Raw genomic sequence first — 72089 nt, forward strand, 5'->3', positions numbered from 1 at the left:
AACTAAAATATAAGAGATTCCACGAAAAATGTTGGGCATAATTCTCACAATACCATTGACATGAATTTTTGTGGAAAACTTGTGCATGATTTGTATATGTTTTGGGCAGGACTCTTACAGACGTTTTAGCAGTATTCTCGATAAAATAAACATTGAATTCTCACAAAATCATGGACAGGGCATTTACAATCTTCTAAGTGGGGTTCTGAGCAGGAAAACACTAGACAGCGATTTTACAGGTTCCTGGACAGGATTACAAAACAAATCTTAAGCAAGATTCTGACATAATGCTATGCAACATTTTCACAAAATCCTGCGCATAATTTTCATTTTAACCTAGGCAAATTCCTCGTAAAACCTTGGACAGATTTCTCAAAAAAAAACCAGGACATCAATCTTTTAGAATCCTGAACAGGACTTTTAGGGACAAGTTAGATCCTGAAAGAATTTTTGTTGTTTTCTTATAAAAACTCGAATTCCATTCTCATAAAACTCAGGAAGATGCTCAAAAACACTCGGAAAAAATGCTAAAAATTAAGTATCTTTTTCAATTTTTCAACAACAAAATTTTAATTCACTGACTCTTGTTCAGTTTATGGAAACAGAATTCTTTGTAAACGTAAAATGGCCCACCACCAAATTTTGATGTTGACATTTGGCCCGCGGCACAAAAAGGTTGAATAGGCCAACCTTAAGGTTTGTTAAGCGCGGTGACACATTTATTATTATTTTATTAGATTTTGTCTTAGTAGATAATGGAGTTTTCTCAACAAATGATTTAAATATCTGTATTTTTAAAAACTATTATTTTCTATTTAATCGAAAAGAAATGTTTTTTTTTTTTCTGGTATGATAAAATCAGAAATGTCCTCCTTTTCCAAACCCAGTAATGCAAAATGTCCTCCTTTTCGAAATATCCTTCTGGTAAGCCTACCTCTGTTCTAATCAGAGCTGTACTGTCCATATTCGCATAGTTGACGTAAGCGCTAATATGACCAAGTGGCCTATAGTCAAGTTTTGAATTTCAACCTTTAGCAAATCCATTAATTATTTGACCGACACTGTTTAAAGATTCAAGAATAAGTCGGGGAACACAAAAACGAATTTTCCCAGCAAATATAGTGCAGGTGGTTGACCATGCAAATATGGATAGTTAGGTAGTTCAAAAAATCGTTTTTGCTCCACACCGCTTATTCAATCCTAGATCAAATACGGAATGTCCTTCCAAAACTTGAGCTCATTTGGATAAAAACTGAGACTGCACAAGCCCTACAAAGGTTGTATGGGAATTACTATGAGAAAAGCAAGCAATTCATTCAATCGGTCATATATGATATGAAGTGTTTGTCTATGTGCTATATGGTCTATTCGCAAAATATGGTAGCATACACGGTATATGCTACCATATTTCTCACATGCTCCTAATTTCGCTCACTGCCATTTTATCCATAATGGATCATTAAAATAATTAAAACGGCCGCTATGGAAAGCATAGATAGCGCCACCGTAGCCTTGTGTGTTTGACATAACAGCAATGATGTCACAATGAGCCTCTGTACTTGCCATAAATTCTTTTGTTCTCATGACTTTTACTGTGCGCCGTGTGTTGGTGCTGTCTCGCTCTCTCTCACGGGCAACTTGAAAACAGGGCGCACAGTAAAAGTCAAACGTTTTATAGCATGCATAGGCTCATGTTAAATCCCATACATATACAGTGGCGCTTTGTTTTGATGCGGTAAGCACTTGCAAAAACTACCTTCAATGATCGATTGTTGACTGCTTATTAGACTGTATGATTGCATGTTATGTAACTATGACTGGAGTAGAATCATTCAAGATACAAGCCAACAATAATTTACTTCGCAAAATATGTTTAAAATGTGAGCGAGATTATACCTTGGACAGACATCTGATACATGTACCATGGTACTAATTGTCAAGAAAATTATTCCAAGGCTATCTTGAATGAAGACAATTATCAGCATGGAACCCATTTCAAGATAATTGTACCATGGTACGTATACCACGAGTGTTAGGAGCGCGCGCGAAGTATGGATACTTCACGATAATTTTGTGCATAAAATGCGCATCGATAGTAGAAGAACAAACTACTATGAAAAAAAAACCTTAATAAATTGTACAATACTTCATGCAAAGCTTATATTTACATAAAAAATCTTATGAATGTTTCGTAGTAGAAACAATGTTTCTTATTTTCGTTAAGTATTTAAACTCATTTTCGAAACGGTTTCCACGGTGAAGGCTATTTGAAGCATCCTCTATAATGGCACGGTAAATGGGTGGGCAGTGGGCATGGTGTACCATTGGTACCTCGCGTACCTGCAGGAATGAAATAGACCCCTTTATGTGGTCCTTAGCCTCTCGCCCAGCAACTCCTATCCCTACCTCCTTGAGGTACTGCCCGGGTACGAGTAACCTTAGGGAAGATCGGGCAACCAACCCCGGTGGAAACTCTGGTCGTATGCTGACAGGGAAAGGGGGTTTGCTTTTGCTTCTGCAAACCTGGAGTGTATGTACTCCATGTTAGGATCGGCTCACAACAGCGTCTGTTCCCCATGTCAGGGGCGGTTGATCATCGTCCGAGTGCCACGAATACGACAATCGGCTAAGATCACAGCGACGTAAAGGGACTATCGATTGGAAGCTCGGTACGGTACGGTAACTGTAAATCTCTCAACTTCATCGGGAGCACACGCATACTCGCAGACGTGCTGAAGGATCGCTGATTCGGCATCGTAGCATTGCAGAATTGCTTTGCGGATGATATGGACATTGCCGGCCAAACATTTGAAAACGTGGCAGACCTGTACACCCGCCTGAAACGCGAAGCAGCAAAAGTTGGACTGGTGGTGAATACGACCAAGACAAAGTACATGCTAGCTGGATGGGTCGAGCGCGACAGGGCTCGTCTAGGTAGCAGTGTTGCTATAGATGGGGATACATTTGAGGTCGTCGACGAAATCGTCTACCTTGGATTCTTGCTGATGGCTGATAATAACGTTAGCCATGGAATAAGGAGGTGCATTATCAGTGGAAGTAGTGAAACTATGGCCTACAGAAGAAGCATTGATTTGCAAGCACTTGGAGTCTTCGAACGTCGGGTGCTTAGGACGATCTTTGGCGGTGTGCAGGAAAATGGTTATTGCGGCGAAGGATGAACCACGAGCTCGCCCAACTCTACTCTACGGCGAACTCTGTATCCAGGAGGTGGCCATAGCTGGAAGGGTGCGATGGGCAGGGCATGTTGCAAGTATGGACAAGTTGCAATACACACTCAATCTGTTCGGTAAAATAACTGGGTAAACTAAAAAAAATGTCAGAAATCGAAAAACAGAGATTTTTCACTGAAATTTTGCAGAGAGCTTTCTTTTTATATCATATATCGATCAAAAATAAAACATGGTGAAATTTGCTTTTCAACTACGCGTGGCGACAGTTTTCATTTTACTGACTTTTTCGGTAGTACCAAAACCCAGTAAAATTTTACCGACCCCAGTAATTTAATCTAAGTGTGTAAGTGAAATTGTTGATTCAGTGTTATCTGTTTCGATGTTAACTAAAAAAATGAAAATGAAAGGAATTTGGTATGTCCTTAGGTAATCAGGGTCAAAATCTGTTTATAAACTGAAATCAGAAGTCATGATCATAGCTTATTAGTGTTTTAAAGATTTGAGGAAGAAAATAGGTCAATACGATTTGTATATTGGAAGATATGTAACTCCTTCCATTCCTTAGGAGACCCATCTTCCCCATCCTTATACTACATCGATCCAGGTGAATGGTAAATCAAGGCATGGCACCCGGGCTCCACATTTTCAAACTTTGAACTTTGAAACTTTAATTTCAAAAACTTTGAAAATACTTACAATTAAACTCTTAAGAAAAGTTAGAAACTGATGAGCTTGAATGATTTCAGATCAGGCCTGCCTAACCCTTTCGAATCGCGGACAAATTTTGAGAATCAATATTGAGCAGCGGTCAATGTTTTTGTTCCCAAGTAATTCCAACATTTCCGTAAGATCGAACAAAAATCAGTTAGTAAAATAAGTTTCTCTATTGGAACTGAATAAAGGTATTTGCTACAAGCATCATGCTCAAAATTCTGGTAAAATGCTTCTCAAGATTAGGTGATAATCTTGCCCGGGATTCTATGAAAATTGCTTATTGGATTACATTAGAATCGAATCTGGAATGCATTTCAAAATTCAGCCTTGAGCTCAGGATTTTATAAGAATCCACCTCGAAGTTTTGTCAAAAACCCGGAAAAGATTCGGTCGGAATCTAAATTTAGTACGTGAGAGTTCTGCTTTATATATTGGGAGCCTGCTAAATAATGTGTAAGAGTGCTTGTGTGCTTAGAATTTTGGCAAAATTCATGTTATGGAATGTTGTCCTCGATTCCATAAGAATCCCTTTCAGGATTCTTTTAGAAATCCATCTAGAATTATGCGAGATACCTATCCAGGATTTTGCGAGAATTAGGCTCAGCTTCGGAGATAATATTAGCTGGGATTCTTGGGAATCATGCTAAGTCTAGCATTCTGTGAGAATCCTCTGCAATTATTTGTGATAGATTCTGTTCTATTCCCCAGTGAAATTTCAGAGAAAATTTAGAATGTTATTTAGTGAGACTGTGTTTGACGAAAAACATATTAATATTTTTTTTATTTATTCGGAACCTCAAATAGATCTTTGAAACTCCAAATAAAGAAATAAGGTAAGGAATTATCAAGCTGAAATATTTACATAGGATTGACTTAAAAGTTTAAATTAGAAGCCTTGGTATATTCGAGATCCACTTAGGCAGAACATCAACGGGGCAGATTTAAAAAGATTCTTAAAATTTATCGTGGACATAAAATAGACTCGCAGGCGTACGTTGGATGTTTAAAAAAAAAAAATAAAAAAAATTAAGCGATTTGTTTGACTCCGCGACATTCAATAAGATTTAAGAGGAATTGAAAGCTATCTGTTCGTCCAATTATTTTTTTTTTTAAAACACGATTTTTGGCTCACATATTTCTTGAATTGTGAAAACATCGAATTATCAAAAGGTCTGTTACGTTACATAGAGATCAGTGGTTGTGCTATTTTTGATGTTCGGAATGATTGAAAATATTCTATCGGGAAATTTAGATCCTTTTGACATTTCAGCTATTTTTCATATACTGAAGGTTTCGTCCTATTCTTTATACTGAGAACCCTGGAAAATCTTACTACTATCGATTTACAAATGTTATAATAATCTATTTTGCAAAGAAAGCTGACAGTTTATTAACTGTGGAAATGCTTATAAGAAAACTAAGCTGATAAGCAGGCTCTGTCCCAATTGGGATTGAGGGTAAGAAAAAAGAACATATTGGTTTTCGCCTGCCTAACCATTACACCATTTTCGCCAAAATCGCGCTTTGGCTTTAGGAGTGGTGATAAAATACTACGTTATGGAAAAGTAAAACTTCAACATTTGATAGGTATTTATTGATATGTGCAACAACATATTGTTCACCATTGTTATTAGGACACACATTTATCTAATTATCGCTTTTTCAACATCCCTACACTGTGTTACACATATGAAAATATTTCCAATTTATCGAGATCTATAATCTTTTTATGAGAACGTTTTGGAATCATCAACAGCTACAAATTAAAAATTATTTTGTTGCATTCGTTTGATATTCCAGTCTGATGTAACATACAACTTTGTCACTCCCTATTTTCGTCATGAGGTATTAGGATAGCACTTGAAATACAAATTTATCTAGAAAATCTGAAGATTCTTTCATCTTCAAGAATTCAAGCAGTAATATTTCGAACGATGTCTTCACTGGTTTTATAAGATATTTTTGCTAACTATTGGAGAAATTGCTGAAAAAAATGCTAACGTAATAAGTGATGAAACTTCTGTAGAAATTCCTGATGAGCTCTTACAAGGATCTCTGTAAAAAAAAACTCCCTAGATCCTGAGGAATTCTTGATGGATTTTATAGATAAATTTCTAAGTTAATTTTTGAACAAACGACTGATTGTTGAATTCCTGGACAATATCCTGTTGTCCGACAGAACTTCCATCCATAATAAAGACTTTTTAGGGACCTATTACACATCCCTGTAGTGCTTTATACTTCAGTAAACTTTCACTTCCATATTTAGCCAGCATTTAATGATTGAATCTCGATTATAGAATGTTTAATTTGGTTACAAGCTGACCGCCTTAAATATGAGATACCTTCGTACTCCACGACGAGAATAGAAAAACCATGTGACAAAATTGTTGGTAAGCGTTATATGTTGTTTTCCTTAACATTTTCCAGGTCTGCTAACTAAACAGAACATTGGGAACATAAACATGATCCAGCCCAACGGGGCTCCAAGGATCGACTTGAAACGAAGGCGAGAACTCAAACCTTAAAGTGCGACCTGTTGGTTTTGCTTACCCTCCAAATGTTTACTTAATGGCCAACTGCGAAGTGATCCAGTCCAAGTTTTCGTAGAACCGTGGATCGCTCATCTTCAACGCAGATCTCTTGTACAGATAGTAGTAGAGCGGGGAAACTAAAACAGATGCACAAAAAGCATGGTCAACATAGACAGCTCTCGATGACTTACCCTTCGGAGTAACCTTACATAGTCTCTGAATGATGAACAAGGCGGTTAGTGCCTTGGGCCATTGGAAGAGATATGGTGACTTGTTGTGGTCAACCACTTGCCAGATGTGCAGAGTAATGCAAAGCAGGAAATACGTCATGGCCACTAGCAGAGGGACTCGGAACTTTTCGTACAAAAGATGTGCCATGCCAGCCTGAAACGAAAAAAATGTATGTGAACTAGGAATATTGGATTAGGGAACATGTGATACGGGGCCTTGACCCCAAAAATTGTATTGTAATGTCCAGTGGCAGTATGAACTGTTAGAGGATAGGTATATCTTAGCCATCACAATAAAAAAACGCAACAAAATTGACAAACAAATTGCAACACTCGGAATATACTAAAAAATGTACAAGTTTGTCGGGAAAAGTCAATACCATCAGTGCACCAGATTCCGCTCATTTAAGGGAAGTTATCTGTTCAAATGTTTATTATAAAATAACTATTTAGTAGATCAATACTATTTTTATGTCACAATGCAGCTCCAAGTATAGGTAATTGGCGACAAAAAAAATAATTTGAAAAACTTTTAAGGAAAATTATTTAGTTGCATTTGTTTCTGCATCTAAGTGTTTCTATTTCCGCTCACGATAAACAAATTTATTAACGAACATCCTAAAAAATGTATAATTTTAATTTTTGTTATTTATCCTGATCAGTGCGCAACCAGGATTCAAAGGATTCAAAAAATCCATAACAAATCACTAGATAGAAGCATACTACAAGCACAGCATTATTTAGTGTAAGTATTTCGGACAGACCGTTACGCTTATATATGTGCTTATTCTGCGTGGCGTGTGAGGTGACACGAGTCGAATGAGGTGATAATAATTGTCGTCTCGCTCCCATTTGATTAACATTAGTCATCTCATGTCACTCGAGGTGAGAGCGAGTCGTCTCGACTCACACGCCGCGCAGAATAAGCACAAAAATTTTGCTATCTACGGAAAAATTAAATGGAAGTAGCTAAATTATATTCGCGTAACTATCTGCCCAGAATACATACAAACACCATAGAGCTCACATATTTCATGAGATATCTAAATATGTAACCGACTAACAGGCCAAGGTATGGGACACTAACCCTATGTATATTAGGCATAAGACACATTCCACGCACATCTACGCCAAGATATCAAAAATTCAAACTCTGAAATATTTCCAAAGCTATGCAGAACACGGAAGACAATATGTTGAATTGTATAAAAAACATAAATTTGATTAAAAATACAGTGAAAAACATACCTGAAAAGTTATATAAAGTTTATATAATTTATTGGTGAGAAATTGAGACATAAAACAACTTTTTTAAAAAGCCCTGTATCATAGTTCATCAAGTGTAATATGATTGTCTTATCCGTTAACTAGAAGGGTATTAGATGACATTTTTATGTGCGAGATTAATTTTTTTCAAACAAATGATTGGTTCTTTGAAAACGTATTTTTCAAATAGTCACATTATTATGGTGTCGCGTTACGAAAATTGCCTTATTTTTGACATTGTAAAATAAATACTTTTTATAGAACTCTTATATTTTGGATTCTCTTCTTACTCGTCAAGATACGTGTTTTCATAAAAAAAAGATAAAAGATTTAAAATCGAACCATTTTTCGAAAAGTTACACTAGGTGCAAAGTTTTGATGTCGCGTTACGTTAATTTTAACCGTAAATTTTCAGGATGAAACTACAAATTTCAAATTGCTCGTTCTCAGCAATGCTACAACCGATTTTCGATTTTTTTGATTTTTAGTAGATTGAATTAGTTATACTAGCTTTCAACGTTGGTGCCACCCAACTAAAACCCTACCCGTTTTTGTAAAATGTGGGTATGTCAGTTTTCTCTTGTTTTTCACTCAAATCTGATCAAGTAGCTCTGGTTTTTAATGAACTCGTTGGCTAGTGACCAAAATCTCATCAGACAGATGCCGTTTAGTGCAGGAATAGTTTCTTACATGTTGTGGAATACTTGGCTTCGATGGTAAATAACGTAGATCTCCGGCGGATAATCCGGGATATCCGTAAAAATGGTCAATTCATGAAAATAATCCAAGACAGTTTTTTTTGCAAACTCATCAGAACTTCTTATTATAAAACGCAATAGATAATTTGAATTGTTCATGGACCTAGGTGGTCACAATAATGGCTTCTGGAAGATCCGGAACATCCGTTTTTACGCATGGTAATTTCGTGAAAATCATCCTAGATCACTGCGGATTTTTCCAAACATATCAGAAATCAATTACTAAACATAACGGATTATTGGGATTGTTCTTGGATATAGGTGACCACTATGAAGCTCTTAAGAGGATCTGGAGCAACCATAAAAAATGGTCATATCGTAAAAATAAATTTAGACACACGTAGTTTTTTCTGGATGTCTTGTTATGACATTTGTCTATGTTGACATTCATTCTTTACGTTGTATAATAATAAATTTGATTGATTTTGCAATGAACTTCGGTGATCTTTAATATCAATACAAATTATACTTCTTCTTCTTCTTCCTGGCGTTACGTCCTCACTGGGAAAAAGCCTGCTTCTCAGTGTTTTTATAAGTACTTCCACAGTTTTTAACTGAGAGCTTTCTTTGCCAAAGTTGCCATTTTCACATTCGTATATCGTGTGGCAGGTACGATTATACTCTATGCCCAGGGAAGTCAAGAAAATTTCCATTACGAAAAAATCCTGGACTGACCGGGAATCGAACCCAGACACCTTCAGCATGGCTTTGCTTCGTAGCCGCGGACTCTAACCACTCGGCTAAGAAAGGCCCCCAATTATACGTGTATTACAAATTTTACATGTTCTATAATTATGACTTTTTACGTGTTAAAAAAACGCGGATCTTCCAAAGAAAGTTGTAGTGGTCCATGGGCAGTACTGATTGGCTGATTTTATAAATTGATAATTTTTATGAATATTGCGGATTTTTTAGTGCTCCAGGTTATTTACCATTGAAGCCAAGTAGTCCCCAACATGTGTGAGGCTTTTTTTTCACTGACCGGCACCTTTCTGATAAGATTTGGGTCGCTTCTTAAAACCAGACCTAAAACCAGAACTATTTGATTAGCTTTGTGCAAAAAATAAAAAAAGGAACATAGGGAAAGTGTACCAGTTATGGCCATAGTGGTAAAATTTTAATAACTTTCACATTTTAAATCTTTTTGAATGTTTTACATTGAGATATATGTTAAATCTAACTACTACAACACACAAACATTTTCAAAATTCGAAGACGTTAAAGTAATCACGTATGGCGAAATAGGGTACCACTATGTCGATAACTGGTACACCTACCCTATTTACCTCTCACAAAAACGTTGAAGGTTTCAGAAGAATTGCGCCAACGCTTAAATCTGGTACAACTATTTCCTTTCAATGAAAGCTCGAACAATCGGTTGAATAATTGAGAACTGAATTTTATGAGTTAAAATGTATTCACAGTTTCGCCTAATAATCTGATTTAATAACTCTTCTGTGCGGCAGGATTCCATGATATTCACTATTTTTAGAACATAAACGTCCTTAACAATTTTGCTAAAACATGATTATCAAAATACTACATGGCTACGTTGAAATTTTATTGGCCCAATATCTAGTTCAATTACACCCCTGTGCCACAAAATTCTGTATCCTTCAGACCACCATTAGTAAATCATGAACACCTGCACACGCTACGTCTGAACCTGCAGATTATAAAAATCGAATTTACATCGGATATTTTCATCTTCTTGAAAAAAGATCAAAGGAACGGTTAAAAAATTTAACCCCAAAAAAAATTGCAAAAAAGTACAGGGGGGTACAGCAGCTCTACATATTTTTCGTCCCATCATAAGGAAGCTTTTATGGACGTCTACAAGTTTCTGAAACAATGTTCTTAAAATAATTTATTGAATCTTTTTAATAATTTTACCCATTTATCAGATCCATTAACTCCACTGTGTTATTGAATTTCGGGTAGTTCCGACAACCATAAACGGCAGCTTGTCGACTTTGCCGAAAGCATACTTTTAAAAGTACATCGTTGAAAGGTTTACATAATTTTATTTTATAATCAAATTCAATCATTCTAACATGTATCAAAGCTCAAGATTATTTGCGCTGCCATCCGAAAGCACTGTACCGGAAACATTCTTAAAAAATCATAGAAATATCTAAATATTATTGCAAAGAATTTGGTCAAATTTATATGGTGACCACAAGCGCCATCTACGCTTTTACAAAGCACGACATTCTCAAAAGGTTTCACAGAAACATCAAATTAATTTTAACCAGTGTCGGATCAAATTACCCCACTGTGAGGCAGAATGTCGAATGTATTAAACAAATAACAATACTAGATATACATTTTTCCGAAACCTGAAAGCAACATTGCCGATTTTATCAATTAAAATAAAAAATGCTTTTTGTGTAACGCGACACCATTTGCAGAACCCTGTTGGAAGATAAACGTAACGCGGCGCTCATAAAATGAAATCAATGATTTCTGCAATTATTCAATATTTCCTTCCAGTTTGAAGTCACACTCTGATTGTTATCAATACATAGAAGGATTGCCTAGAACAAACCCGGATTGTAAAAATTATAGCAGAGCAGATATAGGCGATTATAGAGTGATTTTTAAAAACGTGCATTTCAGCGATGGTGTCGCGTTACGAAATGCAACTGCTTTTAGTTACCATACAGTGGCTCAATCTCATTTTCGTACGGGGCACTGTTTTCATATCAAGTTGGTAAAAATTTATTAAATGGTGCATGGACTTCGATATACTTTATCAATAATGAAGGTTATAGGTGTCATCTATTGTTTGGCAATGACAAACTGTATTCATTTGCATAAATCTTTGGAATAATGGAAAAGTATTGAGATTGTGTCTATAATTGACCCAATTCCATATTCGTACACCTAACAAAACAGAAATATACAGCATTCAAAACTAATTTTTAATGGACTAGATGATTACTTAAGCTCTTCGTTGTGTTGTTCAGATGCAGTAGAATACATTTGGAAAATTTAAAAGCGGACATATTTTAAACTTAAGTAAATTTAAGAAAAATACCAGTTTTCCCATGATTTTTACTAAAATATTCGGTAAGTCGAACAATAAATTGCATTTTTTTCAACATCACTTCCTTAATAATGATAACTGCGAATATTGAACAAGTTTCAAAAAATTATAATCAGTTTTAGAGTAGCTAGGAGTGGATATCGACAACTTATACTTTTGAATCTTAGGTAGTATAACATTTATAACAAATCCAAAACCAAAAATTTTAGTCAATTTCTTTATGTTTGGCTCCTAAATGTATATACATAATCCATAGTTAATGTTCCTATCAAAACATTGCGTAATTATCATTTTTAATTTACATTTTACTACCAAACATGATTATAGAGATTTAAAGAATAAATATTATTGCCATAACCGCAACACAAACGTTTTTTTAAAATGATGAAAACAACAGGATATATTCTATTAAATAGTATATCAATGCTCTCTGCTCATTCAAGTTATTTTGTATTTTTCTTATAAAATCAATAAATTGCAAAATAGGTTGCTATTTTGAATATTATTTCAAAGATAATTGAATATTACGATGACATCAATTATGTGGAGGTATGTACAGCGTAGTTTAGGGTACTTTATTGTAAAACGAAGTTCGTAGTTCAAATTATTTTTACAGGCAAATTCAAAATTAACATTTACCTGTTGTTTAGAATGAAAATTTGGTTTACATTGATTAAAAATATCATTTTAGAAGAGTTTTGAACTTATGGCACAACATTTTTTTGAACTCAAAAGGGATAAAAACTGTTTATGATTTCTGCAAACTATATATATTTCAACTAAATTTCTATCAGAGCTTACGAGTATAATCTATAGATTGGATCCAATGACAAAAATAAACGTTATTGTTCGAATTGTAGGATTTAATAGCAAAAATCATTCGAAAACTGGCATTTTTCATAACTTTACCTAAATTTCATATATGTCCACTAATAAATTGTCCAAATGTATTTCACTACATCTGAACATCATAATAAAGCATTTCAGTAATCAAATAGAGCTTCTAAATTTAGTTTTGAACGTTGTGCGTATGAATTTTGGTAGGTGTACGAATATGGAATTGGGTGAATTTTAGACATCAATTCAATACTTTTCTATTAATCCAAAGATGAATGTAAATGGAAACATTTTGTGATTGGCAAACAATAGATAACACCTGTTACCTTCAATGTGGATAAAGTATTTCTAGCTCAATACTTCATTTAATAGTTTTTTACTAACTTGATGTGGAAACAGTATCCTGTACGAATATGAAATTGGACCACTGTATATACAGTGTTATGTTTCAAAATCAATGTCACAACATCAAGTACATTTAATATGCAAGATATAAAAGCTGTTTAATCACATGGTCACAAGGCATATTTCCGAGAACAGGTCTAATTTGATAATGAAAATCGGTTCCTCGTGGTGTCGCGTTACGCTGGAATGTGTCATAAGCGTTTTACGTGATTGTGAATCTTACCTGATAAACGTAGGTTGAGTACAAGCTGAAAATGATTGCCGTAAACGAGAGGATCAGACATACATCTTGGGCCCTACAAATAAAGAAAATAATGTCCACAGTCAAAAATTGATTCGGGAAAAATCGATAATCCACCTACAAAAACAGAAAGATGATGGAAACTTTGTCACCACGGGTTAAATACGAAAAACTGTTTATTCCCAAATCAACGCACAGGAAAACCATTTGGAATAGCAATAAGGAAGCGAATCGTTTAAGCGACAGTTTGAACATGTTTGTTTCTAATTAAAACGATATTTTATTTTTTAAGAAAAGACGTAGATCATAAGCACTTTACACTGCACCGCCCACACACGCAACAACTGCACTGCACTCGGAATCGAAAAAAATGAATGAATGAAAATTGCATCCCAGAGCAAACGAGATAGCAGCACAACAACAAGTCCCATACGACCGGGCGCTAGAGCGAGCAGGAATGCAAACAAAATGTTTCTTCGGATAAAAAATTGTTCTACTTTATCGACCGCCGGGTTCTGTGACATTGATCACATCCGGGAGTATGGTGCATGAGTTGCACAAGTCGGCTTGATCTCGGGATGCCGGCTGGTATTGTGCATGTCGTAAACTTTCAACAAACTCCAATCAGAAATTAAAATAGTATTGTGAATTTTCTTGGAAGATGGATTTGAAGGGATATTGCTTCAGCTGGTATGAAATCAGCGGAAAATTTCAAGGGGCACTCCAATACATTCAGGTGGTATGAATATCCTCTAACTCAATAGGATTGTGGCTCGTAATTACTCACAATTCACATAAAACATCTGTTAATAGACAATTCTAGATATATCCATTACATTGAAGTCCAGTTTCGAACACATTTCTAAATATTTCTCGCGTAACTTTTGAAAACGTCCTAAGTAACAAATGTAAACAAATCGAGATTATCATTGCAAATCATTTGCGTTGCACCACTTAGCAGCACACTAGAACACTCGTTCTGATATATTAACAACAAATTAATCAATTCAAAGCTTAACAAAATGACCAATGTTCAAAACTGCATCGCTTTTGATCAATTGTAACATTATTCATTAAGACCATGATGTCGGATGAATCTTCAATACAAATACAAATACAAATACAAATACAAATACAATTGTTACATTGGACCTTTGATCAGAGAACCAACCACATGTCCTATGTAACATTTATGAATAAACACGATTCTAATGTCACATTGGACATTCCTGAATAAAGCTTTGGAATGGAGTTTAAAAGGTAGAATGATTTATAGAAGCGTGTCTGAGACACTAATTAGATGCATAGAATGCCATAATAACTGCTTCTCAATCATTTCAGTCGATATTTTCAGAGTCGCACTGCCTCGCAAAATTGAAAACGCTCAAGTGACAAAAAGAGAATGAGTTACACAAAATTGTATTTTGGTCTTTTTGCCAAACCATGTTTTACCGTTTCGCTGGATTGGATCAGCTGCAACATCTATTTTCATATTATTAGCGCATTGCGTGCATATAGGGTAATGATATTGAGCATCATGATGTCATTGTATCAATCTGATTCAGATGCATGGTCGATCAAGCATATAAATATGCTTCCCGGCAGCAACACGAGCAACGTACATGCGCGACTTGCTCACACATATTTGCAGAGCGATCAATCACCGAAGAGAGGAGAAGCTGTATGTATTTGTTAGACGTGGGCTCCTTTCTCGAGTTCCTACAACAAGATGGACGGCGTCGTCATCGTCATCACCGCAATTTCTTGTTTCAACCGACGGCTGGTGCTGATTGTAACACAGCCGTCACCACCACCACGTCATGCAGTGGGAAACTCTCACATGATCATGTGGGCGAAACCGTCATACAAACGGGGGGAAAATTGAGGGAGAATCAGTGAGAGAGCAAAATGTCCTACATACAGTCCTTCTGTTGTTACATAGGACACATAGACGGATGGGAAGAAGTGACGTCGTGGGATTGAATGAATCAAAACAAAGCACAGCTGGTGTCTCCGATTGGCACACCGCAACAAAATGTCGATTATCAGCGAATTGAGTGCATATAGGGAAATGATATTCAGCATCATGATCTTATTGTATCAATCCGATTCAGATCCATGGTCGATGAAGCATATACATATGCTTCACGGCAGCAACACGAGCAACGTCCATGCGCGACTTGCGCACATATATTTGCAGAGCAATCATTCACCGAAGAGCGGAGAAGCTGTATGTATTTGTTTGGCATTGGTTTCCTACAACACAATCGACGGCGCCGTCATCGTCATCATTTCCCACCGCTATTTCTTGTTTGCGCCGACGGCTGGTGCCGAATGCAACACAGTCGTCACCACCCGTCGTGCAGTGGGTAACTCACACACGAACAAGTGTGGGCGAAACCAGCATTGAAACGGGGGGAATAGTGAGAGAGAAACAGTGAGAAAGCAAAAAGTCCCAAATACAGCTCAACGTTTCCCCTCCTTCTGTTGTTACATAGGACTCATAGCCGGGGGGTGGGAAAGTGACGGCGTGGCATTGAATGAATCAAATTGTTGTTGTTCGTGAGAGACTTTAACCCGAAGGTCATTTGTCTCTTCTTCAAATGAATAAAAACAAAGCACAGCTGGTGCCTGCGATTATCACACCGCAACAAAATGAGCAGTTCAACTTGAATGTTGAAGCAGTTCAACGCACGTGGATACAAAATGAAATAAAACATGATTGTTGTGTGCTCAAATCAAAATATCCGATGTTACTATAACTGAAACAAAATGACAGAAATGAATGTCCAATGTAACAATTGTTGAAACAGAACGACCTATGTGATTTATCCTATGTACATATTTTTGGTCAAAACGTCCTATCTGATGTTTTTATAGATTTCAGTGTAATTTCCAAATAAATTGACAAAATTGCATTTCATACGTTGACCTCTATTACACTGCTTCCCTCTACAAGCAACACAGTGGGGAAAAATTGTTTCATTTTGATACAGTTTCAAAATATATTTTCACAACCTTCAAGCTCGATTTACTCGAAATGTGTGAATTGTTAGATAGGCCGTTTTGAAAAGTTACGCGAGATTTGATTGAAATTTAAGTAATTGAAAACTTTACCAAAATAAAATTTTCCAAATATGCATCAAAACACCCCTCAAAATATGCTTCCCTCCAGCTCGTAGCATAAGCAACATAAAAAATTGTCAAAAGGAATCAAAACAAACCACACAAAAATCATGGCAGTGAAAAGGCAATCTAACGTACGTGTTGCACCAACGGCAACGGTGTATACAAAAATGTCAGAGAATCAGTCGATTTCGAATACATCTCTCTCTTTCATCGACCGACGATTTGGACGGCGATTTGAGGAACGGTGGTTTAGAACCACCGTGTCCAATCTGCAAATCTCCGTACAATAATAGCACAGACAAACACACGTCACGGTCGATTCAAATGTACTGTAGGTGGCCAATCCACCACTCGCAGCGCTCGCATCGGTATTGGTCGCGTTTGACGTTTACACACTACATGTGCATGTATTATGTATTGGAAAAAAGCTTGACCGAGGGGGGAGGGGTTCTAGTTCTAGGCCCTTAAGCTATTAGTACACACTTTGCCAAGTGTGCAAATATTTGGCTCTTTGATTTTTCAGACGTTTGCCTAACGTTTGTCGTTTGTCTATTGTTTGCCAATGGTCAGTACACGGTGGACAAACAATAGACAAACTCTTACACGCAGCGAACTGGACTATCGAATTTCATACATTTTGCCTTATGAAAGGTGGAACGGTTATTGCAATTCAAACGCTTTATATATCGTTATAGGGTTCATTCATTTATTTCATAACGCCAAAAATGGCCATTTTCGACACCTACCCACCCCCTCATAACGCAGTTTGTATGAACATTCTACAAATTTTGTATGAACTGTAACATCATAAGGACACCCACCCACCCCCTCTAGCGTTATGGAATTTGTAAATGAGCCCATAGCATCACTCCACATCAAGGCGTCGATAGGCACGTGGTGTACGCTCAGGCCTATCGATCGCAAGATTCTTGGTTCGAGTCCAGGTTGCCGCGATAACGTTTTTTGTTTTCAAATTCTGGTTTCATCAGGCAAATTCATGAATTTCAATCCAGGTTTTTACGAGCGCTAATGGCTGCCGAAAACAGGCTCGCTTTCTGGTAGGGATCAGTCGATATGACGTTTGGCTTGGGTCCGTTCAATATAAAACGACCCAAGCCAAACGTCAAATCGACTGATCCCTACCACAAAGCGAGCCTGTTTGCGGCAGCCATTAGCGCTTTTAAAAAGCTGAATTCGATTTCTTGTGGCGAATTTTCGTAAGGGGTTCCTATGTTGATCGGTAGTCCATTTGCCTGAGTGTATGGGTTCATTCACAAACTTCATAACCAAAGGGGAGTGGGAGGGTGGGTTGGTTTAATGGTCAGTACAGGGTGGACAAACATTTGACAAACTCTTATGGGCTAATTCCCAAACTTCATAACGCTAAAGGGGGTGGATGGGTGTCCCATGATGTTACGGCTCATACACAATTTGTAGAACATCCATACAAGAAGCGTTAAGAGCGGGTGGGTGGGTGTCGAAAATGGTCGTTATTGGCGTTATGAAGTATGTTAATGAACCCTATTTGTCCATGTTTGCCACTCAAAAACTGAATGGAGTTGCAAACTTGACCTAATAAAAATTGTTTCGGCAAACTTTCGGTATATATATTTTGCCGTATCTGCAAGTATTGGCTTTTACAAAGTTAGGCAAATATTTGTTCAACAAATATTTTTTTTTAATTTTTCAAATATTTGCACATATGGCAAAGTGTGTACTGATCACAGCTCTTACGGTGAATTTCACCGTAATCTCAACAGCTGAACAGTTCGGTGAAATGAAACACCGTAATTCCGTCGAAATTTTACGGATTACGGTGATTTTTCACCGAATACTGTAAAAATTTACCGTACTCCGTTAATTTATTTCACCGAACTGTTCGGCTGTTGAGATTTCAAAGGAATCCGTAAAATAATTTTTTTGTGATAGCTTTAGAAATCCCGAAAAACGATGGATGGATCTTCCCTTATGCATGAATGACAATTTTCTATTTGCCTTTGTCATTCTGCTGTACATTTCACCTGGGTTGAAGCTTAGCGATGCTTCACCCCGGGTGAATTAATACTAAATACGACAAAACGACTGACGCCGCTAACCGCATGGCCACGAAGCCCAAGAATCATAAAAAAATATTATAATAATTATAACCAAAGCAACGGGAATGCCTCTCGCCAGTTTTCAGTAAATTTTCAATGCTTTTGAACGATACTCTGGCCATTTTAGCGTTATAAAGCTTGTGAATAAACCCTTTTGATTGTTTCACGAATTTCATATCGCTTAACTGGGTGAGTGGATGTCATTTGAGATGGAAAAGTTCAAAAAACAGTTTAAAAATATTCATAGGAATTACATTACGAGGAGATGGGCGGGTGATAACAATGGTCTTTTTTGGAGTTATGGAATTTGTGGATAAAACCTGTCTTTTGATCAAAAGGCCAGGGGAAGTGATTCACCTAGAGTGAATTTCTGTCAGAGAAAAAGTAGATTTTGTATGAGATTTGACAGAAAAATGAATGACAAGTTCATCCACTTCTCCTGGCCTAATGCGCAACTTCAACTTGCGCCCTGGGCGCGAAGCATCCAACACTAGCGCAGATGACTGCGCATCAAACAACACCAAATCGAATAACTATCGCCATCGGCTTTTGTTTTCATCCCGCGCATCTGACATTGACATTTTCGTTTCTTTTCGGTTGGCAGCTCCGATCGCTGGACGTGACGTCACCGAGCCGAGCGAGTTCTTTTCTGTCCCACGTTTCGGGCTTCAAGTTTACTGATTTGGAAGAGGCAGTAAAATTTCGCCAAAATGAAGTGAGTTTTGCGATATTTCCGCACCGAAATGGAGTGCAAAGTACGGTTATAGCGGAGAACTAAGCGAAAGTGTGAATTTTTCATTTTAGGATCGGCCTTTGCGCGTTTAGCGGTTTCAAGATCTACCCCGCAAGTGGTAAAACATTGGTCAAAGCCGATGGCAAGGTAAGTGTCACAACAAAAGGGATCATTTTTGGAGAATTTGTGCAATAATTTAATAAGTTTAGAATCATCCAGCAAATTTACTGCGAGGAGAATACTTTTCGGAATGTGAAATTCAGAATTAAATGTGCAGTTTTAAAAAATTCGTGGTTTTCGTAGTTTGTTGATATTTTGTGTGCCTAACCTAGTAAATAGCAGCTCTAACAGAATCCGTTTCCCGGCTTTCCCGTTGTAGACTTTCACCTTCATCAACAAGAAATGCGAGCGTTCCTTCCTGATGAAGCGCAACCCGCGCAAGGTGAAATGGACCGTCCTGTACCGCAGGAAGCACAAGAAGGGCATGGTTGAGGAAGCGGCCAAGAAGCGCACCCGCCGTACCATGAAGTTCCAGCGCGCCATCGTTGGCGCTTCCATCACCGACATTATGGCCAAGCGTAACATGAAGCCGGAGGTTCGCAAAGCCCAGCGTGATCAGGCCATCAAGTGAGTATCTCCTATCTTCCGATTGAAAAACCTTCGCTGTATTTGATGTTGATGATATAGGGTGAGGGCACTAATTTTCAATCCAAGTGCAAAATTAAAGTGAGTTCTAAATTGACTCTACATTCGATTGTGCAATGTAGATACACTCGGAAAGATTCTTATAATAGAAGCTCAATATTCATTAGCAATCAAGTGAGTAAAATTGTGATTGAAGAGTTTGAATAGCTAGCCAGCAATTTCCATAGGGTTCAGAGTGACCCCTATTTTCCAAAATACTATTCCAGAATTTCCTCTAGATTTTTCCAGTATTTACTCTGTAAGACCTTCTATGAATTCCTACTGGAGTTCATCCTAGAAAATACCCAAAGGTTTATCTCAGAGTATTTGAAGAAATGTTTTGAAGGTTTTCCAGGAACCCCTACACAAATTATTCAAGAAGTTCCTACGTCGATTTTATTTTCTAATTGTGCAGGGCTGGTAGCAAGTCACTTTTTAGTGACTTGGTCACTTTTTTCGGCCTGGTCACTAAAAAGTCACTGTTTTCAACAAAAAGTCACTAAAGTCACTTTTTTCACGAAAATGGTCACTAAAGTCACTTTTTTCGTGATCTGATGAGTATGAAATTAAAGGCAGGTTACTTTTCCAAACATCATCAAAACTCCTCTGGAAAATAAGCCAGAGATGGTTAGAAATAACAACCAAAAATTCAAAGAGTTTGTCAGAAACACATACAGAACTTCTAAAGCGAGTACTATTAAAAATTTAAAAAATTGCATTTGAAATTCCAACAAATACACTATACATTTATTCAAGAATCAAATCTTGACACTGTTTTTCATACGGCTTTGGTAAACTATTTCTATACATAAACACGTCTCTTTAATGAATGCTTGAACATTGTTGAACAATAATAAGTAATTACTAGTGATATCAGTGGCTATTCCAAATAATCAAATCCACATGTTCATACAATAACAAATTAGCGTTTACTGTTTGTTTTATAATCTCAATATGCAAAATTAGTCATTTTCAGGGTCGTAGTTCAGTTAAGTCGCCACTGAGTGATATGATTGTTTTCAAAACCTAATTCATTTATTCAAACGATCAGTTAAAATATAGATATTTTAATATGAATGGAATAATTTTCTAATTCGGTTTATCTCAAATTCGTCAATAATCAGTTGCGTTTTGGAGTTAAGGCCCAAACGCATTGATAGCGGAATGGCAACAGAAAGCGTAACCGGTTCACCAGCATGAACTATAACATGCTTGTCGACTCAGTGCAGTTCACTTTCATTCGTTGACAACTCAGTCGAGATGGTGGATCCATGCTGGCGAACCGGTTACGCTTTCCGTTGCCGTTCCGCTATCATTGCGTTTGGGCCTTTACTGTTGTTTATTTGGAAGAAATGGTTTAATTTTACAGACTTTCTGCCACGAATTTAGCTTTTGAACTTTGAATTCTATCAGGAATTTGTTCATACTTGTTTGAAATTCATTCACGATTGTCGCCAAAATTTTGTCTACAACAAAACATTTTCCCTCGAATTATTCCACATATTTGATAAGAAATGCTTCAAATAATTAGTTTTGCATCTCTACTTCAAAATCTTCAATGATTTTTTGCCAGTAAGGCTGCTTATGAACAGGAATTTTGCTAAAAATTGTATCCGGAGTTTGTTTACTCCATATTTGTAACATTCGACCAAAGTAGGCATTGAGTAGATGGAAATCCATACATTTTATGGCAGTATGAGAAGAAACTAAAATTTATAAAAATTACCAGAGACTCAAAATAAGTGCATATTGGATGAAATTGTATACAGCACATACCCAATATTGGGTGAATAGTCATAAAATAATATTGATAGGAGTTTCTTTTCTACTACATTACGAAGCTAATGAATATTATCAATATGACGGTTATGCTGCTACATGTAGCAATGTGACAAAACAACTTTTAAATTTTCTAGAACATACTCACATATAACAGTAAGTTGACTGAAACTGTTTATCATTTGATGACTCTCCACTAGAGTTCATTTCCCGGCCATTTTGTTGTCTTGGGAAGTGCCGGGATCCCGGGATTTATAAAATGTTCAATATAACTAATATGTTGATAGAAGTGGAATTACAAATCCAATAATACAAAGATTTTAAATAAAATAAAAAGATAATGTAGCTTTCCAATAACTATAACAAATCATATTTCAAATATGGTTTTCGTATTCTGTTGATGTAACTTAATGAAAATCAAAACTTAGCTTGACTAATTATGGGTTTGCTAGTTATTTTTTCAAATTCTCTATACTGCCCATAAACACATGTCAGTATCATGTTTGCTTGGATTCCTATTCACATGGGACAATAGAAGTATGGTAAAAAATTAAGTCATAATATTTAAGCAATTTGCTTCAGACATTTCAAAACTCATCAAAACTTTAGAACAAAAAAAACAATTAAAGATAATTGAAGGTATTGTAGAATATCATGCTAAAAGTTAATAACTGAAAATTATTGATCGAAGTTTAGATGTACTTTCATATTAGCTTTCTCAGTATTTGCTTACAAAAATGGCTAATGATGAAGAGAAAAGCATTAAAGCTAAGTAGCCCGTAATTCCTTGATTTTGCATGCCATGTTGATTTTGCAGCTAGCAATTTCAAAGTGATAAAACTCAGTCAACATAAGTAATATTGATTCGAAAAAGTATCACTACTTGCGCTTACATGTAGAAAGTACGCTGATACTTTTCCAGTTATCTCAGTGCAAATCCAAGCGGGTTTCTTTGTTTCGCAATCGTGAGATGAATTAGCCACAATCATCGATGCCCAGTACAAATTTCAATGATGGTCTACTTTGCCTTAAGATGATTATAGAACAAAGCCACACCTCAAATTTTCAAGAGTACAAGACTTGAGAACCAAACAGTGCTCAGCGTTGAAAATTTATCCTATTGGTCACCACCAGCAAGCAAGCAGTTTGATTGATTTTAATCGTGAACTGTTGTCAGATTCTCCAGTCTTGTGCACTTGAAAATTCAAAGTTTGGCTTCGTTTTATAATCACCTTAAAACTTTGCAACTAGACAAATAAAAAATATGTGTTTCTTACTTGGTACATTGGTCTTATCTTGAAAATAATTACTCTTTTCAATGATGGTTTTCTATATTATCTAATAAGAAAAATGTCATTGTTTTTTATTGAAGTTTAGCGGTTTTCATCAAATTCTACATACATTTCGGGAAACCCGAGATTCTCGGGGTGTCAGAACTACTATCCCGGGAAACGGAAAATCCCGAAATTTGTTAAATCCCTGAAGTTTTTGTCCCGGTATGAACACTTTACTCTCCACGAAAGGGGTATCCAGTTTCCAACATATTCTGAATCTACGATAAAAGTTTCACAATTTCCCGTGGCCTGGAACGTCGACGAATTGAAATCTTTTTGAATCATTTATCATATACCTTTTAGAAGTGCAATAAAATTGTGTCATACTAAGAAAAATGTGCTCTTTCGATCAAGCTACAAAAAAACTGTGATTTTTGTCAACCCAATTGTCAAAAATAACGAATGTTATAAATATGCAGTTATGGGCAGTAGTTTGGTTTATATACATATAGAACGTATTTTATTTCTAGCCATTTTCATGACCAATACTTGTAGTTTTGAAGTCACTTTTTGGTCACTATTTTGATCATTTTGGTCACTAAAGTCACTATTATTTTGCTGTCTAACTGCTACCAGCCCTGATTGTGTTTTCATACGAATTCCTTGGTGATTCACCTTAGGAATTGCTCCAAAATAGTTCCAGGTATTATTTTTAAAAATCTGTAACAAACTTTTTCAAGAATTCCACAAACAATCGATTAGTGATTGATCACTAAGTTCTTTCAGAAATGTACGCAACATTTCGTCCAAAAATTACTACTGCAGTTCTAACAATTCTTGAGTAGTTTCTTAAGTCGAATCTCCATGGATTTTCCAACCTTTATTTTGAGTTATCACACCAGTTTCTTTATGGATTATGTTCAATTTTTCTCAAGGAATGTCTCCAGAAAATCCATTATTGATGGATGGTTCGTCACTACAAGTGTCGATATAAAGCCTTATTCCTGTTTAATATAATTTAAATATACACATACCTTGTTTTTATCATTACTGAACATATCTTTTGAATAGTTTGTATGTTATTATGAATATCGACGAACTGTTTTATTTGCTACCAATGCCACGAGACAAAAAAAAAATGCAAAACTAGTATTAAATGAGAGTCATATTTTTCATCCTTATCCATGGATCGAATCACCGACCAAAGGTGACTCCCAAATTATTTTCCTCTTTCACTAATAAACGCCCTTCCCGTGGTTATTGTGGAGATGCAGAGGTGTTCTCGGTCTCTAGCAGCAACAATCATTACATTCTAACATTCCTTCCCCATCCCAACAAAGTTGAGCAAAGTTGCTTAATATCAATCATATCATCTGATGGCTGATGGTCTAAAACTATCAATATCACTTGCGAGCTATCAATATCACTTTGATTTGACAACCAACAGCAGTGATACGACATCGCACTCTAGTGATTTTGATCACTGCAGAATGAGTGATCACGTTCATTTTTTCAGAAAAATAGTTTTTAAAATCACTATTATTCGGGATCTGTTGATAGTGAATGATTTAAGGCTGAGTCAGCTTTTCAAACACAAACAGCAAGAAATATAAATTTGTTATTATAAAGACAAATATAGTGCGACTTAGAAAGTGCCAAGAAAGATTAGGATTTCTGGCTAACTTTCTAGAAGAATTCAGGTGATTTTTTCGTAGGCAACTCCATCGGAAAATGTTAATAAAATTTAGGACTAATATCTGACAAACTTGCTATACACATTACTAGTGAATTTTCTGCAGTGATCTGCGGCTGTAGTAGGAATCTTGATCTGCCTACCGAAACAACCCCATTAAAATTCCTCCATAAGATAAGCTAGAGACGGTTGGGAATAACATCCAAAAAAATTCAGAGAGTTTGTCAGAATCTCGTCCAAGACTCCAAAAGCGAGTACTAATTTTGTTGGAAATCATTTCAGAAATTACATTTGAAATGCTAACAAAAAATAAGCTATTTTCCATTGATTAACCCTTTTTGCTGTTTTTAACGATTATGGTTAACTATTTCTATACAAAAAAACACGTTTCTATAATTAACTCTTGAATAATACTTAATCAATAGTGATATCGGTGGCAATTCCCTAACTTCAAATCCACTTGTTCTGAAATTTATGCATCAAATATGCATCTAATATACAGGAATTTCTTCAAAAGGACAATTTCAATCGTTTACTCTTTGCTTTGTAAGTATACAAAATTAGTTATTTTTGGGGTTGTAGAACGGATGAGGTTGCGAGTCGTCTCAGGGTCAAATGATTGTTTTCGATCATTCATCTATTGAAGAGCGCATTGAATCATTGTCTAATAAGTAACTTAAGTATCATCTAATTTGATTTGTCTCCAGTTGGTCAAAAATCAATTGTGCTCTGGAGTTTGTGTAGAAGAAAGGGTTTAATTTTACAGAATTCTAATTCTGCCACAAATTTAGCCTGAGTTTCTATTTTTTTTAATTGTTTTTGAATTTTGGGTTCTGTCAGGATTTTTTTTTCAGAATATTCTGAAATTCATTCACGATTTTGTTTAAGGGGGCAGGATCCGTCATTGATTTCGGAATTTTCTAAAGCAGTTTTTTCGTTCAAAATCAAGAAAATTTACAGGAAAATGTGTTCACTGTATTCTGTTCCCCTGCCAAAACATAATGAACACATTTTCATCGAATAATTGTTAGTTTTGAACAGAAAAACTGCTTTTCAAGTTTCGACTATGACGATGATCACGATGACGGAGCGTTGATCGTTAAGGCGAAGTAGGCCGTCATTGAAATTTATACGCGCCGTTGATGATTATTGCTAGTTCATCTCCCGATTTCGAATCAAAGAAAATCAGTTGGTTTTGCACTGACACAGCAGAAAAAGTATCAGCATGCTCTATATAATATGTTGGCGCGTACAGTGATTCTTTTTCGAGGCAATCAAGAATGATAAAACACTTTGAAATTGCACGCTGCAAAGACATCATTGCTGCCAAAACGAATAACGGGCTACTTCGTCTTAATAAAACCGACACAATGTTGTCTACAATCGAATTTTTTTATCGATTTGTTCCACAGATTTGTTAAAAATGTTTCAAGTAATTCGTTTTGTAAATCTATTTCAATATCAAGGTGGTCCATTCATCCGGGAAACCAATCTTTTAGGGATTTATTGTAGAATTTCAGGAGTATTTCCAAAATGAATCTCAATCAATTTCCGCGAGAATCCTAACGAAATTTATAGACGTATCTCAAAGGGATTTCGGCAAGTATTTTAAAAACATTTCTGAAAGTATACGAAAGAGTGAGAGACGAATTTCCTGAAGCATCTCAGGATAATTTCCAGAGGAATCCTTGTAGTTGAAAAATCTCAACAGCATTTCCGGAAGAATCATCAAAAAATAACCTAAAGAATACCAGCAGGATTTCTGGGATAATCCTAAAAAAGATTACGGGACAAATCCCAAAGGGTTGCACGGAAGAATCATCGAAAGATATTCCGACGAATATATACAAAATTTTCGGAAGAAATCGAGAAGATTTGCAATAATTGCATAGGAATATTCGAAAAAATCTCCGAAGATTTTGTGGAAGCTGCCCAGAAGGATTGCTTGAAGAATCCCAAGAATGTTTTGGAAGAAGTCTTGAAGATTTCCAGCACGATTTTCGGAAGAACTTCAGAGGAAAAGTCCTAGAAGGATATCCTGAAGAATCTCAAAAGTAACTAAAGAAAAGCCCCTTGGACATTTTCGGAAGAATTCCAAAAGGATTTTGTGAAGAGTTCTCAAAAAACACCCGAAAGTACTCCAACAGAATTCCTTGAAAAGTCTGAACGTTTCCGGAAGAACTCCAGAGGAATTTCCGTAAGAATCCCAAGGATATTTCCGGAAAACCCGGTTTGTTTCAATTTCAAGCACTATGGGCTTTGGCCACTATAGTTTCACAAAGTGTACGACTGCTTGTCACTAGAATTTCGCACCATGTCTAACTTTTGGTTAGTTGATAGACAGATGGATTAAGCTCTTCGAAATATTACAAGATATATATATTTAGGAATTCTTGGCAAGGTTATTGCCGAGATTCTTGTTAGATTTTCATTTACATTCATAGCCAATTTTAAAAGAGATCTTTGTTGGATCTTTACGGATATCGAACTGGTAATTGATCAATTTCTTGAAAGTTCTTTCTAAGATATCACTGAAAAGGTTATTAGTAGATTTCTATTATGTTTTTAGTGGGTATTAGAAGTCAATGGCCAAGGGTATTAGAGTCAAGGGTCCCTTGGCTGATATTAGTTGAAAGCTAAATCAAAACAATATTTGGCAAATTTCTTGACAAATATTTTTTTGAAATTATGGTCAGAATAATTAAGAATTCCGTAGGGAAGTTTTCTTTGGTTATTGATGATACTGATTCTTGGTGAAGCCTTATCTCGATTACTAATTGGAGTAGTCTTTGATCTATAATAATGGTCTTATGAGGCTCCTGAAGAGATTTTGTATGGATTTCTTCATATTCTATTCATTCTCAGAAGGTAATAGATTGACTAATGAGCGTTACGCTTTGGTGGAAATATATGTTTAGATACACAGAGCAGAAATTTGTTCATGTAATTCAGAATTTTATCTGAACTTTCTATAAGTTCTAGACGATCTTTATGTATTTCAACGAATAGTTTATATCTTTTTGTCCAAAATGTTTTCGAAATTTAAAACATTTGAAGCTCATGGCATTTTATAAATATAAATAAAAATAGTTCATAAATACGTTAGTGAAAATCTTCCAAATTTATATGAGAAAAAAAATTTCAAGTCCAAAGATCATTTTGCCATCAGTTTTTATTATTTTGGGCAACCGGGAAAATCCAGGAATTGGAAAATTGGTTTTGAATGTACACCCTGAATATCTCTAATGAATTTTGGTCAATAAGTTCCTCATGCACAAGATCTTTTCTTAAAATTATATCACGAGTTTGTTCATGTATTAGATAAACAAAACTCGTAGTTTATCAAATACATGAACAAACTGTCGACTGAAATCATAAATTTAAAATAGTAGCCTATACCAAGCTAATATTCGTCTCGTAAAAAGGATGAGAAGTGAAATCTCCAATACACAATCTTTTTGACCGTTTATTCCGGACAGATAACTTTTAAGAAATATTTCATATTAGAGGTACCGGGGGCAGTATGAAGAATCTTTGCAGGAATTTCTGGTGAAATCTCTTAGGTAAAGTTCTGTGATCATCCTTAGAACAATTCCTGGTTAAATTCTTGTAGGTATTTAGCATAAAACCCTTGGAAGGATTTCTTGTGAATTTCGTAAAAATCACTAAGTAAACTCCAGAAGAAATCTTTGAAGTGTTATCTGAAGCAAACTTTGGGCAAATAGGTACCTGAATAATTTCCTGGAGAAAATTATGCACAATATATACATCAACACGAACTGTAATACTTATCGGAACAATATTCATGAAACAATACACATAACACTTAATACAACAGGCAATTACATGAGCCTATCTGATTCAAACATCAGGGTGTCGACTACCTGGAAAAACCTGGAAAGTCAGGGAATGTCAGGGAATTCAATTTTTGACCTGGAAAGTCAGGGAAAGTCAGGGAATTTCACTTGAGGTCAGGGAAAAAATATCAATACTACAACGAGTTGATTGTTTGAAATGATATTGTCAGACTAAGTCAGCAATACGATATATGGAATAAAGAGGGTAATGAATCTTTCAAAATTGCAGTTAACCATTGAGGAAATGCTCTTATGCATAATAGAGTAAACTGTACTTTACTGCTTTAGAATTCAATTTTTCTGAATTGAAAAGCATCAACAGTACTCGCCGTACAACTTCTTCTAAATTGGCGTGGATTGCTTTAAAATATTTTGTTGTTAAGTTTCCTAGATCAACTAATTGCCTAGTTTGGCGTATTTAGCACAAAATCTTGAGAAAAAAAAATGCATTTCACTACATCAAATTGTATCAATCCTTACTAAGTGTGAAACTAAGTATAGAGAAAAACCAATAAGGATTCTCGTATTTAAGTAATGATGAATAAAATCCGTATCTCAAAATTTTAGGATCACAAATCTGATGAATCAAACAATAATTTATTTGAAAAAAAAAATGGTTGCTGGCTGGTGGTGATCAATCGATCGTTTTTTCAACTCTTAACACTGTTTGGTTTTCTAGTTTTGTGTTCCTGATGATGGTACAATTTTTCGGTTCAATGTTCTGCATGAGAAAATAAAAAAAAATGTCGAAAGTACGTATGTTTCAGATATTAGGATATGGATAGGATATTTCATGTTTTTTTTTGTTCCAAGTTTTTTTTTCTGAAAATAGTTTGTTCAGATAGTACCGCCTTTCTTCAGGATTTTTATCAGGAGCTTTCTTATAGATATGACCAGTTTTTTTTTCTTACGATATACCCAGGAGATACTCTAGAAATTCTGAGGATGCCTCTCTAAATTTCTTGATTTATTTTAATCCAGAACATTATTGAAAAGCAGAAATTTCAGGAATATTGTTTGAAATAATCTTCTCAACAAGCTGTTGAGAACCCAACCCATCAAATTTTCAACGCGAATGGTTGTCAGGTTCTCTAGATCTGTGAGCTTGAAAATTCGAAATTTGGCTTTGTTGATAATCATCTTAAATTGAAGATACAACGAAGCCACATCTCAAATTTTCGAGAGCATTAATCTCGTGGACCAAGTAATCGTTCGCTCTGAGAATTGGATTAATTGATCATCATCAACGTGTGACCAATCGATATGCGTTATTCATATCGGAATCCTTAAATCATACCTAAAATAAATTACATGTAACTAATCATCGTGAAGCATTATTAAAAATATTCTAAGAAAAAAAAATAATACATTTTGGGAAAAACTCTGTGATTCCTGAAAAATATCTTTAGACGTATTCTTGAAACAATTCTGAAAAATCCAAATTCTATTCTTGGAGAAATTCAAGATTGAAAGAAATACTCTAACAGTTTTTAGAAAACCCTGGAGATAAGGAGTTTTTAGGGGAAATCGTCATGGTAAAGTATTATGTTTATCGTCATGGTAAAGTATTATGTTTAAGAATTTCAAGAGGAATTTCCGAGAAATCTATGTGGAATTTCTCGAAGCCATTCTCCAAAAAAGTTTTTTGGTATTGGCTAGAATTTTACCTAGAAAAAGTAATAGCCAAATTTCATGATAAATTTCTTGCACTTAAAAAGCATGGTGGATGATCGTAATAGTGTTGCTTCTTATATAAGGAAGTTGTAATAAGGTATAATCATGAAAGGGTCCAGAATTGTCGTTTATGCCTGAAATTTGTGAAATTATATTTGAGGTAGTTCAGTAGCCGAGTACATCTTTGATCAATTGCTCAGTTTAATCATATCAACTTGAATAAACGCTAGAAAATGTTATCTGACAAATATATTTCAGTAAAGTAATAGCTTTTCTTCAGTTTATTCATACGACCTAGTATGAATAAACTGAATATTAGTATGATGTGTAAACTTTACATCATGCAAATTTTCGGATATGTACACTCCCGTGCAAAAGTTTGGGTTCACCCCCTCAAAAACATACAAAAGTGTTCTGTCCATATCTCTGTGATTACACGTCCAATTGAAACTCTTTAAGCCGCATTCGAAAGGCAAAGAGTTATTCTTACTTCGTATGTATTTTTCAAAAAACATTTTTTGAATTTTGTATACTAATTATTTACTTAAAGTTGTGACATTTTTCAAAAAACACACTGAAATATCATATTGAATTTCCTGAGCATTGGGTCGACCAAAATTTTAAATCAAAGTGTCATTAGAATCGTAATCTTATATTCTTTGAAGAGAGCCCACGAAATTTTGGCGGAAAAATCTGGAAAGTATTCAAAATCAATGAAACAGTCAGTCAAGTCATCGTGCAAAAGTTTGGGTTCATCCCTCAGTATGATGCAAATCGTGCAAAAGTTTGGGTTCACTTGAGCTGCACGCACATAATTTTTGTCAATATCTCTGCCATTTTTCAACCGATTTTAATAGTTTAAAGCTTTATTGAGCGAAAATAATGGCGTGAACATGATTGGTTTGAGATTTCACAGATTTAACTCAGTTTAGGTGAACCCAAACTTTTGCACGATACACCATACTGAGGGGTGAACCCAAACTTTTGCACGATGACTTGACTGACTGTTTTATTGATTTTGAATACTTTTCAGATTTTTCCGCCAAAATTTCGTAGCGTTTCTTCAATGAATATAAGTTTACGATTGAAATGACACTTCGATTGAAAATTTTGGTCGACCCAATCCTGAGGAAATTAGATATGATTTTTCAGTGTGTTTTTTGAAAAATGTCACAACTTTAAGTAAAAAATTAGTATACAAAGTTCAAAGAATGTTTTTGGAAAAATACATACGAAGTAAGAATAACTCTTTGCCTTTCGAATACGCTTTAGAGAGTTTCAATTGGACGTGTAATCACAGAGATATGGACAGAACACTTTTGCATGTTTTTTAGGGGGTGAACCCAAACTTATGCACGGGAGTGTATCTTTCTTGGATATGATTCTTCCAATTGGATTACTAATTTTGGTTCAAATTAATTAATTGAGTGGCCTGGAATTTTTCTGGAAAACGACTGGAAGGTCAGGGAAAGTCAGGGAATTTTATTTTCAATATTGAGTCGACACCCTGAACATGAACAATTATCCCATAGTTTAGGGCACAATAAATCCTCTTCACGTGTTATCAACGTTATTTCGAAATCTAATCTTAATTCTTGGAGAGTAATCTGATTAGAAGTTTAGATTCGGTACCGGTTTAATACGAAACTTGTAAAATTAAATCAATAATTATCTTTCCTCACGGCCCAGATAGCCGTAGCGGTAAACGCGCAGCTATTCAGCAAGACCAAGCTGAGGGTCGTGGGTTCGAATCCCACCGGTCGAGGATCTTTTCGGGTTGGAAATTTTCTCGACTTCCAAGGGCATAGAGTATCTTCGTACCTGCCACACGATATACACATGCAAAAATGGTCATTGGCATAGTAAGCTCTCAGTTAATAACTGTGGAAGTGCTCATAAGAACACTAAGCTGAGAAGCAGGCTCTGTCCCAGTGGGGACGTAACGCCAGAAAGAAGAAGATCTTTCCTCACTCAATTGGCTATGAATATGATAACACATTAGATTGAATACTAGTGCCCTTACCCTAATGGCCTGCTTGCGCGTTTAAACGTCTATTCACCGGTGGCGTTTAGAAGAAATAAGCATGGCCAGATTAACTTCCATTTCGTTCACCTGAGATTTCTGCGTTCTTGCTACTAGAGAACATATAGAGATTTCATTCTTTAGAAGTAGTACAGCTTCTTCCCCTATAGTCCTCCCCCAGGGATTCAGAATACCCAATGCACACCAATCTAATTCGCTTATTTTGCGTCTTTCCAGGGTCGCCAAGGAAGCCAAGAAGGCCAAGCAGGCCGAGAAGAAGGTGACCAAGGCCCCAGCCTCGAAGCAGCAGAAGACCAAGGCCGCCAAGGTGTCCCAGAAGGCGGCTCCACGTGTCGGAGGAAAGCGATAAGCCTCCAGGTGGTGTGGCTCTCGTGAGAACTGTGCGCGTGTGAATTTACTTGCTAAAGTCGGAATAATTTAAAAAGAATAAATAACAGAAATGTAAACCAAATATCTGTGTAAATTGTTTGCTAAATATCACTTCCGTGGTGGTTTCCCTGTAACTATTTATAAGTTTTTTTTTCCAAATCTCCCAGAAATTCGTTTGGAAATGCCTCCGGGGTTCTTTCGAAAGAATTTCTGCAAAATTTTCTCCAGGAAATTGGTTCAACTACCTCCAGTAATTTCCACAGGAATTACTCTTAGAATGTTCCCAAAGGAGTAGATACGGCGTGCAGGCTGTTCCGCTCGATCACCGGTCTGTACATTTCCTCTTGTCCTACCTATGCGTTCATATCGCTAACAACGATTAGGGCCAAATAGGAAACCACTATGGCCATAACTGGCACACTTTCCCTATATCTACTCTAGAAATCCTTTATAAGAGAGATTCGCGGAAGCTGACATTTCCGTCAAAGTGTGAGCCAATCGAGCAGCGAGAGCTGTCAAAGTGTGAGCCAAACGAACATGCGTTATTGTTGTTGAATTGAACTTTTCTTGAGGAGTAATGTAATCCGCTTGAAATTATTTCGGTAAAAGTAATTTTGCATGACGCGAAAAAAAATGAAATATTTTACTTTTTTGAATTTTTGTCAATGCGATTTTTAGTTTTTGACTTTTTTGGCTGTTTATTAGTTTTGATATGTAGCTCAAAGATCTATAACGAAACAAAATACACTTTATAACAATGAGGAAGTCATGTCCGTGTTACAATATTATTCTCGACGCCGAGCAAAATCAGCACTGCTGGTCTGTTGCCAAATCATTTTTGTGCTTATTCTGCGCGGCGTGTGAGGTGACACGAATCGAATGAGGTGACAATTGTCGACTCGCTCCCATTTGATTAACATTAGTCGTCTCACGTCACTCGAGGTGAGAGCGACTCGTCTCGACTCACACGCCGCGCAGAATAAGCACATTTATTTTACTTCCGCTTTTATCTCTCTATAAAGGATCACTAATCTACTCCAGCTACGCGTAAAACGTTTCCTTCTCGTCGTCGGGTCTCCCTTCGTGTGGGCAGTGTACGTTGATGATGCTGTAGTTGAAGAAACGGCTTTTTATCCTCATCTTGCACATCCTTGCGTTGATCGGCTGCCACCCGATAACGCGTTGTCGCATCTTGCCCAACATTATGAAGCCAGTTTCTAGCTCATTTGTATAGTGCCACAGCTTTGGTAGAAGGTAGTCGCTCGATGCTATGTGGTACTGATCCGCTTTATGATAACGCTTAGAGATAACATAGTAGCCAAAGAATGTGAAGATGATGCCCGCTTTTCCACACCTTCTGTCCAGTCCAACAAAGTTCCTGCAACGTTACGATATACCGTTTTACCGAACAGACTCAAATTCCGAACACTCAGTTTTTGTATGGCGATTTGGTTGAAATGTTTCGCTGAAATATGTCACCAAATAACAAGGAAATGGCAGTGAATTGCAATTCAATTTTAACGTCTCCAATATAATTTATACCGCGGGAGTAGTGATGATTCTCTAGTTTGAGACCAGTAGAACAAGCTCAGATAAATTTATTTGCGAAATTATTCATTTGAAAACGATTTTTTCGTGCTGTTCGGAATTTGAATCAAGGTGTTCGGAATATGAGACAGAATTAACACAGTGTTCGGTATTTGAATCAAAATGTTATTCCATACTTTTACGTATAAACAATACTAAAACTAATTAAATCAACATTATTATTAGTACACCCAACAGCTAACAGTTAGACTTTGCGAAGAAATTAAAATTTACACAAATATCAGCCAATCAGATGCATTTGAAGTCACTGTTGGCCTTAAGTGTTCGGAATATGAGTCAAAACGGTCATGGGCGTAAATAGCCATCAGACTTGAGGGGGCCACGGCCACTTCTTATGAGAGATATAAGTCGTAAAGGATTTAGATAACAATGCTTGTTTCGATAATATTTGTTAACCGATTATAGTCGCCTACTTTCATACAGAGGTAGATCAAAACCTAAAAATCGTCCAAAACCGACTGATCAACATTCTTAGATACCAAATGTCACTTTTATGGAAAAATAGTAAAAATTTATTGAAAAAATCTATGTTTTCGTTTTATATTTCCAAGATGACGTATTCAACCCAATCTTATATTTAGATCTTGAAAAGAATACAAGGATTTAACAGCAGATTATAATCAGGATTTACCTTTCCAATTCGATTTGAACTAGATGTTTGCAAAAGTTCGACCTTAGTGGTATAATCAATTTTTTTATAAAAACAATAGCAGTTGAAAATAAATACCATACAGTGAACCTTCAACATATTTGCTACAATTTCGCAGATTGTCTTAAACGAACTTTTGCCCCATCGGTGGGGCTCGACACTTTTACGATAGACATACTTTATATAAACTTATGTTTACAGATAAAAACACTCTAATTTTTCATCAAAAAATTGCCCAAAGCCCAAAAAAAAACGTTTTTTGCAAAACTAGGTAAAAATGTGAAATGTTGGTGACTTTTTTCGCACGATCAGGCAAATTTCGCTAAACTTGAAGATAATATGTGAATTTGGGGTAATTAGTGAATTTCTCGGCTAGATTATATGGGTCGAACTTTTAGCCCGCTGATTCGAACTTTTGCCACACTATGGGCCAAAAATTGATTCAAAGCAATTATGTAGTTACTGATTCATAAAACGCCCTTACATAAAAAATCGAAGAAGATTTTATCCATATTTTTTTTATGCAATGAAAGTTTGATAAAAAATTATAATGTTTACGTCAAAAAACAACAAATAGCCATTATTTTTCCAAATCACAATCGACTATAGATATTTGTAGTGAAAGTCTCTTACTTGAACACTATAGCATTTATAAGCTTTGATTTGATTTGAGCTAGATCCTAAATCGAATCCTAAACATTCGATTTCTTATCATTAATCTAGAAACAAGTTTTATCTATTTTTCTTACAAATAACGCAACGTCTTTTAATTACAGAAATTTTACATGAATGCATATATATTTATAACAAAAATAACATCTCTGAACCGAATTGATGTGGTTCCCATTCTGGAGATAGTCACTTATGACTTAAAAAGTTATAGTGGCGATCTCATTTGAAAGCGAAGTAAAGCTGTTCTTCTCGAAATAAATTAGCCCAGGGTTGAAAATCTCGTTAACAAAGACAAACAAAATGAATTGATGTAATGTCCATTTAAACTACGTAAGACGCCAAAAATATTGGCGCAAGAAAAATAATAAAAATAAATAAAAAAAAGGTTCATATTATAAACACTTATAGAAGAATTAAAATCGTGTCTTAAAACAATTGGGTCCTAAAATTTTTAATGAAATCTTGTTTTTATTCAATAACACGAAAGAGCATCTCACTGCAACTACTTTAGCAATTTTTCCCGCTCAAATAACGGCTATATCATGTTTAAACTTTAATTTAAAAATTGGGTCCATAAATGAACCTTGACACTTAAGATCATGTTTGACGTTCGCTTAGTCGACAAAAACACCACAGGGGTTTTAGTTTTAACACTGGGGTTGTTCCTATCTGACATTTCGGAAGGGACACGGAAAACAAAATGCACCCAAAATTTGAGTTTAAGCCAAGGGGTGTGACAAAATCTAAAAAAATGTTTTTTGGACTCAAACCAACGTTAAACAATAGAAAATTGAGTAAACATATGTTATTGGCCTAAACTTAAGCGTTTGGCACTAAAATTGGGACAGGGCTTTAGGACCCTGTTTTCAGTATGAATAAGGTTTACGTTTGTTCTACAGAAACAAATAGTAACATGGTCTTATTATCTTTCCAATCAAAAAACTTCAGAAAATTGGTGTCAACATAGCATTGAAAATTTTTGCGACATTTACGATTTTACATGGTTCGATGTGGTTTTTTGTACGAATCTGCCACTATCTTACTATATGTAAAGGAATTTAAATGTTCACAGTTTTGCTGTCACATTTGAATGCAACTGCTTCACTGTCGTCTACGTACGAACTGCTACGCTTACTGCACAATTGTTTATTTTCGAGATTTTTTTTTTGTAGAGCTCATTTTCCCGTAACAACGATTCGCTCTAGATAATTGATCACAAAATATCGCAGCGTGTTTTAAAATATGAAAAGACTTTGTTTTTCTAATTAACAATACCACTACAAATGGATCAAGCCAGTTCTTATAGTTCTAAAACAAACAAGACAAAAAGGAAACAGTATGGCAGTATGTGACGTTTTAAAATTACATATTGCTATTGCCTGTCAAACAATGATTATCCATAAATTCATATTCAAAATGCATTTAATGCGTCTAGTATCATAAGTGTTTGATACTAAAAACTAATTTTAACTGTATTGTCATTTCTTCTCCATTTTTTTTCGGGGGGGCCAAGGCCATGGTTCGGGGGGGCCAGGCCCCCCCTGGCCCCTCCCTATTTACGCCAATGAAAACGGTAGAAGTTGCGGGGATGTAATTCGTCATAGATTATACTGCCGCAACCTGTTCCAAGTTTACAATCGTAATCCTTAATTCGTCGCGTGGGTCTTTGCCGATTGTTCCAGGTCGTATTTTCTCCTAACAGGAGATTACCCTATGTTATTCACAATAAGTTTTTTACGGGTGGCTGATTGGGCCTACGCCAACACTCCTGTCTCGCAGGAGCGCCATCATGCCAGCTCTGTTTAACGTCCCAACTAACACTACACGCTCTGTCTAAACCAGGCGATTATAAAAATCAAATGTACATCGGATTTTTTCTCGCTAGAGATCAGTATTTGATCCATATTTTCATAATCGGAAGGTTTTAAAATATTCTATCAGTGAAATTTTTTTTACACTTTTTAGCTATTTTTCATACTAAAACCCATGAAAACCTCGTTTTTCGGCGCATTTCAGCCCATACGAAATGTATGGAAAAAAAATTCACCGATAGAATATTTTAAAACCTTCCGGTTATGAAAATATGGATCAAAAAGTGATCTAGCGAGAAAAAAGCCGATGTGCTTTCGATTTTTATAATCGTCTGGTTCAGACATAGCGTGCACTAGGACGATCGCGCTGATGGGGCTACCACCTTGGATTTAGCTGTGCGCGATTCAGCATTTCTTACTCAGCCGCTGGATACCAGAACAAACGCTGTTTGAGCCGCATACGGTGAACAGACGCTCGAGACGTACCTCCTCAATCTAGCTGATGTCAGAAGGACAACAGGGCCCAGGCTGCACTACCAGCTAAGTACGCAACCCTTCCCGGTCAACCAGTCAGTGATTTTCGATAGCGATCGATATAGATTCGTTTTGAACCGTTAGCGATCGCCATCGTTGGTCAAAGATCTATAAAGAATTATGAAGACTGGTTGGTCGGATAGCTGGCGGTCTTTGTCATCATTTGACCCGTAGAAGCGTGAGGTAGGAACTTGTGAGGACCAGAGCTGTGTTGAACGCTCCTTCCTAGTTGCAGCCCGGTCACGTATCCGGGAATCCCGGAATATGTTACGGAACCGAGAAAATTGGGAACAAACAATCAACAGGAACACATCGAGATAAATAGAGAAACATCGTATGCAGAATGAAGGGACCGAAGCAATCATCGACATAGGGAGAGATATCGAGATGTGGAGAGTCGACTATGGTTCTAACAAATGAACGAATTGGGCACTTTCCCAGGACCCCCATGGGAGCACAAGAATCTGCCATTGTTATACTCAGAAGACAACGTCTTGGATCAATTTGTTATAAAATTCTGCAAATTTCGATGTGCCGTGGGAACCTTCTAATGGCCTCTGCAGGGCCGGATTTACAAATGTGGGTGTAGTATTAGTGAGTAAATAAATAAAATATATACATTTGTATATCTATTGCATCGGAAAAGTGACATAAAGATTATACTCGAAGCAAAAAAAGAATCAACACTACATATTATAATCGCTAGAGAATTCCCGTCAGTGTAATTGTAATTGCCAAACCCAGGTTTTCCGACGGCAGAGGGGTTGAGCTGAATGAATGCAGAAGAGAAATACCTACGTGGATTGAGTCGTAGCCGCTGACGCTGAATGGAACGAAGCGAAGTGAAGGAAGAAAAAAGGGAGGATGTTTTTCGGTGTCGGAGTCGGTATCGGTGCGCATCCTCCTCAGTCTAAGAACGATTTTTGACACGGACGGTTCAGTTGGTGCGTGTTTGACTCGGTTTTGATCGGTTTGTGAAAATGGCGAAAAATAGAAAAGAAAATGAAGGCTGGTGATGCCATTGAAGAAAACATAGTTTTACTTGTTTGAAAGAATACGACAGTGGGGACCCGGGGCCATTGACTTGTGGGGGCTTTTTTCCCAGAAAAAAAAAAACATTTTGATACTTTAGAATATAGGGTAGGTGTACCAATTATGGATGCAATATGTCAACAGTAGTAATACAAATCAAGTTGTAACCGCGTTTCTAAAACGCAAGCATGACTTGTTGGTGTCAATTACTAGTTTAAAGCCTTGCGAATCTGTTGATTTAAACAGTTTTAGTACTAAATTGACTTTAAGCTTCTAAAAATGGATTTTAAATAGCGATGTCTTTGTACCAATTATGGCAATAGCGTTCCTAGCATTCGACATAAAAGTGTACCAATTATGGACTATCGAATATTTGCACGAAATGAACTCAAACGCCATAAAGAGCGAATGATAATGCAACGCTAATATGTAATGAAGATATCGCTCATAAAATTTTCCAAAAATTTTGGGTTAAATAGATGTTAAATCATTGTTTTGCAATGGGTTCATGGGAGAAAATTAATTTTCGAAAAAGAAGTCAAAATGTAGTGTAAATGCAAATTATGATACAAAACAGCATTAATGATCTCACATTACCTTTCCAGTGCCAATTTTTAACGAAAAAAGAGGAAAAATTCAAAAATCAAGTGTCGCTGAAAACCCCTCTCTATCATGAAATTAGCATCTTCCGCTCGCGAACGTTTTCGAACGTGTGATTGAAAAATCTTAGTAATTGAGTACAAAACATGAAGATAATGCCTTACCGAACCGTCCCGTCGTGGAAGTCACCCGTAAAATAGCTTTACTTCTTTTATTTTACTGATCAAAAAATGTAAACAAACCGCCTCCAGAGTATTGCCATAATTGGGCTCTCATACACTCTTTGTACCAGTTATCGACATAGTGGAAATAACACGATTTCCAACTTAAAACAGTAGAATTGATTGCATACCAGCTAAATTTATTCATTTGTTCTCACTAGGTAACATACATTCATCGGTTGAAACAGTTTATCCGGATGAAAACATACATTTCGTAACGGAGGTCCCTTAGCCAACTGCTAAGAAGGTGACATATATGTGAGGCAAAATTTTCAAATGTTCATTTTTCGAAGCTTATTGCACGAATGTTCTTTTCAAGGTTTAGTTACCATCAAAAACAATATATATGTGAATATAAGAAATAATATTCTCGTGAAACATTAAGAAAAATCTCTTTTTGTTCCCACTATTGCCATAATTGGTACTATAGCCATAATTGGTACTTCTACCCTATTAGATATTTTTAATGTTCATTATCAGAAGACTATTTTATTTTATTTTATTCAAAAATGCATGAAATCCATGATGAACAAAAACCAATTTTACATTTAAATTAATGTAACTAATGTTATCTTTAATGTTTTATATATCTTTGTAGATTGTATATGTTTAAAGAGCATATTCAGCATTTTTGGGGCTTATTCGTCAACAAAGAAATTAATTTGATGATTCCCTTCTTATTGTTACCTAAATTCAAACATGCTTATTGTATTCATATTTTAATATTCAAGCTGCTGAATATACAGATTTACTTAACAGTTTTGAGTTGAAAAAAATGTTTTAGGGTTGGTAGCAGGTATTTTTCGAGAGATTTGGTCTCTGTTTTGATGCAAGTATCTTAAAAGTCTCTATTTTTAATAGAAAGACTGTAAGGTATCTATTTTAATCAAAAATCTCTCAAGTCTCGTTTTTTCTTATTCTGATTGCAGTGAATCCTAATGCAAAATCCAACAGGCTCCATAGAGAAATTCAGACTTGAACGCGGCTTTTCAGTAGGTCCTTCAAGAATTTCGTCTCACTTGTCTTGAAAAGAAATTTTCTAATGATTTGTCATGAGATTTCATCTGGAATAATTTCAGGGACTCATAAAGAAATCTCTCTACAAATTATTCTAGAAATTACTCCACCAAATTTCCTAGAAATTATACCAGCGATTTTTCAAAGGATGCTTAGAGGATTTTCTTCACAATCTTTGAGTATTTCAACGATTTTTCAAAGGATGCTTAGAGGATTTTCTTCACAATCTTTGAGTATTTCAACGATACTACCACAGACAAACAGACGTCACACTCTCATCATTGTCCATCGACCACCTTTTTAACGGTCGATTCAAAAATATGGTAGGTGGCCAATCCCCCACCCGCAGCGCTCGCATCGTTTTTGTTCGCGTTTGACGTTTACACACTACCGCCATCTGTTGGCCCGTCGGTCAAACACACTAATTTTAGCATTGGGCGTACATGTCCTCGCAACTATGATTTGGATCGAGATTTGTTCTAAGTGTTACGTCTGTTTGTCTGTGATACTACCTTCAGTAAGTTCCTCAAGGATTATTTCGAGTTTTTTTTACGAAGACTTCAGATAATTGTTTCGATAATCTCTTAATCGTATTTCCCAGTTGTTACTCTAGGAGATCATACAAAGGTTTTTTTTAAGTTCTTTACGTAAATCTTAGAAGATATACAAAGAAAATCGATGGAAAAATCACCGGATCCTGGAAAATTTAGGAACTTCCTAAGAAAACGAATTCAAAGGAATTCCTTTAAAAATTATTTCTTAATCTTATCATTTCTCGTGAAATCAACAAAATCTCATTCTGCATGTTCTAATACTTTGTTCAACTTATTTTATTTGTGTTTATTTGCACAAATTTCACCTATTTTACGGATTAATTTAAAACAATATAATCTTTCATATGATGCAACTCCAAAGAGTATGTGACCTGAACAACTAACTGAATAAACTCCTGTAATCCAACTCCTCAAGATCGGAAGTCGAGAAGCTTGACCTCGGGGCTATATCACATAATATGTAACGCAATTACTTGGCATCAAATGCGAATGTTGTTTGAAGCACGACTGCAGTGATGACATTTGCTAGATGTTTGCTTCAATCATCATCCATCATTGAAAAAGCTAAGTTACTATGTTCAATTTTATAACATGTCAGCAATTGCGCCTTTTGGCAGCTGCTCTAAATGCCGAGAAGAGAGGAGTGTCGTATTTCAAACGATTTTTTACAATTTACCTGTAATTCGGATACGAAAATTATGTACTACAATCAAGTTCAAAAAAGGCAGAGAAATGATACTACGGTTGAATTTTTATGATTAGGCATGAGGTTAAGAGTGTCGTTGAAAAAAAAACTGTAGAGTAATGTATGTTTTACAAATACTTTAATCCTCTAATACCCAAATTTTAATTTTCGATCTAAATATCATTTTTAGTTAACTAAAATCGTTCTTAACTCGTTTTGGACAATGATTTATTTTTATTCCTATCCTTATTATTTTTTCTTGAAGCCTCTCATAGGTACTGATTTTTGGCAATAATAAAAATTCAAGTTTTTTGTGGTACTTTTAAAAATATTAAATGTTTAATATTTTTTCTGGAAATACTTCTATTTTCCGTGTAATTAACGGAAAAACAGGTTTGAAATTATTAAACACCAAACTGATCTTCTTCAAACTGTTGATTGTAGAAAAATATAAAATGAACAATTTTTATATTACACGTTAAATGAACCCCATGCATTTGTAGGTTATATAAGAATACAATTTTTCAAACAATTTTCAAAAATACAAAAACGTTTTAAGTCATAAAAAAACTTTTCTTATATGTGTGTAATGAGTCAATGTTTAAGGGGGCAGGATCCGTCATTGATTTCGGAATTTTCAAAAGCAGTTTTTTCGTTCAAAACCAAGAGAATTTACAGGAAAATGTGTTTACTGTATTCTATTCTCCAACCGAAACACAGTGAACACATTTTCATCGAATATGAATGATGACGATGATTACGTTGACGGAGCGTTGATCGTTAAGCCAAAAAAAAAATCATTTTGATTTCCGAGCTACGAAAAAATACACAACATTGCAAAGTGTACCCCGTTTAAAGGCGGGGTTGGGTATTAGAGGGTTAATAACAGAAATCAATTTTATGAGGTCAAAACCATCTATAATCGGCATACAGTGTTCTCAAAAGTTGTAAAGTACTAATACTACGATCAGCTCAAATTCTCGTTAGAATTTTTTGAAGTTAAAGAAGAGCCAAAAATACAAATTCGAATTGAGGCACCTCCTAATCTTCTCCAAATTGGATGAAAGTTTGTCTGGTAGTTTGTTATAGTAATAATGACAGTACCATTAGGCGAATTCCGGCGCGTATTTTCTTCGAAGAAAAGAAAATTTTCTTGCTGGTGGATTATGGAAGAAAATTTCTTCTCTTCGAAGAAAATGTGCGCCGGAATTCACCTGCATATCTCCTCTTTCGACAGGCGAAAAAATAAAACAAAACACAGTGCACTGTAGCAGTGTATGTACAAGGTAGGCAATATCAACCGAACCAATCAAATTATGAGACTTGCCCACATGTGGATATGAAATACAGCAGACATGAGACTGACATGCGATTATGGGTAGTATAACTCAAGGCCATTTCTTTCACAGATTAAAATTTAACTACAACAACATTATAGGAAACGTGTCACTCTGTTAACATATATTGCCCGATAAACCATGCATGTTCATTCACATTTTGTTGTTTTGTTCAATCATCCTCGTAGGGATAGAAAACAGATTTAAATTCTACCGCCCTTCAATAAAACATGAAACGCAATAATAACTAAGTTCATTCTCTGTGATTCTGGGTTGAATAAAATCTTCGATTAGCAGGTGTAAATGATCGTCTATTTTCCTAAGATTTGATTCAAACGATCAAACCACGACACGAATTGTCCTTTCACGAGTAAGAAAAACCACATTGCGCCAACAAAAAGAAAATGTTAAACTAACTTACTTTGAGGTTTCCCATATCCTACATTGAAATGTTGTTAGTGTAAGAAAATAACAGCACGTTTTACGTTGTCGTGCTTTTTGTGACTCATGCCTTATGTCGATGTCTTTTTCTATCTTCACCTCAACCAGCCTGCCACTAAATACGTCTAGGGTGAAAATGCCTTTAAAATCCGCATCATGGAAAGGTGTGATTGATGATGGGTGTGCAAATGGTCTTTCGAAATGATTGTTGAAGTTGTTTGTTTGTGGAAATTATTTAACTATCCTCTCCGCGTTTAGCACATTGCATTTACTGCTGCTGCTGTTGCATGGGTGGCGCTAACCGACTGATAAAGCTAATGCTGACTTGAAGCACCTTGCGCACGACTGCTGGCGTGCGTGTACCGTTGGCGAAATTCTCCGTTACAAGACGCAACTCGTAAAATACGTTCCTCGTGTAGGGATTGCGACGCGACGAGTAGCGCAGCACCAAGAACTGGTAGTAAACCAGTGGAGTCATAATACCGGCTTTTCCCCTACAATAATGGCAACAAACGAAAGTGAATTGAGCGCATACTTTTGTACGATGAATCAAATACTTACAAAAATACTAATACGATGGCCAGAGGCATAATGAAGATCTCGGCAAATGCTGCCAATCGAAGGATGTTTCTGGTTTGGAATTCAACCAGAGAGATCAACAGTCGTGCGCCCCACCATGAGTTCTGTCCGAGTGTCTGTAAAGAGAGCAAATATATAATGATTGATTATGTATACTGAAACAGCTTGGGTCAAAGAGTTGACAGAAACGGTAAATTAGTGAACTTGCTCGCCATACGATAAGCAGTGCCGTCTAGGCGTCTAGGCGTATAGTTCCGGGTCAACATTGCTCATTTCTTTAAGGTTTCTTCAAAATTTAATTTGCAAGCGCAAATTTTGCAATTTTTATATTTTTGGAAAAAGCACCATAGAAGCCTTGGCAGGTGCTTCGCGACAGTTCTGAAAATGTGTACCAATGCTGTGATATATTTTAACTTTTTGTATTAAATTACGTTTTTGAGTATACCAAACCAAGCCATACCTAGAAATTCCAAACGAATATAGGGAACAAAACAACTGATCTCACTGAAAATCTAAGCGACAAATCCATCGAATTTTCCACTGAGTTGTTCTTTAGATTTGTATTTGTTCAAGTTTAGAAGTGGTTTTAACTAATCTTCACCTCATGCTGTTTTCGAGGCTATGGTGAATTACGGTTTCAACGAGATGGTGTAAAAAATCGATCTGTCAATACCGTTTTGACTCATATTCCGAACACTTGAGCCCAACAGTGACTTTAAATGCATCTGGCAGGCATACATTAGCTGATATTGAAAATTTTAATTTCTTCGCAAAGCCTAATTGTTAACTGTGCGGTGTGGTGTTTGAAATGTGTATTCAAACTTGTTTAGTATTGTTTTTACGTAAAATTATGCAACAACATTTTGATTCAAATGTCGAACACTGTGTTCATTTTGTCTCATATTCCGAACACATTAATTCAAATTTCGAATAGCACGAATAAATTGCATTCAAATTAATAATTTCGCAAATAAATTTATCTGAGCTACAGCTAGAGTCTCGAACTAGAGAATCGTCACTACGACGTAAAAATTAGATTTGAATACGTTCAAATTGAATTGCAATTTCCTTATAATTTTATGACATATATCAGCGAAACATTTCAACCATATCGCCATACAAAAACCAAGTGTTCGGAATATGAGTCTGTTCGGAATTTAAGACAAAACGGTACTTTATCTTTCACTCATTCCACGCTCATTCGTATGTTCTAGCGCTAGAACCAGAAACGGCGGATATTGCACATCTCTCGCTTTGTATCATCATTCTGATCCCTTCAACGCTTGTAATACAAACACTATATACGGGTGGGATATATGGGCAGACAGTTGGCTGGATGAAGTTGTCGTGGATACCAGGTCCACATCACTTATTCTTCTCCAGAGTGTCTGAAAGTCAAATCACCAGACGGAAATCTTAACACTTCAGTCGTCGCGCTGTTGTATTTTGTACAACACTGGTGGAAAAACCTCGCTCTTCGTTCCCAACAGCAGCGTGGTGGTTCTGACGGTGGCAAACCGCGCGACGACTGGAAGGTTAATATCAATTAGGAGGAACCGTAGTACGTGGCAAGTCCTGCAATGGTGGTGACTCTAAATCACAATACATATAAAAAATCTGCAGTCAATACGTTAATATCAACCATTTACTGACCAGAACGTATACCAAATGTATCCTATGGCATTATCTTTCCCATCAACATTCCACAAAGTCCCGTTACACCTATGATAGGTCGTAGAGCTCTCCCCCAGCATTCGCAAGGACGTGGCCATGACAGCTCTCGACTGTTGAAGGATGCGTCAATTTTATCTAAGAGTGAGAAGTTAGTCCCAAATCTCTGACTATGGTAACGGACGGGAACAACGGTCTAGGACTGTATCATCTACGAATTAGTGAATAATGCTAATGCAAATGGTGTAAAAATTTCGATCATAATCGAACGTTTATGTAGCTCGGTATTTTTACAAAATCTTTCAGCATTTTTAAGCGTAAAGTAGCAAGTAGATGAAAACCGAATTCAGTACTATACCATTTAATTCCACTAGTTTGTATCCTTTGCAGATACGCGTATTTCGACCTCAACTGTGAGGCCGTCTTCAGTGTCGTGTACTAGATTCGTGTCAGTGTCGTGTACTGAAGACGGCTTTATTATCCGGAGTATCGATTTTTTTTCACTCCGGATAATCGAATCCTCCGGATAATCGAAACACTAAGAACAAAATTGAAATCTTTGACAAAAGAATTTAAATATTACCTTTTTTCGTTATTTTACTCATATGATGCGGTGGCGTAGCCAGAAATTTTTTCTAGGAACAGTAGGGGTCTTTTTACAAGAAAAAAAATTTGGCAGGCATACACAAAAAATAAAACACTTTTTCAAACCCCACTTTTCTTAAATACGTTCTAAGTGGCAAAACCATTCATATTGTATATTGCAATACCAAATTACACTGCGAAACACGTTTTTGTCTCCAGCACCAAAATACGTCTATTCACTTAATTAAGGGTTGCTGAATCCATTGCCGTTTTCAGAAATATCATAGCACGTCTAGTTTTTGAGATATCGACTGTTGAAAATGCAAAAATTGACTATTTCAGCCAACTTGCATGCAAGTTTGCCAGCTTGTAAGGTAATATATTAGCTTAATTTGCCACAGAATTCAAACTTTATGTATATAACAATACTTATCATTAAAGTTTGTAATACTTTCGATACGGAAAAGTTATTTTTTTATGGTTTAGAGAATTGTTGTATTTTGCCATATAGAAGAAACGAAGAATTTTGTATGGAGACTGCAAGCATGTTGAAAAAATCGATTTAATCGAAATTTAATCGCGCAATTCCAATCAAATTATGTCTGAAATGAAAGTTCAAGTTCTATTTTGCATGTTTGGTGAATAAGATTACAAAAAAGTTTGATAAATTGTACTTTAAATTTCATGTAAACATTAATAAAACCAGTGTTTTATACAAGTTTGGCGACCTGTAGCTAAAAATTGTGACGTGCTGGAACATTTCTGAGAATGGCACCAGATTCAGCAACCCCAAATATACTAGAGACACATAATTTGGTCCTTGAGACACGCAAAAATGTCATTTTTGTTACGTTGTGTTATCTTAGAGTTGCATAAAAATTGAAAAACAAGAACATCAAAAAACTCTTAGTATATTGTCGTAGAAAGAACTACTGTTTGGTTTGAGAGTTGAACATTGAATGACAAGATTTATTTTTTCATTTATTATCTAGGGTTACTATGATTAAACTCAGGTCCAAACGCCTACTGCTAACACTCCTCCTCGATTGGATCTGGTAGTATTCCGATCATCTTTCGTATTTGCTCCAAACGTACACGTTGCAGAGGCTTCGTAAGAATATCTGCCAGCATTGTTTCGGTTGGACAATATTTCATCTTGATGACTTCTTTTTGCTGCAGATCTCTCACAAAGAAATATCGTACATCAATGTGTTTGCTCCTGCGTTCGATTCGGTCACCTTCGACGAGTTTTATACAACTTTGATTATCTTCAAATACGGTGATTGGTCCAATATCTTCTTCAACAATTTCTTCCAACAGTCGCTTAGTCCAAATTAATTCTTGGCATCCTTCAGCAAGGGAAATAAATTCAGCTTCTGTTGAACTCAAAGCTACGCTTGTCTGTTTTCTCGAACCCCAAGCAATAACTCCTCCTCCATATTTGATTAGGTACCCGGAATACGACTTTCTGTCTCTGCAATCTCCTGCGTAGTCAGCATCAACGTACATGCATAGGTTCTCTCGTGATGATCTCAGCTTCAGCTTATAATCTCTTGTTGCATACAAATATCTCAGTACCTTCTTCGCTTCATTCCAATCCTGTTGACTCGGTGAACTTGATTTCTGAGCCAGTAACGAAACGCTTACGGATATATCCGGTCTGGTTTGCACTGCTATATACAGGAGACCTCCGATAAGGCTAAGATATTGCGAATTGCTAGATAACGGTTCTCTCTCCTCTTTCTCCTGTAAATAGCTTGTGTCCATTGGAACTTTGGACGGGTTCGCATTTTGCAAATTGAATCTTTCGGTTAACTTGCGAATGTATGCTTGCTGATTGAGTTTGTATCCTTCATTGTCTTTCTCTACCTCAATTCCCAGAAAACTTCGTACGTCTCCTAGATTTGTAACGGCAAAGTTCTTCTCAAGCTGGTTGTAGAGCGACACAAATTCCTCTTCAGTTGCTGTAATAATAATCATGTCATCAACGTAAATCAGAATAAATTCTGTCTCTCCTCCTGTAGTCTTGCGCTTGTACAAACATTGATCAGTTCGACACTGTTTGAAACCTAACATCTTGAATACTGAATCGACTTTTCTGTTCCAGACCCTCGCCGATTGTTTCAATCCATATAAACTCCTCCTTAATCGACAAACTTTGCGCTCGGATCCAGTGCTGTATTCTTCAGGTTGCCGCATATATATAGTTTCCTCCAGTTGTCCATTAAGATAAGCTGTTTTAACATCTACGTGCTTCACATACATCTTTCTATGGCTAGCAATACTCAGCAACATGCGGAACGTAACTTGTTTGGCCACAGGAGCGAATACTTCATCATAATCCACTCCGTACTTTTGAGTAGAACCTTGTGCGACAATCCTTGCTTTGTATCGGACGACCTTCCCTTTTTCATCGACCTTGGTCTTGAATAACCACTTGCATCCAATCGTTTTCGCACCGGTTGGTAAATCAACTAAATCCCACGTATTATTCTTTAGTAGCGCTTGAAACTCCTCATCCATGGCAGCTCTCCACAGCTCCGCATCATCACTGTTCAATGCTTCTGTTGGAGTTCGGGGATCTTTGATGTTCCGTACTGCCTTCAAACCATGGATTGGTGGTGGTTCCTCATTCGTCTGCTGTTGTTGATGCTCACGACTGGTTGATTCTCGGGATACATCTGAAATTGGGTACGACGGCAAACCTTTGTTTGGAAGATAATAATCGTTATACTTGCCAGGGAATGCGCGCTCCCATCCACTGCGCCTCAACACCGGTGACAACGGTGGGTTTGAAGTTGTTCGTGGAGGGAGCGCCATTATTGTCACGTCATTGGAATCGTCTGAACTATCTTCATTACTGCTTTCTGTTTGCGAAAAATACTGCGAAACCTCAGATTCTTGCAGTTCGTCGTCATCATCGGGTTCGTCTGGAATCACGCCATTATGGGAAACTTGCAATCTCTCTTCTCCAGTATTGAGTGGCTGTTCATTATTCGAATTAGTAACAGGAATATCTTCTAAAAAATCTAGGCTAACAAAATTGTGATTTCTTGATCGTTTTGATAGATTATTGCCTTTTTCTTGATCTCGTTCCATTGACTCATTGATAAAAAGAACATCTCGACTCTTGAATATGGTCTTCTTAACGGAATCGTATAGACGATAGGCTTTTGTTTCTTCTTCATATCCCACGAATATAGCTTCTTTTGATTTGGCATCCCATTTCTTTCTCTTTTGCTTAGGAACGTGAACCATGACTTTTGATCCAAACACACGTACTCGGGACAAATCTGGTTTTCGTCCAGACCACGCTTCTTCTGGTGTTTGCTTGTGCCCCTTCGTTGGAGAACGATTTACCAAATATGTAGCCGCTGCTACTGCTTCTGCCCAAAAAGCTTTCGGTAACTTCGCTTCAAATAACATGCAGCGCGCTCGCTCCACAATTGTACGATTAACGCGCTCAGCCATACCATTCTGTTCTGGATTGTAGTCAGCAGATGTCTGATGTCGTATACCATGCTTCTTCAAAAGGTTCTGGAAAGCTTTGTTTGTGAATTCCTTTCCATTATCAGTTCTTAACGTTTTCAGCCTTCGTCCAGTTTGATTTTCAGCAAAACTCCTGAATTGGTTGAATGCTCGCATGACTTCGTCTTCACTTTTTCGTTCCAAAAATTACATGAAAATTCGTCTTGTCTTATCATCAGTGAAGGATAGATAATAACGACTTCCACCGAGTGATTTTTCCTCCATGGGTCCACAGATATCAGAATGAACAATCTCCAGAACTTCATCCGCCCTGTGTCCTTTCTTCGGAAACGGCAAGCGAGTTTGTTTTCCCATGGCACATACGACGCAATTTTCAATTTCAGTTTCTTCGAACATAACACCAGACGCTAAACCAGATTTAAGCTGCTTCAAACTGGAAATGTTGAGATGGCCCATCCTTCGATGCCACAGCTGCATGCTTGATGATACACATGTTAAGGACATTCCAGCGCTCTTATCTTCATCGAACTTGAATAGACCTTTGCGAACATCATGAATGCCGGTTGCAATTACTGCTCCACTTGGATTGATAACCTTCACACCATCTCTGCTGAAATGTACTTCATGGCCTCTACGGACAATCTGGCTTACTGATAGCAAGTTATTCGACATCTCTGGAATGTATTTCACGTTGTTGACTTCGATTGGAGGATCTTTTGGACAACATTTTGCTGCTAGCTTGACGATTCCGGATGATTCGATCTTCATCGGTGCCTTATCTGCTGCTAATACTGTACCAGTCGCCGATCGTTGCTCCGTTAATAAATACTTATCCTTGGTAAAATGATCTGAAGCTCCCGAGTCAAAATACCAGGCATCGCTCTCTTCTTCGTTGTTGGTGGACAATACCGCAGAAAATGCAGATCCCTTCTTCTTTCTACAATCTCTTGCGATATGACCGAACTTGTGGCAGTGCTTGCATTTTGGTCCCTTCGGCGGCTGCTCAGCTGACCTTGGATGGTTTGCGCCTTGCTTCTGCTTATACGGGTATACATGCTTACCTACAAATGCGTTTTTGTCCGACGATGAATGAACTTCCTGCAGTAATTTTGTTTTTATATTATCGCCAGTGATCGGGATACCGGAATTTTCCAGTGCCATCAGCATAGGCTTGTATTCTTCGGGTAATCCAGCTAACAAGAGGGTCCCAATCCATTCTTCAGATATTTCAAATCCGACCCCGCGTAGTTGATGAGCTGTAGAGATGATTTCGTTGACGTAAGAATCCATAGAATCACACGATGAAAGGCTGCTTGTAATGAGTTTCCTCAGCAATCCTACTCGTCTGGTAAGGCCATTATCTTCGAATGCTGCCTCCAGTTTCGCCCATACCTCGCGGGCCGTCTTCGCATCTTTGACATGAACGTAATTAACAGGATCCAAAAATAGAATTATTTTTGCGCGAGCCTTGCGATCTTTGGTTGCATCAATGATAATTTCTCCTTCAGCGGTTGGTATTGGTTTCACAACTTCCCAGAGGTCTTCTAGTTCTAAGAACGTCTCGACAGCGAATTTCCACGTTGTCCAGTTGTCTCTGCCGATCAATCGCTCTATTGAGGGTAGACTTGACAGACTATGACTATGATGAGTAACTTGAGGAAATTCTCTCCTTCCGTGAGTTGCTTGAACACCATCTCCTACACCGCTTACTTCAGAGTTGACTCGTGACATATTTCAGTGGAAATGTTTCAATCTGGGCTCAAAACCTCTTAGTATATTGTCGTAGAAAGAACTACTGTTTGGTTTGAGAGTTGAACATTGAATGACAAGATTTATTTTTTCATTTATTATCTAGGGTTACTATGATTAAACTCAGGTCCAAACGCCTACTGCTAACAAAAACAAATTCCGGATAATCGAGTCTAAAATTCCGGATAATCGAATCCCGGATAATCAAGTCCCCGCATAATCGAGTCCGTAGTAGTACTAAAATCGGTTTTTCATCTACTTAAAGGTAAGCTCGAAAATTTATCATCATTTAGGCTTAGATTTTGTAATTGAAAAGTGAAAAATTATTCTGTTTCCAAAAATTGTCTCAAACAGTTTGAATAGGATAGTTTTAGATGAAAAATTGAGTTTTCTTCAATTAAGTAGGTATGGAAAATAACCCTTTAAGCTAAGTATGCTGTTTCGCTCAAGAAAAGTAAAAATTTCTGCGTAAGAAATGATTAAGGATTTTTTTACAGTAATCTCCATTTGAAATGACATTTTTTTTTCAAGTGCGTACTACGATCAAAGAAAAATGCTTTTCTTGATAATTTCTTGCAAGAAATTTCCCACACATCGAGATAAGGCGATTACTTTTCTGTTGGAGCGCATACTTCCCATTGAGTTGAAGTTGAATTTTCCTCGACGACTTTAAAACTTTTAGGGTGTCGATATACATGCATGCAATTTTGATGATAATCGAGATTTTGACAACGTGATACAAAATTACGAATATCTTCCTGAGTTTTGAACATGTAAAACACATTAATAAAAGTTTAAATGGTTCGCCACAGAAACTCGTTCAGTTGTTCGAACTGAAAACATAATTCGTGAAATTCTAACCAAAGCAGTTCAGCCGTTTCAAAGTCCCTAATTTTTAAAACATTTGACGAAAAACTAAATATAGTTTCATTCAGATGCCTAATTGTCACAGCCTGAAACAAAAAAGGATTTGTAAGTCAAAACAAATCTTCTTTGATCTACATAAATAAAAATGAAATGGTGTTTGTACGGTAGTTTGTATAACATCAAAAAACGGCTTACTTTGTGGCGAAACAACGTATGCCGGGACAACTACCGTATATCCCCGCTAATTTCTAATTTCTCGCAAACCATCGAGGTTCATTTTTAGTTTGAACATCTAGTCACCCTAGAACCGTGTTTCTAGTTACCTCTTTCACTGTTTTGTTTTAATTCTACGTTCCGTTCCAAAGCGTTCCCTTTCACTACCCTCCGTTCCATGAGCTAAATGACGTTTGAACCATTTAATCTGAACGATGTGCAAATTAGCGGGGTACAAATTAAAAAGTGTTCAGATTAAATGTGGTCAAACCAACGGGGGTACCCGGTAGTTAAAAATAAAAGTTTAAAATAAAATCAAAATAAAAGAAAGATAGGCCGATAAAAAATTACTTCACGATTTTCGTAGGAATTATAGGGTCGATTTAACCCTCAAAGCCACGGGAGAGATCTTTTATTTTAAATTGACTGGTGCTCCGAAACATATAACTTCAATCAAGCCATTTAAAGTTTTAACCATTTTAAGAGTAACGGACCAATGCAAGCATGCATCATTTGGTTTATTTTCTTGCATGGGGCGAAAGTCGGAACCTGGTTCCGGAAGTACTTTTCAAATAGGAGCCAGGGCTGAGGAACCAATGTAAATTCGACCCGGAGCAGCATATGCGGCAACTTGAAGGTCATGAAATCATCCCAAAAACCCAATACAAGACATCAACTCTAAATATTGTCATTTTTATTGTATGGCCAAGGCTGAGATGTAGGGTCACTTCCGGTGAATCAGGATACAAACATGGATGAAGCTCAAAACTATGGATGTAACTCCTCAAACTTCATGAAATAAACCCAGTGTTGCTGTAAAAATATGCTTCTTGCATGTATTGATAACTGGACCAGATGACCAGACAATGAGCGGATTCTGAGGTTACCTGCGGTGGAACTAATATGAAATCATTTGTCAAATACAAGAGTTGTAAGAATTTTTACTCATGTTGCTTCGGGTGAAAGTTACATTTGTTTCTCAGCCCGGCTCCCACCCGAAAAGTACCCGGTTCTACCTTTCTTCCCATGCAAGAACAAAACACAAATTATGTATTCTTACACTATTCCGTTACCTAAAATCTAGAAATGGCTAAAATCTAGAATGAATTATTCTTTTCGTTGCAAAAGTTGTAAAAATGTGATTAGCGAAAACTTGTTTCCGGTTGAAAAACATGTCCAGACTTAAACTTATTGGTTTCAGAGCACCAATCAAACACACTTAGATTAAATTACAGGGGTCGGTAAAATTTTACTGGGTTTTGGAACTACCGAAAAAGTCAATAAAATGAAAACTGTCGCCACGCGTAATTGAAAAGTAAATTTCACCATGTTTGATTTTTTATCAATATATGATATAAAAAGAAAGCTCTCTGCAAAATTTCAGTGAAAAATCTCTGTTTTTCGATTTCTGACATTTTTTTTAGTTTACTGACTTTTTAGGTAGTTCAAAAACCCAGTTATTTTTCCCGAACAGATTGAGTGTGAATGAAAATAAAAGCTCTGTCCCGGAGCCTAGAGGGTTAAGGTGTGGCCCATTTAGAATTGGAGCATACACAAATTGGAATAATTTGGATATAATTCTACAAAAATGAATTCTGTTTAAACTCAAATGTTGCATTACTTGTAAGCTTCAAAGGAAAAATAATAAAAAAAATATTCATCCCCTTTTACTAGAAATTGTCGGACTTTTCCCGGAATACGATTAATTAATTTGCGCACACTGTTTCCATCCATATTTTTGACTTCATCCCATATAGCGATGGTATACAAATTATGTCACGCTAAATTTCAACTTTTTTGACCCCCTCCCCCCCCCCCTTTGTCACGTTTTTTGTATGAGTCCTCCAAATTTTTTGTAAGGCTTGTCACGCTTGGCTTGACCACCTCCCCCCCCCCTCGGAGCGTGACGTAATTTGTACATGACCCCTTAGTTTACAGTTTGTCGATGTTTTGGCGATACTTTGATTCGCTCTTAGCTTCTGCTTCATAAATAATAGCCCAAAAACTGAGGCTGAGTTGGGGTCAATTACGTGGGTATCACCTATCATAGAAAAATCCTAAAACTCCGTTAACACTTGATCAAACAACTTCATGGTACGGAATTTGGCCACATTTCTATAATTTTGTTCCCTATTTGGTTGTTTGCAGACATGGTATGATCGGAGGCTTCAATATCCGAAGTCGGATCCATTGCACGGTACTGCACGGCAAAAACTTCGTTTTTGGCTACATGGCGGTCTTAAATGATTGGATTTGAATCAATGGTTCTAATTTTAACCCACAGCTGACGGTGCATGGGTTGCCACATATACAGATTAATCTGTATTTTACAGATTTTCTCGAATATGTTGTGACCAAGAATCTGTATATACAGATTACAGATTTTTTGTTAAAATACAGATATACAGATTCTGTATACAGAATTTGGCCAAAATTATACACATTTATACAGATTTTTGAGTAAAGTGAATTTTTTTTATTTTTGAAAGCTTTACTATTTAACCTTAGATGTGACAATCCCGCAATTTAGTTACAAATGATTGGTATTTTCATGAATTTCTTGCATAATTTTAACTTCTAGCTCAGTTTTGAAGCATACAGATTTAAAATACAGATATTTTGTTCTAGGATACAGAAATACAGATAATTGAAAGAAAAAATACAGATTTAAATGTGGCAACCCTGCGTGCATAGTAACTAGAGATGGTCGTCTCGGGTTTTCAAACCCGAAACCCGAACCGAACCCGAACCCGACGGGTTCGGGTCGGGTTCGGGTTTGAAAATTATAAATTTTTCGGGTTCGGGTCGGGTTTGAAGGCTACAAAATTATCGGGTACGGGTCGGGTTCGGGCTTACAACAAGTCGGGTTTGAGTCGGGTTTAGCTCGGGTTTGGTGAGAATTGTGAACAGAGTAACAACCTAAAAGCTTCCCTATGCATCAGAAACGATGAATTTACCATCTTTTCAAACTCGGGTATTATTCGGGTTTTTCTTACAAATTGTTTTCGGGTTTCGGGTCGGGTTCGGGTTTACACAGCAAAAAATTTTCGGGTTCGGGTCGGGTCCGGGTTTGCTTTTCAATTATTGTCTCGGGTTCGGGTCGGGTCCGGGTTTGAAGAAACAAAATAAGTCGGGTACGGGTCGGGTTCGGGTTTGAAAAATGTGAAACCCGACCATCTCTAAGTAACTGCCTGACGCTTCCTTTGTGGCTTCCAATCTGCCAAAATAGTTACTTCATACTTATCCAGTACGAGCCACACACCTAACACTTTTGATATTTATATTCCTGATCAGGACGGTTTTTTCATATTTTTGTGCGCAATTATTTTCCTTCTCTCTTCTTCCATGTTGAATTTCTCAGAAGTGCGTTCGAATTAAGCTGCGAAAAAAATCGTGTGATGTTATTATTGTTATAGAGCACACATGGACGATTCAGCTTCTAAATTGGACCACTAGAGTCGTTGTAAGAACCAGAGATGTTTGTTCCAAATCTAAGTGGGCCACACCTTCAGTGTGTGAAAAAATCCTGATTTGAAACGAAGTGGTGATGAAGTGCAAGTGCTCCGCGCAATCATTTTATTTCAAAAAGTGCTTTACTAGCCAAAAAGGGTGAAAACCCCTGTTCTGGAGTAATAATTTTAAGGAAACGGTGGATTTCCTCAAATGAAACGGTTTTGTGGAGCAATTCCTGAGAATTCCATGGATTAATTTTTGAAGGAATTCTCGTATAAATTGCTGGAAGAACTATTCGGAGAATCGACCAAGGGATACTTGAGGAATTGTAGTAACATTTCGTGGAAACACTAATCGAATTTTGGTGAAAAACTTTTTGAAAGAATTTTGGAGTATTATGGAAACACCCCTATGGAAATACAGGAGGTGTTGGGACTGCTTTGAATAATTTCCTTGAACAATTTCTGGAGGTTTTCTTTGAGCTTTTTTTTTAAGAAATCGTCATAAGGATTTTTTGGAATAATTCTTGGGACAATTGCTGGAGGATTTGCTAAAAAAATTTCTGACGGTTGTCCTGAGGAATCCTTGAATGCGTTCCTGAATCTTTGGAGAAATCACTGGAAGTACTCTCAAAGCTCTTCCTGAAGAAACGACGAAAATAATCTGTCATGAAATACCCTTTAGAGCCTCTAGCATTTACTCCAGATTTCTCTTCAAGGATTCTTCTGCGAATTCGTTTGATTACACAAGATTTTTTTTTCAGTACCGTCAATGGGGGTGACGGTGACAGTGGTTCAAAGGAGTGAGAATGGGTCAAAACAAACAAATTACAAATATTTTTCTAACACTTGCAAATGTATTGCCCATGAACGATTTCACATACTTGGAAGAATGTTTCAAGTCATGTTACGAGAGTTACCCAAAATTCAACTTAAGCTTTTGCGTTTTTGACCCAAATTGATAAAACTTCAATAAGTCGAATTTCTTCATTTAACTTCTTAGAAATGCTTAAATCCTCCTAAAGGTTTCTTTGCAGTGAAAACCTGAGAAATAGTGACCAAGTCTCTACCAGCGCTGCGTAGAGTACTGCATTTCAAGTTTCAAGTGCATTGATAACACTAGTAATGCATATAAATCATTATCATTCATGTCGATTTGCGTTGATGCATTGTCCAAATAAACAGTCACTAAAGCACGCAATGTGAATTCCCATTACGATATGTGATCGTTGGGGTTGCACATAAAGGTTACAACGCATCTTGCAGATAATTAAACTGCTCTGTTAGCTGTTACATGGGTAGACGTAGACATGCATTGTTAGTTATAACGAGTTCACAGATAACCAGATGAAACCCTTAGGTTTATATTGGTCATCTTCTTAACGGTAATAACGTGTACCAACATCCGTCATCTAGTGCCTGTTTAAGACAAGCACAATATCAACAGAATTAAGAATTGAGAAATTACAATTTTCAATGTTATGTCTCTTTGTCTCTTCCGACTTTATCGTAAAAATCGCAAGCGCCAACGTATGGATAATGTTGAGGATTGAACGCTTCACAGTTAATAAATGTATAACCACAAACACATTATCTCTATGTATACTACTCTTATTAGCCATGATCAGAATAATATTGCAGAACTGCATAAACACACTCGCGACAGTGGCACTCTATGTACAATGATTCTACCATCAAACCCAAGCCAGGTAATGCGATCTAGTAGGCGGCGATAATTCAAATCTTATCTTCACTCACTTTTTCCACAACCGCGAACCAGAGTGCAAGGAATCTTCAATCAACTCGAACATTTTGGTCCTTCGAACCGGATTGATCATTTTTCACATCGGAAAGGTAAATTAATTGTAACTTTTAGCTTTTCACCAAATAGGTATGATTGATTGAATATAAGTGTCCAACACCCGGGTTGGAAATCATCGACGCTTGGGTCGTGCTACCGGATTTCAACACGAGGGTTGAAATAAAACAGAACGACGCTTGGGTCGTGCTACCGGATTTTTTTTCAACACGAGGGTTGAAATAAAACCACTAAAACAGAACGACGCTTGGGTCGTGCTACCGGATTTCAACACGAGGGTTGAAATAAAACAGAACGACGCTTGGGTCGTTATACCGGATTTCAACACGTGGGTTGAAATAAAACAGAACGGCATAAGACTGCCACCGGTTCCCAACACGTGGGTTGGAGTGAAAAAATGATTTTCAAATTAGCGAATTGTGTTACGCAACCAAAATAATCCAACACGAGGGTTGGAATCAGTCAGTCAAAGGGTTAAGAATTGTACATGAAAAGCGATATGAATTCTAACACACGGGTTGGAATAATTTACAAACAGACCTCGAGTTTGCATTGAGGTTAAGTTTGGCACACGGGCCAAGAGACACATGTCTTGACTTATGGTTCGGAAAAATCTTAACGGTATTAAATATTCGGTGACATTGAACTGAAAATACGGAAATAGAGTAAAAAGAAACAAGACACAATTCTAGCGAGAATCTTTTATTCTATTTCAACTACTTTCTTAACAGATCATGGATACAGCCGAAAATCCGCAGGTTATTGAAGGCGAGGAGCGTGAGGAGGAGATTCCTCAGGATAAACCAGTATATGCCATATTACAGTCAGATCTTGATAGGGCAGTAGTTCAGCGAAATCATGCAGTCACGCGCATCTCTCAGATCATTGAGACAGCTGCAGTGTTTGAAAGGGAAGCGTCCCTTTTGGAAATCAGAAGAGACATGCTTAAAGATTGCTACAAAACGTACGACCAGATGCAGAGTACGCTTGAGCAATGGATTCCAGATGAAGTTGAAAATCGAACAGAAGTCGAGGTGAAGTATTTAACGGGCTTGACGATGTTTGAAAAAATGATTTGCGGCAAAAGAATCCAAGGCGCCAGTGTTTTCAACAGAGAATCAGTGAGACTTCCAACAGTTGATCTTCCGGTTTTTAGTGGCTCAGGAGAGAACTGGCTGGAATGGATTGATAAATACAATTCATTGATACACCAAAGAACTACTCTTCCAACCATCCAGAAATTCGAATACCTCAAACTGTCTTTACGAGGAGTAGCTCTCGGACTCATCGACTCATTGCCAACCACTGAAACAAACTACGCGATAGCCTACGATCTGCTGGTGCAGCGGTACAACAACCCAAAGCTTCTAATACAAAAGCACACCCGCGAACTATTTGAGCTGAAGGCAGTTGAGATGGAGTCAGCAACAGCCTTGCGAGATTTATTCGATTCGGCTCGAAAACATCTACGGTGCCTGCAAATTTTGGAGCAACCTGTGGAATCTTGGGACGCCATTCTGATACACCTAATGGCTAATAAACTGGATTCAGAAACTCGTAAAGAATGGGAGTCATCAGCCTCAGGAACAACGCAACCAAGTTATAAGCAACTGGAGAAATTCGTGAACGAGAGATGCCATGTTTTGGACGCAATACCATCAAAATCCCGACAAGTTTTAGAACCACCACCAGCGAAACGCCTAAGACCCGAAATTCGCGCTTTGACAGTGAATCGACGAAACGAAACTTACGGATGTGTTGCCTGCGGCAGGGATCACGCACTGTCCAGTTGCCAGAAATTCAGCGCTAAATCAATCGACGAGAAACTACAAATGGTAAAACGGTTTGCCCTATGTTTCAACTGTTTGAGAACAAACCACACAGCAGAGCAATGCCGGAGTCGAGGATGTCTTAAATGTGATAGAAGACACCATACATCGATTCATCGTGGAAATCAAACCAACAACAACAGCTTCAACAATAATCGTAAAGTTCAGATGGAGAACAAGCCAGCTACAGATGTATTCCATCAATCGACTCTGAAAACTCTGTTACCCACTGCGTCGGTCTTGGTACGGGATTCAAATGGTTCACCCATTTCTTGTCGAGCATTATTGGACTCAGGGTCGCAGTCCAATTTTGTAACAAAAGCTTTTGTAACAAGGTTGGGAGGTCATATTGGTTCAGCCCATGTAAATGTAGTCGGGTTTGGCCAACAAGTGCAACCAGTAATGGGTAAGACGTCTATCTTCTTCAAAGCCAGAACCTCATCCTACTGCAAAACTATATTATCTTTGGTAACCGAGACAATAACTGGGCCAATACCCGAACAAGATGTGAACTTAAATGGTTGGGACTTGAGCGACATAACATTGGCTGATCCGGAATTTCACTTGAGTCGTCCTGTGGATATGCTTCTGGGAGTATCGGTAATGTTTGACATACTGCGAAATGGAAACATGGATATCGGTAATTATAAAAATAATGCTCATATATTTTGTGCAATAACGAAGTTATATCTACCTACCAACCAGGTGAACAATTACCGCTTGTACAGAATACGGCGTTGGGATGGATTGTTGGAGGTAACATAACCAGAATGGACTTAGGTGAAAGTCTGAACCATTTTATGCATGAAAAAACTGTCAACCTCACAGTAAAAGAATGGTCAGAGGAAGAAACCATCTGTGAACAACTGTTTGTGGATACGACCAGACGAAATGAAGATGGTAGATTTGTGGTGAGACTACCCACAAAAGTATGTGTTGAACAGCTGGGGGAATCCAAGACCTTAGCGCTGGATAAGCAGCTCAGATTGGAGAAACGATTCGAGAAAAATAGTCAGCTGCGTACCGATTACAACAACTTCATGGAGGACTATTTAGCGTCAGGACATATGGAGAAAGTAGAAGAGAATTTGAGCAGTGATAACCCAGTTTTTTACTTTCCACATCACCCAGTACTTAGACCTGACAACATTACCACCAAATTGAGAACAGTGTTTAACGGATCAGCCCACACATCAACAGGTCTATCGTTGAATGATGTTCTGATGAGCGGGCCTACAATACAGCAAGATCTGTTCAACATTCTCCTGCGGTTCCGGTGCCATAGATATGCAATGACAGCAGACATCAAAAAAATGTTTAGGCAAATTTTGATCCACGATAGTGATCGTCAACTGCAACTTATACTATGGAGGTTTTCTCCAGAAGAGGCTGTCGTCACGTACCGCCTAAATACCGTTACGTATGGAACATGCTCGGCTCCCTTTGCTGCGGCACGCTGCCTAAGACAGCTTAGTCTCGAATATGAGGATCAATATCCGCATACTAGCCAAGTAATAATTATGGACTTTTACATGGATGATGTGCTAACTGGAGACGACGAACTAAAAAAGCTAATACGAACGAAGGAAGAGCTAAGCACGGTTCTGCAGAGTGCAGGATTCGAGCTACATAAATGGAAGGCTAACGACCCGTCCATCGTACCGGAGGATGAAAGTACTTCTGCAGTTAAGATTCTGGGAATGCAGTGGGAAACAAGAAATGATATGTTCGGGTTTAAGGTTGATGTAAACGTGAATGCAAAAATAACCAAGCGAAACGTCTTGTCAGAAGTGCAGAAAATTTTTGATCCTCTAGGAGTCATCAGTCCCATTGTTTTGCATGGAAAATTAATAATGCAGGAAATATGGTCAGCAAAACTAGATTGGGACCAAAAACTCCCAGAAAAGATTGAAAAAGAATGGATATGGTTCTGCAAGCAAGTTGATGCAATCCAACATGTATCGTTTCCTAGACACGTACCAAGCAAGGGTACCTTAGTGGAACTGCATGGCTTTTCAGACGCAGCCAAACGTGCGTACGGGGCGGTTATTTATGTTAGGACTGTTTGCGCAGAAGGAGTCTATGTCAGCTTGCTCTGTTCTAAGTCCAGGATCGCACCGTGCAGTGAAAAAGCTAATAAAGAAGATATAACTATCCCGCGCATGGAACTAAGAGCAGCTACTTTGCTAGTAGAACTAATGGCAAAGGTCAGAGAAGCATTATCAGTTCAAATACATGGAATCTATTATTGGACTGACTCGATGGTCACAATAGACTGGATTAACAATCCAAATAGAAAAAGGCCAACGTTCGTTAGCAACCGTGTAAAAAAAATCAACGAGATGTCTCCAATTGAAAATTGGAATCATGTACGGTCAAATGATAATCCAGCGGACCTCATATCTAGGGGAACGTCGACACTAAAATTGTCCGATAGCTCGATTTGGTGGAACGGACCTGGTTTCCTTAGAGATCGCGATAGTCCATGGAGTAATGTCTCAATTAAAACATTGGTGAATCAAAATCAGCCACAACGATCCGCAAAGAAATGTCCTCAAGACATACAGGAGTATTCACTTCTCGATCGTTTTTCCAAACTCAAAAAGCTGCAGAGAGTAACAGCATACTGTTTACGATTCAGAAGGAATTGTAAAACTAAAGAACAAGAAAGATCAAAAGGTTTGCTGACGATACAGGAGCTTGAAGATGCACAGTTGTGTCTTACAAGAATGGCACAAAATAAAATGTTTGCCGCTGAAATACAGCTGTTACAAAAGAACAAGCCTTTGCCTAGTTCCAGCTCTCTTATAACTCTTCAACCATTTCTAGATGATCGCCAGGTTCTTCGCGTTGGTGGAAGGATACAAGCTGCAGGAGTGAGCTTTGATCAACAGCACCCAATAATTTTGTCAGCTAAATGCAAACTTGCACAACTTCTGGCAGTTCAATTGCATGTGGAAAATTTGCACGTGGGTAGTCAAGGTCTTCTCTATACGATGAGGATGAAATATTGGCCTATACACGGTCGCAATCTCACACGTCGAGTGGTTCATCAGTGCATGAACTGCTTTCGTAACAAACCAAAACCAATAAGTCAGATCATGGGACAGCTTCCGATTGAAAGAGTAAACCCAGGAAGACCATTTGAAACATGTGGAATAGACTTTGGTGGGCCAATAACCGCCAAAGAAGTTTTCGTCAGGACTCAAAAAACGCATAAAATCTATTTTGCTTTATTCATTTGCCTCAGAACTCGAGCGGTTCATTTAGAATTAGTAAGCGGACTCTCAACGACAGATTTCATTGCTGCTCTTAGGCGATTTGCAGGTCAACGAGGATGGGCCAAAACGATTTACTGTGACAATGCAACAAACTTCGTGGGGTCAAAAAATGAAATCAAGGCATTAGCCGAAAGTTTCAACTATCAAGTCGCACCGGACATTCAAGAATTTTGTAAAACACAAGGAGTGGAGTGGAAATTTATACCTCCACGATCACCAGCATTTGGCGGGATATGGGAAGCAGGAATAAAAAGTGTGAAGCAGCACATACGGCGGGTTCTCGGTCCCACTATTCCAACCTACGAAGAAATGCTGACACTACTCAAGCAAATAGAAGGTTGTTTGAATTCAAGGCCAATTTCACCCATGTCATCGGACCCACGTGACCCAAATCCGTTAACACCTGGACATTTTCTAGTTGGAGGTCCAATAAACTCACCACCGGATCGAAATTACGCTGAACTCAAGTCCAATCGGTTAACTCGTTATGAACAGATTCAAAAAAGTCTTCAAAGTTTCTGGGAACGGTGGAGACTAGAATATCTCAACACTATGCAGCAAAGGACGAAAAAAATGTGCAGTACGGAACCAGATTTGTTGGTGGGACAGTTATGTCTTATCAAAGAAGATAATCTGCCACCCTATACATGGATCACAGGTCGTGTTATTAAGGTTCATCCCGGACCGGATGGACGTGTCAGGGTTGCAACGTTAATGACAACAAAGGGTGAACTCAAAAGATCTATTGCTAAGTTGTGTCTGTTACCATTTGAAGGGAATAATGGTGAGGGGGAGCATGTTGAGGATTGAACGCTTCACAGTTAATAAATGTATAACCACAAACACATTATCTCTATGTATACTACTCTTATTAGCCATGATCAGAATAATATTGCAGAACTGCATAAACACACTCGCGACAGTGGCACTCTATGTACAATGATTCTACCATCAAACCCAAGCCAGGTAATGCGATCTAGTAGGCGGCGATAATTCAAATCTTATCTTCACTCACTTTTTCCACAACCGCGAACCAGAGTGCAAGGAATCTTCAATCAACTCGAACAGATAATTTATTACACGCTATATAATAATACTTACGTCAAGTAGTGTGAGGGAGTAGCTAGCCGAATGCAGCACAGCGAACAAAGTGACCGGGAAGATGATCAGTAGCACCGGATAGGCGTACAGGAAAATGAGCGAGTATAGCAGGTAGTGGCAGGAGTCTTCCAGTAGCAGCTTTTGAAGATAATCTCGCGAAAACTTGAACGGCGGCATGCGTTGATGGAGGCGAAGTGCACTTGTGGCGGCATTTGCCATTAATACTTTGTAGTAGGCATTGGTGGGATTTCTGTAACAAATGAATTTAAATACAATAATTATTAAATTGAACTGAACATGTAAAGATAGAGCATTAAAAATTAACGTATGAAAGGGACCTAATGACTTCATCATTTCAACTCACGCTTTAAACAATCTATTGGCATTAAGTTGACACTGGAGACCATGCTGTTCTTTTCTATTTTGTTCCCTATGTCTATCGTTTGTTTCATTCTAATCAATATCATCGAAAATTTGAAAAACCAAATTTCGAGTTAGAGTTGATCAATAGAGGTGCAGTTTTAATGGATTATTAAGATTTCTAAATCGTTCTTTGGAGTCAAGCCTAAGATTTGTTAATTCAATTGGATGAGGTAATGATTACAATAATTTTCCGTGCGGCCTATGACAGGGTTAAGACAGTACTCAGGTTCGGTTATCAGAATGTTATTGAGCGTTAACAAAAGCATTTTGATATCATGTTTTCTTAAAACTTTCCCAAATGAATATGAATTTAATATTATAATTTATTTCAAATTCGATTTACAATCAAACTCGAGTTTACCTTTTTGTAATCCTGATATTAAAAAGAACAAATTGATTGCTATGATTATGATTATTTTCATATAAAATGTTGGTCTCAATTTCTGATGTGATTTTTGTTAACTCAATCAAAATAATGTTCATTTTTCTATCATCACCCAAGGGGCTGGACAGCTTTTGAGTTTTAAGCGAAGTACGCACTTCAACAGAAAAGTAATCGCCTATCTCGATACGTGGGAAATTTCTGGCAAGAAATGCTCAAGAAACGCATTTTTCTTTGATCGCAGTACGCAGTTGAAAAGAAATGTCATTTCAAATGGACCTCACTGTAGGAAATTTCTTGAGCAGAATTTTTTACTTTTCTTGAGCGGAACAGCATACCTAGCTTTAGCTATCTCTTGAATTAGATCGAGAGCAACTCTGAGTAACTCTCATTCTGTGATTTCAAGTGCGCATAGCAACCCATGTAACAAGCTTCTATTATGTTGATATTATGTAGTGCCAATGACGTGTGTGTACATGGATAAGAAATTTCCTTTGGGTCTGTGTGTTATCGAGCTACAGGTCTTTGGGAAAGGCAGGAAAAGTAAAAAACAGCTGCTTCAAAACGTATTTCTGAACCAAGCACTACCAAAAACTGGAGGTTTAAGTTAAAGTATTGCAATGGTTTATTTCTGGAATAAACATGCCTACAACAGGCAATATCAATTGAACAAGAGATTTGTAGGCTATGGACCAATGCACGAGTTCATTATTTGACGTTTGAGCGGTGCCGTGTTATTTATAGTCCAGTTGTTAATTACACCTATCGTTTGTCTGGTGAGTTGCACGCTTACTGTCAATGATGATGTCACGCTACACGATAAGTGTTCATCTGCAACAACCAGACAGCTCACCAATCCACCGCGAGGTGGATCGTGCTGAGTTGTTGAGTTGAAGGAGAGCGAAAGAAGGAAGGCACAAAAGTCTGTTTGACAGCTCTGCAGAAAGCGCGTGCGCACGGACAGAGCGCGTGCGCACGGAAAGAGCGCGTGCGCACGGAAAGAGCGCCAGTTCGGCTCGATTTGCAATGATCGGTTATTATTATTTTTTCGCTATTGGATATTCTATGGTTTGGTTGATCGATGTTAAAGTTTGTTTTAAAAGCAGCTCCACTTATTTTGAAACATATTGCCGTGTACAATAGTAGACAACACAACTGATTTAATTAAAATAATTTGAAATTATAATTAGTACATATACAAAAGGGGAAGAACGTTTAGGCTGGTTGTGCATTACGATAAAATCTCTTAACATAAGCAATGCTTGTTGTTGGTTCTTGTGGAAGGATCAACATGTTCGGCTTAACGAATCTTATTTTAAATATCGAATAACACCACATGCAATTGAAAAAAAAGGATGTGATTACAATAGACTTTTGATATTTTCAATTCTGAACCACCGCAAAAAAAAATATTGGGAATCAAAATTCTCCTGAGAGGGATGATGTGGGGGAGGCTCATTCTAATTAATATTGTCGTTCAATTATGGGGATAAATTAAAATTGTTATTGTTCTATACATACTTATTTATTATAATTACCTGTAAATATTGATACAGCACAATTCAAGTATTTAAATATCAAATAGCAAACATAGATATGGTCGGTGTTCAGACAGACTGAACCAAGTGTTTTTTTCAATCGAGTAAGAAAAATGTACCCCAAACATGTGAAACATCAAAATATTATAGATATTTACTGTAATAATGGAACTTATATATTTGATGATATATTTGTATCAAAATAACATGGAAGATTTAAAATTGATGAAGTTCTTTACGTATCCTTAGAGCTCCAAAATTCATCTAGTCTGGTCTGTCTAAACACCGACCATATGATTCTCAAAAACTCATGAGAATGGTACTTTACTCTTTGAACTGTTATTTAATTTGGATGTGTTTAAAAGATTTATAAATTTAATTTGTTATTGATGTTACGAGCTATGTCTGTAGTTAAACTTAATGCTACACAAGAAATATATTTGAATCAAAGTATTTTTATACATAAATCATATGAAAAAAAAAATGTTCCAGAAAGTACTCTAGAATTCTTTGGGAGCGTCTCCCGGGATTCTTCCTTAAATCATTCATGAATCCTTCAAATCCTCTCTGGGATTGTTCTGCTGAAAATCTTGAGATTATTTCTGAATTTTCTTCCAGATATCGCTTTGGGATTCATCCAAAAATAACGTTACCATTCCGGTATTACTTCTGAGATTCTTTCGGATATCCCATTGCGATTATTCTGGACATCTTTTTGGATTTTTTTGCAGAACTCTGTATGTGATTTTGCGTGTATCCTACTTTTGAAATCCAGGAAATTAAATTCTTTGAAATTCTTGAAAATTGTTTTCGAAATACTATGGAAGATTTTACCATAAATCCAGATGCAATCCAATTGGATATTTAAAGAGGATTTTATCAAAAAATGTACGACTCTACTAGAAATTCTTCGAGAATTCCTCCGAAAATAACTCTAGATTTTTATCCGGAAATACTTCTGGTATTCTTATGAGAATGCCTCTGGTATTCTTCCAAAAATGACTTGAGATGCTTTCGGAAATCTTTCTGAAATTCTTCAAGAAATTCCACTGAGATTTTTACGACAATATCTTTGAAATACTCCTGGGACTCTTACAAAAATCCTGTTGGAGTTTTTTTTTTTAGATATCTTTCTATTCTAAATTTTTCAATAAATTTTGCTGGGATTGTGCTGTAAAACCTGCTAAGATTCATCCAAAAATACGACTGTCATTCTTCCGGATATCATTCAAGAATTCCACCGGAAGTTTTCGTGAGATTCAACCGTAAATCGTTCTGGTATTTTTCAGAAATTCCATTGAGATTCTTAAAAATATCCTTCTGAAAAATTTTCTGAGAATTGTTTTGGGATTATAGAAGGATTTCCAGAAGAATTCCAAGGCGATTCACAGAAACATCACTTCTGTATGAAGGATTATCGTTAATATCTGAAATAATTCCATGAGAATTTTAAATCCAAATTACAGTGGTATTCAAAAGAATCCCAGAAGTTATTTCGCCAGAATCCCTGAAAGATTTAAAGGATGTTCACAGACATCCAGAAGATTTCATGAATATTTTCCAGAATAATTCCGATGTCCAGATGAACTGCAGAAAGATTCATGGAATAATTTCAAACGGGATTTTCGGAATCATTTGAAAGTAACTTTTAGAAGATCCTCAGAAAAAGAAATCAGTAATCAAAGTAATCGAAAAAATCTCATTATTTCAAGCAATGCTCCCTTTCGAGGATGCTTCCGAAAATCTTTCTGAAATTATTCTAGAAATGCCACTGAGATTTTTACGTCCATATTCTTGAAATTTGTCTGGGACTCTTCCAAAAATCCTGTAGGAAATCTTCCAGATATCTTTCTAGCATTATTTCGGGAAGCCTTCTGGGATACTTTCGAAAATCTTTCTGAGGATCCTTCAAATCCTTCTGTTAAGGATTCTTGCAGAAATTCTTCCCGAATTACCTCTAGACTCTAGGACTTTCCTGAATTTTTCAAGAAAACTGTTATTATTTCGACTATCTCTCTAGGATTCTTTCGGAAATTCTTCTACAATACCCCCAGATTTCTTTCTGTTATCCTGCTGGAGGACTTCAAAACATCTTTCAAAGATTCTTCCAGAAATTTTACTGGAATTTTTCAAGAAATTCGGCTGGGATTCTTCCGTAAAACCTGCCGAAATTCATCCGGAAATACGACTGGAATTCTGCTTGAATGATAAGCATTCAAGAATTCCACCGGAAGTTTTTGTGGGATTCAACCGTAAATTGTCCTGGTATTTTGTTTAAACACATTGAGATTCTTAGGGAAAAATATACAGGATTCTTAAAAATATCCTTCTGAAAATTCTTCTGGAAATTGCTTTGGAATTAAAGGAGGATTTCCGGAAGAATCCCAGGTCGATTTACAGAAGAACCACAGAGAAATCACTAAAATATTATCAGGAAGATTTCTAAAGGAATTATTTTAAGGATTCTCGTAAATTCCTGAAACAATCTCAGGAGAATTTCGAATGGATTTTGAATGTTTTTTTTTTACAGTGATATCCAAAAGAATCCCAGAAGTTATTTCGCAAGAACCCCTGAAGATTCAATGAAAAGTCACAGACATCCAGACGATTTCATGAATATTTTCCAGAATAATTACGATGTCCAGAAGAGCTCCAGAAAGATTTACGGAATAATTCCAAATGGAATTTCCAGAACCATTTAAAAGTCACTTTCAAAAGATGCTCAGAAAAAGAAATCAGTAATCAAAGAATCTCATAGGTATTTTTTTTAAAGTCCCAGTGACTGTCCGGTAGTTTTCTGGGAGGATTTCCATTTGAAGTCAAGAGGGATTTTCAGAAAATTCTGCCAAGGATTTAAGAAAATTTTCAAGGAAAATCAATGATAAATCACGAAAAAAATCAAAAACACTTCCTTATGAATTTCCAGAAGAATCACAGTTTTTTTTTTTCTCAAAAAATCTTAGAAAAAAATTCTAAAGAATCACGAAGGAATTTTCGGAACAATCCTGGATATACAAAATTATCTCAGGCAGAAACAATAAAATCAATAGCAATAAATAAGTAAGAATATAAGAAGGATTTCTGTAAGAATATATGGAGGATTTACAAACAATTACAGAGGAATTTTCGGATGATTGCCATAAATAAAGATTTAAAAAAATCCCTGTCATCTGGAAGATTCTTAGCAGGATTTTCGGAAGTATTCCACAGGGATTTCTGGGAGAATTCCATTGGGATTTACAAAAGAATTCCAGAGGACTTTCCGAAAGAATCCCAAGAATTTGCACGGAAGAAAGTGAAGTGAAATAATAGATTTATTTGATTTTGTCTCAGGCGTCTTTCCGAGAGTATTCTAGAATAATAGGTATAATCTAAGACATTTTTCGGAAAGAATCTCAAAGGGATTTTGAAGAACTTTCAAAGAGTTTCACGGAAGAAATACTGAAGAATTACGAGGAAAATATCAGAATTTAAATAATAATTTCGATTGGATTTCCAGAAAAAATCCCGAGAAATTTTGTGAGAATCCCCGAACCCAGATTTTTAAAATAGATTCCATTACACTGGAAAGCAATCATTAAATCATTTTCGGCAGAATTCCAGAATTTTACGGCAGAATTCCAGAATTTTACAGCAGAATCCTGAAAGGATTTCCATAATAACCCAAGATGGGTTTCTGGGATAGTCCAATAGGAAGTCCCAAGGAGGTTATTGGAAAAATCAGAGCGATCAAAGAAATAACTACATATAATAATTTCAGAAGGGTTTCTGAAAGAATCTCAGTGAATTTTCAAGATGTCCTCTAGCAACACAACTAATATATACTAATATTTACAACTCAATACTTAATTATAAATTGCGTTAAGGTGATTATAGAACAAAGCCACACCTCAAATTTTCAAAAGCACAAGACTTGAGAACCAAACAGCTCTCACCGTTGAAAATTTATCCCATTAGTCACCACCAGCAAGCAAGCAGATTGATTGGTTTTCAACGCAAACTGTTGTCAGATTCTCCAGTCTTGTGCCCTTGTTTGGCTTCGTTTTATAATCACCTTAAGCTGAGTGTACGCCATCCAGTTTGGGGGCGGATTGACGGTATCGAAGTGGATTAAAAACAATTATAGGAGAACGTGTGGGAAATACATATGAACTGCGCAGAATACATCAGACCGATTTAGCATTGCTGCGCACTTCCAAAAGCATTTTATTTTTATTAAAATGTTTGATAATAGTAGAACGACAATGATCATCAGTTGATTTTCCGCTACTGTTTTTTTTAATCACAATTGTTATTTCTTTCCGTGCACGCGCTCGGGAAATGAATCTGGCCATGGTGCAACAACCGCGCTACGCTCGATGAATCCTATGCGACAAAAATTGTCGGCGCTATCCGTCAAATTCGCTCACCAAAGCTATTTTGGTGACTTTAACATCACAGCTGTGACCATGGAAACAAGTGAATACGGCACCGCTCAAACGTCAAATTAGTGAACTCGTACATTGGTCCATTATGACGTGTGATTATTGTCGTCAGATATCTAAACTCTATTTATCTATAGGAAACAGGACGCTTCAGGACAGAGAATATTTCTGGATGAACGTTTTCCGACTTTACCAATACTGCTGACATTGCAAGGATTGCAAACTAGTTCTTTCAAAGACATAAGTCTACTAGGAAAATAAACATTTTCCTAGGCCTAATAAAAATGAACACACTCGTAGGATATAAGAGAAATCGGGTCGATTTCACATGAAACTTTATTCTATTCTTTAATTCTATTTGTTCAACTTAATTATTGCACCTTTGATTATGGAATAACTTCGTTTAGATTCATTATTGATTACGTTCCATGAGTATTTCTTCACGAATCATCAGATATTACTCGTGTTGACTGTAATGAAAAACATTTCCCCGCGTGAGATGCAGGTATCAGGTATCAGAAGGCCGGCTCCAAAGGCACGTTCCCCACCAGTTGGGAGATTTGTGCCATCGCCATATTTGAGCCTATTTCATCATCTACCCGATGGGAGAGGAAAGGGAAGGGAAAGATGGGAGGAAATAGGAGTGGGGACCCTTGAAGAGGGAAGATCGCATAAGCGAAATGAGAGCATGTAGCTCCATACCACAATGGGTTCGAACAGCGCCCTAAAAAGGGCACTGCAAAACGCATGAGCGTAAAGAGAGCCTATAGCTCATTACCACAGCGGGTTAAGAATAACAGGATGTCCTGAAGATTCAGGCTTCTGTATTCAGTTTCACTTAATAAGTGTTTACCAAGTAATTGGAATCGCAATTGCGCAAAAACTGGACAGTTACATATCAGGTGATACGAAGTTCCATAATCGGAGTCACAACTATCACACACAAATGAGTCAGCACGCTGAATATTT

At 36.9% G+C, this 72089-nt stretch overlaps 3 protein-coding genes across 3 annotated transcripts; 1 reads left to right on the forward strand and 2 right to left on the reverse strand.

Annotated features, from left to right (window-relative positions):
* Nucleotides 1–5477: 5477 nt before the first annotated feature.
* On the reverse strand, nucleotides 5478–13590 carry LOC5570431 (transmembrane protein 138). Its single transcript, XM_001659088.2, has 4 exons — nucleotides 13347–13590; nucleotides 13208–13280; nucleotides 6649–6823; nucleotides 5478–6576 (listed from the first exon to the last, which is right to left on the reverse strand). The coding sequence occupies exons 1-4, from the start codon at nucleotides 13478–13480 to the stop codon at nucleotides 6470–6472; spliced, it is 489 nt and encodes a 162-aa protein (XP_001659138.1). The 5' UTR covers nucleotides 13481–13590; the 3' UTR covers nucleotides 5478–6469.
* A 5420-nt stretch (nucleotides 13591–19010) lies between these two features.
* LOC5570432 (60S ribosomal protein L24) lies at nucleotides 19011–32639 on the forward strand. The gene is made up of 4 exons (XM_001659089.2): nucleotides 19011–19165; nucleotides 19255–19330; nucleotides 19563–19810; nucleotides 32405–32639. The coding sequence occupies exons 1-4, from the start codon at nucleotides 19161–19163 to the stop codon at nucleotides 32535–32537; spliced, it is 462 nt and encodes a 153-aa protein (XP_001659139.1). The 5' UTR covers nucleotides 19011–19160; the 3' UTR covers nucleotides 32538–32639.
* A 10733-nt stretch (nucleotides 32640–43372) lies between these two features.
* LOC5570433 (Krueppel homolog 2) lies at nucleotides 43373–64722 on the reverse strand. Its single transcript, XM_021845108.1, has 3 exons — nucleotides 64354–64722; nucleotides 44280–44413; nucleotides 43373–44212 (listed from the first exon to the last, which is right to left on the reverse strand). The coding sequence occupies exons 1-3, from the start codon at nucleotides 64705–64707 to the stop codon at nucleotides 43987–43989; spliced, it is 714 nt and encodes a 237-aa protein (XP_021700800.1). The 5' UTR covers nucleotides 64708–64722; the 3' UTR covers nucleotides 43373–43986.
* Nucleotides 64723–72089: the final 7367 nt, after the last annotated feature.

This window comes from Aedes aegypti, chromosome 2 (assembly GCF_002204515.2).
Source record: "Aedes aegypti strain LVP_AGWG chromosome 2, AaegL5.0 Primary Assembly, whole genome shotgun sequence".
Lineage (NCBI taxonomy): Eukaryota > Metazoa > Arthropoda > Insecta > Diptera > Culicidae > Aedes > Aedes aegypti.

What these genes read in the sequence shown, in the direction of transcription:
- LOC5570431 (XM_001659088.2), bottom strand. Translation starts at nt 13,480, where the DNA reads ATGTTCAAACTGTCGCTTAAACGATTCGCTTCCTTATTGCTATTCCAA. An exon ending in TCCATCATCTTTCTGTTTTT is followed by an intron (nt 13,281 to 13,346) that starts GTAGGTGGATTA and finishes CTTTATTTGTAG; the next exon opens with GGCCCAAGATGTATGTCTGA. An exon ending in GTTCATCATTCAGAGACTAT is followed by an intron (nt 6,577 to 6,648) that starts GTAAGGTTACTC and finishes CATCTGTTTTAG; the next exon opens with TTTCCCCGCTCTACTACTAT.
- LOC5570432 (XM_001659089.2), top strand. An exon ending in TGGTCAAAGCCGATGGCAAG is followed by an intron (nt 19,331 to 19,562) that starts GTAAGTGTCACA and finishes TTCCCGTTGTAG; the next exon opens with ACTTTCACCTTCATCAACAA. An exon ending in CAGCGTGATCAGGCCATCAA is followed by an intron (nt 19,811 to 32,404) that starts GTGAGTATCTCC and finishes GCGTCTTTCCAG; the next exon opens with GGTCGCCAAGGAAGCCAAGA.
- LOC5570433 (XM_021845108.1), bottom strand. Translation starts at nt 64,707, where the DNA reads ATGATGAAGTCATTAGGTCCCTTTCATACGTTAATTTTTAATGCTCTA. An exon ending in ACTCCCTCACACTACTTGAC is followed by an intron (nt 44,414 to 64,353) that starts GTAAGTATTATT and finishes CTCTCTTTACAG; the next exon opens with ACACTCGGACAGAACTCATG. An exon ending in GCCATCGTATTAGTATTTTT is followed by an intron (nt 44,213 to 44,279) that starts GTAAGTATTTGA and finishes CCATTATTGTAG; the next exon opens with GGGAAAAGCCGGTATTATGA.